The 71,833-nt window shown below is 39.8% G+C and overlaps 3 protein-coding genes across 7 annotated transcripts; all 3 read right to left on the bottom strand.

Moving 5' to 3' along the window:
* Positions 1-36,785: 36,785 nt before the first annotated feature.
* LOC119826185 (antigen-presenting glycoprotein CD1d-like) lies at positions 36,786-40,291 on the bottom strand. Of its 2 annotated transcripts, none has more exons than XR_005287362.1 (6): positions 40,131-40,291; positions 39,601-39,870; positions 39,029-39,307; positions 38,317-38,595; positions 37,553-37,663; positions 36,786-37,463 (listed from the first exon to the last, which is right to left on the bottom strand). XR_005287362.1 is itself a non-coding variant. In XM_038347277.1 (6 exons), exons 1-6 carry the CDS (start codon positions 40,183-40,185, stop codon positions 37,442-37,444), a joined length of 1,011 nt encoding a protein of 336 aa, XP_038203205.1. In that variant the 5' UTR covers positions 40,186-40,291; the 3' UTR covers positions 36,786-37,441. The 2 variants fall into 2 exon arrangements, 1 of the variants encoding a protein (XP_038203205.1); XM_038347277.1 differs by having other exon boundaries at positions 37,553-37,658.
* A 12,835-nt stretch (positions 40,292-53,126) lies between these two features.
* On the bottom strand, positions 53,127-56,400 carry LOC119826183 (antigen-presenting glycoprotein CD1d-like). Of its 3 annotated transcripts, none has more exons than XR_005287361.2 (6): positions 56,252-56,400; positions 55,691-55,999; positions 55,157-55,435; positions 54,445-54,723; positions 53,680-53,790; positions 53,127-53,590 (listed from the first exon to the last, which is right to left on the bottom strand). XR_005287361.2 is itself a non-coding variant. In XM_038347275.2 (6 exons), the coding sequence occupies exons 1-6, from the start codon at positions 56,304-56,306 to the stop codon at positions 53,569-53,571; spliced, it is 1,050 nt and encodes a 349-aa protein (XP_038203203.1). In that variant the 5' UTR covers positions 56,307-56,400; the 3' UTR covers positions 53,127-53,568. The 3 variants fall into 3 exon arrangements, 2 of the variants coding, with proteins under 2 accessions (XP_038203203.1, XP_038203204.1); XM_038347275.2 differs by having other exon boundaries at positions 53,680-53,785; XM_038347276.2 differs by having other exon boundaries at positions 53,680-53,785; positions 55,730-55,999.
* Positions 56,401-60,539: 4,139 nt separating this feature from the next.
* LOC119826186 (antigen-presenting glycoprotein CD1d-like) lies at positions 60,540-63,599 on the bottom strand. Of its 2 annotated transcripts, none has more exons than XR_005287363.1 (6): positions 63,462-63,599; positions 62,957-63,226; positions 62,450-62,728; positions 61,738-62,016; positions 60,975-61,085; positions 60,540-60,885 (listed from the first exon to the last, which is right to left on the bottom strand). XR_005287363.1 is itself a non-coding variant. In XM_038347278.1 (6 exons), the coding sequence occupies exons 1-6, from the start codon at positions 63,514-63,516 to the stop codon at positions 60,864-60,866; spliced, it is 1,011 nt and encodes a 336-aa protein (XP_038203206.1). In that variant the 5' UTR covers positions 63,517-63,599; the 3' UTR covers positions 60,540-60,863. The 2 variants fall into 2 exon arrangements, 1 of the variants encoding a protein (XP_038203206.1); XM_038347278.1 differs by having other exon boundaries at positions 60,975-61,080.
* Between the last annotated feature and the right edge of the window lie 8,234 nt (positions 63,600-71,833).

The raw sequence follows: 71,833 nt of genomic DNA, 5'->3' as shown, positions 1-71,833 counted from the left end.
GAACATGAGAAAGAAAGTCAGGACCGTGAGGGAACCTCCACCTGGCGATAGATGAAGAAAATGACTGAGCCCCACATTGGAGCACTGGACTGAGCTCCCAAGGTCCTGATGAGGAGCAGAAGGAGAGAGAACATGAGAAAGAAAGTCAGGAACGTGAGGGGTGCGTTCACTCATGGAGACAGTGAGACAGAACTAATGGGAGATCACCAACTCCAGTTGGAATGGGACTGATGGATCATGCGACTAAACCCGTCTCTCTGAATGTGGCCAACAGTGGGGGCTGACTGAGAAGCAAAGGACAATGGCGCCGGGCTCTGATTCTTCTGCATGGACGGGCTCTGTGGGAGCCTTCTCAGCTTGGTCGATCACCTTCCTGGACCTGGGGGGAGTTGGGAGGACCTTGGTCTCAACATAGAGTAGGGAACCCTGATGGCTCCTTGGCCTGGAGAGGGAGGGAGGGGAGGTATGGGTGGAGGGGAGGGGAGGGAAGAGGATGGAGGAGGGAGGGAAGGGGGAGGAGGAGGGGAGGAAGGGGGAGGAGGAGGGGAGGAGATGGAAATTTTTAAATATAAAAAAAAATAAAGACACTAAACGTTTTTTTTTTAAAAAAGAAGTTCCCTTTGATAGTCTTGGTTTTTAGAGCTTTCTCTACAGCCTTTAGTTTCTAAAACCAGACAAAATAGAAAAACTTTTCCTATTTGGCAAACAAAAACCACAATTTGAAAGGGAAATTTCTTGTCATATAAAGGACTGAAAAAAAAGAGCTTCCTTCTGTTGTTTATTTATGTTGTTGTTTTATTTGTTTGGTTTGATTTTTCAAGACAGGGTTTTACTCTGTAACAGCTCTGGCTTTCCTGGAACTCTCTATGTAGACTAGGCTGGCCTCAGTCTCAGAGATCTATCTACCTCTACCTCCTGAGTTCTGGGATTAAAGGTGTGTGCCACCACCACCTGGCATTTTTTAAATGTATTTTACATGTCGAGTTTTCTGAGCATTTCTTAGAATCAAAAAGGAGTTAGGAGAGTTGAGAACAGAGAAGATTGATCCCCTGGGAATTAAATGTTCCTGCTGGCCAGGGAAGAAGATTGACTGCAGATTTTCACCTCTCCCTTTTCCCCTCCAAACCTATCCCCAGTACTATAGCAGATCCCCTGCTATAACCTCCCCTTCCTCCTGCCCCCATCTCCAGTTGCTCAGGCAGATATTCTCCTCCAACCTTTCTACCTAACCCTCATGATGCTAGGTACTTTCCCCTTGGATGGTCTGTTGCTGGGTGGTACCCAAGTAGTCTCAGTCCATGGTTTTCCCTGTAACCAGGTAGGGGAATCTGAAACTCAGGCTTCCACTAATCCTGCCATGGCTAGGCCCACAGCAGAAACCTCCAGAAAATTTGGGACACTTTTAAAAAATCCAAATATAAGAATAATAGGAATAGAAGAAGGAGAAGCTACCCAGGTCAAAGATATAGAAAATATTTAAACAAAATCAAAGAAGAAGATTTTCCTAACCTGAAGCCTATCAAAAGTATGAAAAAAATTGGAACATCAAATAGACTGAACCAGAAAATAAATTCCCCTCAGCACATAATAATCAAAACACTATATGTACAGAACAAAGAATGTTAAAACTGGAAGAAAAAGACTACGTAACATATAATAGTTGGCCTGTTATAATAACAATCTGCTTCTCAATGGGGACTCTAAAATCCAGAAGGGCATAGACAGATGTTCTACAGACTCTTAGAGACCAAATATACCAGCCCAGACTACTATATCTAGAAAAACTTTAAATCATAATAGATGGAAAAAACAAGACATTACATAACAAAACCAAACTTGGTGTGGGATTCCCCCTCTGTATGCTGTGAATATGTTTTTATTATCATTGGTTAATATAGAAGCCACTTTGACCTATGGTAGGGCAGAATAGAGCCAGGTGGGAAAACTAAACTGAATGCAGGGAGAAAGGAGGCAGAGTCAGGCAGATGCTATAGCTGCTGAAGGAGAAAGATGCTGGAACCTTACCAGTAGGTCACAGCCTCATGGTGATACATAGATTAATTGAAATGGGTTAATTTAAGATATGAGTTACTTAATAAGAAGCCTGAGATAGTAGGCCAAACACTGTTGTAATTAATATAGTTTCTGTGTGATTATTTGGGTCTAGGCTGCCAGGAAATGAAGAACAGTCTCAGTTTACATAATTGCACCCACCATCAGGGGCATGGTTCCCCATGAGACCTAAGAAAGTTTAAAAAAAGGACTTCTAGGACACACAATACAGGAGTCAATTAGAGCTTATTGGTAGCTGCATTTTTTTCAGATAGACTCTGTTCTTTTGGCAGCAAGCAGAGACACAGCTTCTTTAAGAGCTAGCTTCCTAGTTTGTACTTATGGCATGGATGGCTCTGGTTCTTTCAGGAGGTCATGTTACAGAGAAATTAAGTGGGGTTTGTGAGCAGAGCACTACAAGTTGCTTAATGGCGACATAGACCCACTACATCCCTAGACCTGGGGTGGTGAGCATTGCACACAGAGGCCATGATGTACATCCACCATCTTGGACTGAGCAGAGCTAAAAAGCAAAGCCATACCCTTAGTAATAGTCATGCCTCTTAGAATTTTGAGAAGTGGTCCTGGTCAGAAAAGAATTACAGATATATAATAAAGATGGATTCAGACAAAATAATGGTCACAGTCAATTTCTAAAAACAGAGAGGAAAGGATATGATATAAAGATGAATACATTGCATTGGTATGAATCTTGGTCTTTTGATACAAATTTAAGGTTGATTCATTATACTGTATATATGTATTTCTACTCTTTTTAAAGGTATCATGTTTATGTAGCTCATTTTAAAATGTAATGTATAATTAAGAAATACAGATTAATAGATAGTCATTTATAATAGTCAAACTTATAATAATGTTAGGTTTTCTAGATGTGCAGAGATATATTTCAGATGGATAGGTATTCTTCAAACCTTTCAAAGACCTACAGAATATAGAGTTAAAATGTTTTAAGAACTTAGACATTGAAACATGTCTGTTTCTGGCAGCACCAATTACTTCAGAGAGGTTGATGGGAATTGAAGAAATTTGTTATAAGAAGCTGCTCTTGCCTGGACTGCTTTATGGTATGCTATATGAACTGGACATGCAGGACCCATAGAAAGATGGCTGCTAAGCTTGCCTAGAGAAGGTGAGACAGTCCTTCAGGGTTTCTGATTCATGAAACAGTCTGGCAGACATTCTGCAGGACACAAAAGAAAGTGACCGACAAATTGTCATTATAGTCAAAACAATCTGTCAAATTTCCTGATTCATGGAAAAGTCTGTAAGATACTATGGGCCTGTAGCCTGAAGATGGATAGTCCAATGTTACAGAAGAACTTTGGGCAGCAAGATGTCTCTATCAACTCTAGAGTCTGGAAGTTGTTAACAATGTACTTCCTGTTTACTTAGATAATAATATATATTTCTGAGGTCTTTGATGGAGTTGAAGACAGACAGTTATAGTTTTCCTTAGTTATAATAAAAGATAAATTAGATATAAAATTTTAGACTCAAAAATATTGTAACTGCAATTCTTGCTTGATACTTGTTTAGTTATATATAATTTTATTATGTTAAATTTGAAACATTTCTTTTTATTTTGACAGAAAAGGGAAGATGATGTGGGATTCCCCTCTGCATGTTGTGAATATGTTTTATTATCATTGGTTAATAAAGAAGCTGCTTTGACCTATAACAAGGCAGAATAGATCTAGGTGGGAAAACTAAACTGCAGAGAAAAAGAAGGCAGATGTCATATAGCTGCTGAAGGAGAAAGAGGCTGAAACCTTACCAGTAGGCCACAGCCTTGTGGTTATACACAGATTAATAAAAATTGGTTAATTTAAGATGTAAGAGTTATGCCAGGCAGAGGGTGCGCATGCCTTTAATCCCCACTCAGGAGGCAGAGGCAGGCATTTCTCAGTGAGTTCGATGCCAGCCAGGTCTACAAGAGCTAATTCCAGGACAGGCTCCAAAGCTACAGAGAAACCCTGTCTTGAAAAACAAAACAAACAACAAAAAAGTAAGAGTTACTTAATGAGAAGCCTGAGATAATAGCTCAATCAGTGTTGTAATTAACATAGTTTTGTGTGATTGTTTGTGTTTGGGCTTCTGACAAATGAAGCACAGTCTCAGTTTACACAAACTTAAACAATATCTATCTATAAATCCAGTCCAACAGAACAGGCCAGAAAGAAAGTTTTAACCTAAAGAGGTTAATCATACAAAAAAAAAAAACCCACAATGAATAAATAATCCCACACCAGTAACTCACAGGAAGGGAAACATACACAAGACTTGCAAAGAAGAATTAATGCCAATACTCTTCAAATTTTATTCCACAAAATAGAAACAGAAGGGACATTGCATAATTTATTTTATGAGGTCAAAGTTACCCTGATACTCAAGCCACATGAAGACCCAACAAAGAAAGAGAATAAGAGAATTGTAGATCAATTTCCGTTATGAACATATATGCAAAAATTCCAATAAAATGAACAAAGTGAATGAACCCAAGAACACATCAAAAAGATCATCCACCATGGCCAAGCAGACTTCATTCCAGAGATGTAGGAATGGTTCAACAAATGTAAATTGATAAATGTAATCCACCATATAAACAAATAATAAAGCAAAATCCACATGACTATCTTATTAGTTGCAAAAAAGCCATTTGACAAGTTCCAACAACCACTTATGATAAAAGTCATGGGGAGACTAGGGATGCAAGGGACATGCCTCAGCATAAAAAGACCATTTACAACAACCCCATAGCCAACACCATCTTAAACAACAAAGAACTCAAAACAACTCCACTAAAATCAGAAACAAGACAAGGTTGTTCACTCCTTTCATACCTCTACAATATGTAGTTGAAGTTTTATCTAAAACAGTAAGACAGCTGAAGGAGATCAAAGGGATATAAATTGGGAAGGAAGAAGTCAAATTATATTTGTAGATAATATACATTGCTGTGGAATAATCCTTCTGTATACTATGAACACGTATTACTCTCATTGATTAATAAAATGCTGCCAGACCAGTAGCCAGGCAGGAAGTATAGGCCAGACATCTAGACACAGAGGACTCTGGGAAGAAGAAGGGCAGAGTCAAGGAAGACATGAGCCAGCTGCCATGACAAAGCATAGATGAGAAATATGGGTTAATATAAAGTGTAAGAGTTAGCTAGTCTGATGTGGTTTTGGTGAAAATCTCTTCCCATTCTGTAGGCTGCCATTTTGTCTTATTGACCATATCCTTTGCTTTACAGAAGCTCCTCGGTTTCAGGAGTTCCCATTTATTAATTGTTTCTCTCATTGTGCTACTAGGATAATATTTAGGAAGTGGTCTCCTCTGCCAATGTATTCAAGTGTACTTCCCACTTTCTCTTCCATTAGGTTCAGTGTGGTTAGCTTTATGTTGAGGTCTTTGATCCATTTGAAGTTGAGTTTTGTGCATGGTGATAGATATGGGTCTATTTTCATTCTACTACATATTGATATCCAGTTATGCAAGCACCATTTGTTGACTATGCTTTCTTTTTCCATTTTATATTTTTACCTTTTTTCAAAAATCAGGTGTTTGTAGGTGTATGAATTGATATCTGGGTCTTCAATTCAGTTCTGTTGGTCCTCTGTTTTTATTCCAATACCAGGCTGTTTTCAGTTCTGTAGCTCTGTAGTAGAGTTTGAAATCAGGGATTGTGATGCCTTCAGAAGTTCCTTTACTGTACAGGAGTGTTTTAATTATCCTGGAGTTTTTGCCCTTCTATATAAAGTTGAGTATTGTTCTTTCAAGGTCTGTGAAGAATTTTTCTGTAATTTTGATGGGCATTGCATTGAACCCGGAGTGGACGGCTCAGGCCATGGAGGCTCAGATGGCCCAGTGAGGCCTTGCGGAGCTCTGTGCACGCCGCCTCCCTGCCACTGTGCGGGTGACTCCCCTGCCCCTCCACAGCATTCGCACCATGACCTTCACATTTCAGTCTTTTATGCTGGGTCCCTTTACAGAAGATGCTCGAGCAGGGAGGTCAGCACTTAGACATAGTAGTTCCCATACGCTCTGGTCTGTGCATTAGACATAGTAGTTCCCATACACTCTGGTCTGTGCATTAGACATAGTAGTTCCCATACGCTCTGGTCTGTGCATTAGACATAGTAGTTCCCATACGCTCTGGTCTGTGCATTAAACCAACTCAGATATTTTGAAAACTTGTTCTCTAAACAGAAGTGGAAGCGCTGTGATGAAAAAGTTTGGAATTTGTGATCTTTGTAGTCATGTAAAACTTAAGTGCTTTGTGCCTCTCCAAATGTGGCTATTCTAATAAACAGAGCAATGAACCAAAAAAAAAAAAAAAAAAAAAAAAAAAAAAAAAAAAAAGAATCTGTAGATTGTGATGTGAGATCCCCCTCTGTATGCTGTGAAAATCATTAGTTAATAAAGGAACTGCTAGCTGGGTGGTGGTGGTGCATGCCTTTAATTCCAGCACTCGGGAGGCAGAGGCAGGCAGATCTCTGTGAGTTCAAGGCCAGCCTGGTCTATAAGAACTAGCTCCAGGACAGGCCCTAAACCTACAGAGAAACCCTGTCTTGAAAAAAGAAAAAAACAAAGAAAAGAACTGCTTTGGGCCTATAGCAGAGCTATAGGGAAACAGAATTAGGAGGGGAAAATTAAACAGAATGCTGGGAGGAAGAAGGCAGAGTCAGAAAGACACCATGGAGCTGCTGCTGGAGATTGACATGCTGAAACATTGCTGGTCAGCCACGACCACATCGTGATGGATAGATTAATAGAAATTGGTTAAATTAAGATGTAAGAGTTAGCCAATAAGAAGTTAGAGCTAATGGGCCAAACAGTGTTTTAAATAATACTGTTTCTGTATGGTTATTTTGGTTCTGGGCTACCAGGATGAACAAGCGGCCTCCTCCAACAAGACTGCTTTTGGTAAGATTGCCATTTTTACTATGTTAATTCTACCTACCCAAGAGCATGGGAGATCTTCCCATTTTCTCCAAAATATACAAAGAACTCAAAAAATTGGTCATCAAAAGAACAAATAATCCAGTAAAAAATGGGGTACAGATCTAAACAGAGAACCCTCAACAGAGGAATCTAAAATGGCTGAAAGACACTTAAGGAAATGCTCAACATTCTTAGCCATCAGAGAAATGTAAATCAAAACAACTCTGAGATTCCATCTTACACCTGAAAGAATGTCCAAGATCAAAAACACTGATGACAACTTATGCTGGAGAGGATGTAGGCTAAAGGGAACACTCCGGAATTGCTGGTGGGAGTGCAAGCTGGTACAGCCCCTTTGGGTATCAGTACGCAATTTCTCAGAAAATTAGAGAACAACCTTCCTCAAGACCCAGCAATACCACTTTTGGGTATACACCCAAAGGATGCTCAAATGTACCACAAGGACATGTGCTCAACTATGTTCATAGCAGCATTGTTTGTCATAGCCAGAACCTGGAAACAACTTAAATGCCCCTTGACTGAATAATAGATAAGGAAAATGTGGACATTTACACAATGGAGTACTACACAGCAGAAAAAAATAACATCTTGAAATTTGCGGACAAATAGATGGATCTAGAAAACATCATATTGAGTGAGGTAACCCTGACCCAGAAAGACAATTATCATATGTACTCACTCATAAGTGGTTTTTAAACATAAAGAAAAGAAATCCCAAATCACAATCCCAGAGAACCTAGACAACAATGAGGACCCTAAGGGATACATATATGGATCTAATATACATGGGAAGTAGAAAAAAAAAGATCTCTTGAGTAAATTGGGAGCATGGAGACCATGGTAAAGAGTTGAAGGGGAGGGGAGAGGAAGAGAGGGAAGCAAAGAAATATGTAGAGCTCAATAAAATTAATCAATAAAAAATAAAGCACAAAAAAAGAAAAGAAATAAACCCAATAGTGTCATTGCAGGTCCTTTGTCTCATGTCATGTTAGTGCTTTTTTCTAAAACCTTATTTTTTATTATATTTTATAAAAACATTCTCAGGAAAGATATGGAAGATGAAGTAACTCATGGTGAGAATTGGGAACAGAAAAAGACAGAAAATAAATATGTCGGAAATTAGAAAAAAAAAACAAAAAGATTATAGAAGTTTGTATTTGAAATGATTGTACAGAGAGAGGTGAATCATTGATGAGGTGTTCTTAATCCTGCTCTTCCTGAGGACCTGAGTTCAGTTTCTTCCTATATCTATATGGGCAGCTTACCCTGTAATTCCAGGTACAGGATATTGATGCCCTCTTCTGACTCCAGATGGCGTGCACACACACACACACACACACACACACACACACACACACACACACGCACACGCACCCACACACACACAAAATGAATTTTCAAAAAATAAAAGGATAGGTTTTAAAAATAAATTTAAAAAGGAAAAATCAAAACTTTAAATATTTGAGATGATGGGAAGAAGGAAAAACTATGAAAGTTCATTCTTGTGAACAATGTAAATTTATTTGCTGATTTGTTCTTTTATCTTTTAAATTGTTTTGCTTTGTTTAACATTGCTATGGATCGAACCCAAGGTCTTGCACAGGCTGGATAAGCATTTGGCTACTTGTCTCCACCCCTTGACCTCTAAACATTTTTTGAGCATCATCTAATATGATTCAGATGTTGTTCAGGTACCAAGCTGGAGGTATGGCTTGAGCTATAGTTCCTATAGCCATTAGCCAACATGGAAGCCTCCTTTCCATTTCTGTAGCAGACAGTCTTCACTAGCTGGTTTTATTCTTATTTTACTATTTATCTAGAATATTTTTCTCTTCTATAGAATTTGTAAAACTGAAATTTTCATTTGCTAAAATAAATTTTTAGACTTTGCTCAACATGTATGAAATTTGGGAGGCAAAAGTGGAGCCTATTCTATTTACTACTGCCTTATTCCACTGCAAAGTCCTCAAATGTGAAGCTTCTTCATTTTTTTATAAGTTTTTTGCCCAGATGTATTCCTGTGCAGTGCTGGAAGAGGCCAGAAGAGGGCCTGAGATTCCCCTCGACTGGAGTCTCAGATAGCTGTGAGAGGTCATGTGACTGGAAGATAGCATGCTTGGGTCCTCTAGAAGAGCAGCCACTGTGCTCTTAATCATTTTGGGCACATTCCAGCCCCCAATGGGAAGCTTTGTGTAGTGGCATAGCAGTGACCATCCCCAGCTTTCTCCATGGTGAGGTGGGGAGCAAGATGAATTCTATCGTCAGTTCTCTCAGTCCCACTTCCTAATTTCTCCACTCTAGTTATGGTCATGCATTCTTGAATCCAGTTGTTTAAGTCATGGCTTTTAGGAAACAGCTTCCCAGTGACTTGGTTCAAAGGAGGATTTATTTCTAGTGATCAAGATCTGTCAATGACTTCAGTAACCACTATTTCAATGTGCTAAACTCATTTCTGTTTAAAACACAGAAAGTTGTTTCTATCTCCTGTCCTGAATCATTCCAAATAACCCTGAATAATACGTAATTTATGGGAGACAGCTTTTGGGGATGTTTTTGTTGTAACTGGTCACTGTATGTTCATTTGATCTCTGCCTCTCTCCTCTTGTGAAGAGGAAGCTGGAAAAGTCAACTCTAAGGTGCATGAACTCTGTCCTGTTTCTATTCACATGCATGGCATAAAGAGTTAGTGGTTCTTCTGCCCTCCTGGCCTAGGAACACAGGGACCATTCCCATTGAGTGGAGTGTTTGTTCATCTACTAGTGACCATCTGTTTCTGGCCAAACACAAATATTACTCTAGAGAGATTAAGTAATTTTCATCATCTAAAAGCTTTCCAGTGGGGTCCAGAGATATGACTCAGTGGTTAAAAGCACTTGCTGTTCATGCAGAGGACCTGAGTTCAGTTCTGAAACCCACATCAGGTAGCCCATAACTCCTATAACTCTACTTCCAGGAGACCCAATACCCTCTTCTGGATCCCACATGCTGAATAATTAACTTCAACCAGGCAAAAATAGAGGCCTATGATGCCCATACTCTTGTGTGTATCTGTAATTACTGCATACATTCTAATTACAATGCTTCTTCCCAAGGTATTCTTGCTCAAAGAAGTACAATATAACATTGCTTTTATGTTCATTATACTTATGCTTTTAGGGTTATATTATCTGCGGCTGTCCAGCTATAACCCAAGCTCCGCACCTTGAAGCAGTGACACAGAGGTGAGTGGGGTGACTAATTGACAATACGTTGCAATTGCAACTTTAAATTGTTGAATAATTTTAATGCCAGCTGAACTGTATGGAGGGTGGAGAAGAAACTTGCAGGCATCAAAATCACCTCACATAATCTGTTTCCTGGGTCAGAACAAACCACTGATCTGATCTCATTGGCTAGTTTTTCTAAAACAATGCAGTATAGTCATATGCTATTTTTAAAGCATCTTCCATACTTCACTGCCTGCTTCTGGTTTATGAAAAGTGTTGTCAACGTAAAAATCACAGCTTGTCTTCTAAAGGGAGGAAGAAAGAATTTATTCTGGAGCCATTTTGAGTGACCATGACCTAGGAACACAGACTTAGGTTTCTCTAAATTTTGTGTTGCAGTGTGGAAATGGTTTCATTAAAGTTTATAGTTTTAGAGAACAAAGAAAATCATAAATCAAGGCATGTTTAAAATATACTCGTGTGTACACTAGAGAGGAGGGTGCAATGAGATTAGGGGAAGGTGCATTTTATAGGCCCAAGATGCTAGCTCAAGACATTCTTAGCCCTTGAATTGGTGGAAGTTAGTGTTCTACTAAGTTAATACCTTCTAAGAGGTTTCTATTTATCATGAGGTGTTAGTTCAGATACAGAGTGGGTCAAGGCATGGCTGTTCCAGAAGCTAAACCTAGCCAACATAAAGTAATTAACCTCTGAGCTTACACAACCTTTCCATAGTACTGAAGTTCTAATTGGTCTGTCAGTCTCAGAAGACACAGACTCCTTCCAGAAGTTTTTCATTCACAGCCAGATATGACTTCTTTACATGAATTTTCATTTACAATATATAACTGTCCTACCAAAGTCCAAATTTTTTGTTTTGTTTCTCAAAACTGGCACTATCCATTCTCCCTATTATTTTGGACACTTTGAATTCTGTTCCACAGTATGGGACTGGTTAATTATAGGGAGTGGTAAAAATGCTTAGTGATTGTTTTGTTTTATTGTCTTAAGAAAACACAAATAGTAGGAGGATCCAAAGGCAGATTTCAGAGAGTAGGCCTGTGACGTCCGACCTATTGTTTACTTAACCTCATGTTGCACGCAATTTCTTCATTTCCACTATACAGATAATGGCTTAGTTCTATGGTGTTGCAGTAACAAAAGCTGTCATTACTAGTACATAGGCAAATGCTTTAAGGATAAACAGATTTGCTGTAAGAAAAAGGATTTGTAAATAAGGGAAAGGAGAAACAAGAATAGACTTTATGGGATGGAGAGATGGCTCAGAGGTTAAGAGCACTGGCTGCTCTTCCAGAGGTTCTGAATTCAATTCCCAGAAAGCACATAGTGACTCATAACCATCTATAGTGGGATCTGATGCCCTTCTCTATCAGGCAGACATGTATGCAATAAGGGACTCACATACATAAATAAATAGATCTTAAAAAAAGAATATCTTGGACTTAACATAGTGAAGGGAACCCTGATGGCTCTTTGACCTGGAGAAGAAGGGAGTGGGGGTATGGGTGAAAGGGAGGGGAGGGGAGGGAGAGGAGGAAGGGAGGGAGAGGAGGAGGGGAGGAGATGGAAATTTTTAATAAAAAAATGAGGAAAAAAAGAATAGATTTTGTAAAGTTGGATTGGAACAGAGTATCAAAATATAGTCAGGGATTTTAGGAGAAGAGGAAGGAAGAGGATGAAGATAAGAAAGGGAGGGAGGGAGAGAGAGAGAGAGGAAGGAAGGAAAGAAAAGCTGATTCCAGGGTTGATATAGGAAAAATGCAAAATGTATTTGGAACAACTTCATGTTCCAGAATGACCAAGCAAACTGAAGTCCCTGGGAATTGCAAAAATCTTAGGAGGAGATGTGATCCTGTATGATAGAAGCTTTGAGTCAACTGTATCTGAACCTCAGAGAATCTGAGGTAAGTGCAGGGAGGCTAAGCCAAACCATTCCCAGGACAGAACTTCTTTATCTAGATTTGATATAGGACTGATTCCTTTTTATCATTGATGCTCAGTACCCTTAGGCACCAGACATGTTCCCACTCATACCCTGCACCCCACACTGACCTCTCTTTAGGTCCCTCACACCAATCTAACATTTTTTAAAATCATAAATGATTCTGCTTTTTCTTGCCTTGGCTAACCCCCACTTGTCACCTCCCATTTTTGCTCCTACTCCACAATCTTACTTCTAATACTAGCTTGAAAGTCAGTTTTGAAAAGACATTTCCTGCACTCGGGTTTATTTCCTGTTCTCTTCTATTGTAGAAAACAAAATTTACATTTAAATATTGTTTGCATTATTGCTTATGTGTTACTCCATACCAGCTTTATAAGGTCAAGGACAGGAGAGCAGTATCTGCCTTGCGACAGGACCAGCTCGGTGCATGTATGTGGAGAGAAGGCTAGACACAAAGGAAAGAGGTAAAGGATTCTTATGGTTGTTTTAGAAAATTGTAATACACCAGATCTAAAACAAGAAAACTTTACAGTTGGGTGGTGGTGGCACACATCTTTAATCCCAGCACTTGGGAGGCAGAGGCAGGTGGATCTGTGAGTTCAAGGACAGCCTGGTCTACAAGAGCTAGTTCCAGGACAGGCTTCCAAGCTACAGAGAATCCCTGTCTCAAAAAAAAAAAAAAAAAAAAAAAAAAAAAAAAAAAGAAAAGAAAAGAAGAGAAAAGAAGAAAAAAGAAAGAAAAGAAAATTGTAATAGCTCTCTGGATTATATGTTATTTTTTCTTTAAAATTATTATTTTAAGTCATTGCAAACAGAAATACTTAAAAATTAATATTTCATCTCTCTAATTTTAGTTTATTAGTTGTTTTCTTGCAATCATGGTGTTTTGGGTCTTTTGATTGTTTCTTTCTTGTTCTTGTTTTTTGGGTTTTTTTTTTTGTTTTCTGAGACAGGGCTTCTCTGTGTAACCCTAGCTGTCCTGGAATACACCCTGTAGACCAGGCTGGCCTTGAATTCAGAGAGCGACCTGCATCCCAAATGTTGGGATTAAAGATGTGAACCACTGCTAACCGAGTACAATTTATAGTTTAACATGAACACAAAATGCTGTTAATAGCTCCAACTTGTGATCCTAACATGAGCCTTGCTGGAGGTTATTTATATTAATGCTTAAAATGGAGGTGAAAAAAGAAAACATGAGAAGAATTCACTCATTTGTCAATAAGAGGAGCAATTTTTTAACAGAAAAAAAAGAAGACTTTCCTTCATCACCTATTCTTTTTTTTTTTTTTAAGATTTATTTATTTATTATGTATACAACATTCTGCCTCCATGTATGCCCACACTCCAGAAGAGGGCGCCAGATCTCATTACAGATGGTTGTGAGCCACCATGTGGTTGCTGGGAATTGAACTCAGGACCTCTGGAAGAGCAGTCAGTGCTCTTAACCTCTGAGTCATCTCTCCAGCCCCTTCACCACCTATTCTTTCGTTAAGATTCTGGGGAGGTGATCTGGAGAACATGAATGCCCTCACTCACACATACGTGTATACGCTAATATGTACACAGACACACACGTATGGTAGTCTGCTGTGCACTCACTCACACATACGTGTATACGCTAATATGTACACAGACACACACGTATGGTAGTCTGCTATTGCTGAATAACTGGTAGTAGTTTCATTTTACAGAGAAGCAAATAAAATACAGGAGTAACAAAAGCAGCCAATAACTTGTGGATAACTAAGAGAGTGGGAAGGATATCACCCCTGAACAACTGGACCAGGGGTAGAACGTGACTCTAGCTGGGTCTGTCATAAATCTTTCCAGGAGAATCAAAAGTGTAACGAAAGATCATCATGTGCTCCAGAAGGCTTTGTATGTAGACTTCCTCTCATAGCTGGCAAGAGAGAGGTGAACGGGGAAGGAGGGGGAGGGAGAGAAGTTCTGAGGAGGAGTCCTGCCATGGCACCTGTACCTATGATGGGGATGGAGCAGATGTCGATAGGACTTGGAAATGAAGTATAAAAACTTTCCCGGCAGAACTCTGCTAGATTGGGGCTCTTGGGTGACCTAGTATTGAAATGAATTCCCATCTTATCCTGGGTCATTGAGAACATTTTTGAAAACCTTTTTCCATTTGAGTTCTACTTCCTTATCCCCATTTTGGAATGCTGAGAGCCAGCCCCACACTCTAGCCTGCAGATTGCCTTGATATTCACACTAACTCTTCCCTGTCCCCACTTTCTTCAGTTCTCTCTTCACTCCTTACCACAGACATCGGGAAACTGGTAATGGGTGTGGAGAAAGAACAGATAATTTTAGAGGAAATGGGAAAACTTGACATTTTAAAAACTGTCGCATCTACCACAGACTTCAATCAGTTTTCCTATTTATTCATCTGTTGCCTTAACCAATAGGAACTGGTTCCCAGTTGAGACAGTGATGGGACTGGGGCAAGAACTGGCTTGGGAATCATTATTATGTGTATATGCCCTGACTGTGTCTGCACAGCCTTCTGACAGAAAGTGGGGGCCAATGATGAGACTTTTTAAAATTTATTTGGATTTCCTTGTAGCCTCTGAGTTTTGTGGGGCAAGTGTTGGGGTGCTGTTTTATGCTTCCATTTGTTCTTGTGCCTTGTGATATTTTGAATTTGTGAAAAATTATTGATGCCAATCATTTTTATTAATCGCTGAAAGAATATACAAGTCTTCATCCATAGTCATTTACAATTATGTATTAAAAGGGTTTGGGGTATCACAGGAGAGTGCTTACTGAACCTGGACGTCAAACCTTATGACCTTTCTTGTAAGCTCACAGCAAAGAAGTTTAAAGCAAAACCAAGTACTTACCCTTCTAAATTCTGCCCCATAGTTAACAGTATTGCAAACCAGACTTTGGGGACATGTATCAGTTTAATTCTACCACAGTCCCAAACCATATTTATAGGCGGAGGCTGCTTGTTTGTTTCCTGGCTGCCCTGACCCAAAATAATCACACAGAATCTGTACTATTGCAATACTGTTTGGCCAATTGCTTAAGCATATTTCTAGTTAGCTCTTAAATTAACCCATTTTTATTATTCTGTGTATTACAACAAGGTCATGGCCTACCAGCAAGGTTCCAGTGGGCTCCAGAAGACATCTTTCTCCTGTGGCAGCTACATGGTGTCTCCCTGACTCTGCCTTCTCTCTCTCTCTACATCCCTGTTCAGATTTCCTGCCTGGATTTACTCTGTTAAGCCATTAGCCGAAAGCAGCTTCTTTATTAACCAAAGGCAATAAAACATATTCATAGCATCTATCACCTCCCACATTACATACCTCTCTATATTGACTACCTTTGAATTGATCTGGGTATGTTTAGAAGGAAAACCAAACTCCTGACACTTGTGGGTACAATTTAACAATATTTGGGGCAATCAGCCTGCTGGAGACTGATTGCATATGCAGAAAACCCCAACTCTAAAATCATGAAATATAGATGAGCTATATCTGAGGTAAGTGCATCCCCTAGTGGCATGGGATGGTACTACAATGCTATGAGCAAATTGGCTCAACTAACCTGCCAAAGGATAAAATATGACAATAATCAAGATATTATCATAAACATCTAGTGTGATGGATCAGGTATGAAAATATACAGCGATTAATGATTATCAACAATCTGGAACTCAAAGAATAGGATTCCATTTATACAACCCAATTGTCTTGAGAAACACTTGATACATTCAGACTTAGGATACATTCTGGGTAGCTACAATCACAAGAATGTACCAATCAGAATGGGGTTATATACCTATTATAAATACCCCCAAAGTACCCTATTGTAGGACTGCATATTGAATAGACTTGTGATGGCTCTCCTATCATGCAAATTAAAAGACTGAATACCCCTGATAGAACTGGAGAGCCTGGGCCACACTAGGCATGTGGTTCTGTGGAATTCACCATCTAAACCTGGGATTCTCAGATTCAGTACCTTCAGGCACTGAACAATGTGGTCAAACTCAACAAACTAACATCAAATATCTTTGACTATACTGTTATAGGGTGACATCCTGGTAGCTACTCCAAGTCACCACACAGGACTAGATTTGTCTTACTGCATTCTACAGATGAGCCTATAATAACTTATAATCAAAGACCTAGTGTGCCTGATAAAAGAAAATGTCTTGGTGAAAATCTTTTGGGGAGGAATTTAACAATAATAATTTAATTACTAAAATGATAACTGCATTTTGCAGGATGGCAGATTGAATTTCAGGAGATAAATTATGTTTTATATATATATAAAGTATATTAACTTATGATATAATTCAAATATTTTTGTTAAAAATTACTATATATAAAAATCTGTTATAGATATTGGTAACCAGTTTACTGTCATTAAAACATCATAAAGGGTAACAAAGCAAACTTCCACAGTTACAAAAAATATTAGTAACCACCTGTGTCCTGTCAGATCACCATGGATTAAAATTAGAATTTAACAACAATGCTACCCCCAGAAAGCCTACAAACTCATGGAGATGGAACAGTCAACTACTGAAGCACACCTGGGTCAAGGAAGAAATAAAGAAAGAAATTAAAGTCTTTCTTGAATTTAATGAAAACAAAGACACAACATACTCAAACCTATGGGACACAATGAAGGCAGTGCTAAGAGGAAAGTTCATAGCACTAAGTGCCCACTTAAAGAAAACAGAGAAAGCACTCATTGGAGACTTAACAGCACACCTGAAAGCTCTAGAAAAAAAGAAGCAGATTCACCTAGGAGGAGTAGAAGACTAGAAATAATCAAACTGAGGGCAGAAATCAACAAAATGGAAACATAGAAAACAATCCAAAGAATCACTGAAACAAAAAGCTGGTTCTTGAAGAAAATCAACAAGATTGACAAACCCCTAGCCAAACTAATCAAACGGCAGAGAGAGAACATGCAAATTAATAAGATCAGAAATGATAAAGGGGAAATAACCACAGACACAGAGGAAATTCAAAGAATCATTAGATCTTACTACAAAAGCCTGTATACCACAAAATTGGAAAATGTAAAAGAAATGGACATTTTTAAAGATAAGTACCATATACCAATGTTAAACCAGGACCAGGTGAACATTCTAAATAGTCCCTTTAGTCGCGAAGAATTAGAAACTGTTATCAAAAACCTCCCTACCAAAAAGAGCCCATGGCCAGATGGTTTCAATGCAGAATTCTACCAGAACTTCCAAGAAGACCTAATACCTATACTCCTTAAGGTATTTCATAATATAGAAACAGAACAGTCATTGCCAAATTCCTTTTATGAAGCTACAGTTACCCTGATACCTAAACCACACAAAGTCCCAACCAAGAAAGAGAATTACAGGCCAATCTCACTCATGAACATCGATGCAAAAATTCTCAATAAAATACTGGCAAACCGAATCCAAAAACACATTAGAAAAATTATCCACTATGATCAAGTAGGCTTCATCCCAGAGATGCAGGGCTGGTTCAACATACGAAAATCTATCAATGTAATCCATCATATAAATAAACTGAAGGAAAACAACCATATGATCATCTCATTAGATGCTGAAAAAGCATTTGACAAAATTCAACACCCCTTTATGATAAAGGTCTTGGAGAGAATAGGGATACAAGGGTCATTCCTAAATATAATAAAGGCTATTTACAGCAAGCCAACAGATAACATCAAACTAAACGGAGAGAAACTCAAGGCCATCCCACTAAATTCAGGAACTCGACAAGGCTGTCCACTCTCTCCTTATCTCTTCAATATAGTGCTTGAAGTCCTAGCAATAGCAATAAGACAACATAAGGGGATCGAGGGGATTCAAATTGGAAAGGAAGAAGTTAAACTTTTGTTATTTGCAGATGATATGATAGTGTACATAAGCGACCCCAAAAACTCCACCAAAGAACTCTTACAGCTGATAAACGCCTTCAGTAACGTGGCAGGATACAAGATCAACTCCAAAAAATCAGTTGCCCTCCTATACACAAAGGATAAGGAAGCAGAGAGGGAAATCAGAGAAGTATCACCTTTCACAATAGCCACAAATAGCATAAAATATCTTGGGGTAACTCTAACCAAGGAAGTGAAGGATTTATTTGACAAGAATTTTAAGTCTTTGAAGAAAGAAATTGAAGAAGATACCAGAAAATGTAAGGATCTCCCTTGCTCTTGGATTGGGAGGATCAACATTGTAAAAATGGCAAGTCTACCAAAAGCAATCTATAGATTTAATGCAATCCCCATCAAGGTCCCAACAAAATTCTTCACTGATCTTGAGAGGACAATAATCAACTTATATGGAAAAACAAGAAACCCAGGATAGCCAAAACAATCTTATACAATAAAGGAACTTCTGGAGGCATTACCATCCCTGACTTCAAACTCTATTACAGAGCTACAGTATTGAAAACAGCTTGGTATTGGCATAAAAACAGAGAAGTTGACCAATGGAATCGAATAGAAGACCCGGATCTTAACCCACAAATCTATGAACACCTGATTTTTGATAAAGGAGCCAAAAGTGCACAATGGAAGAAAGAGGGCATCTTCAACAAATGGTGCTGGCATAACTGGATGTCAACCTGTAGAAGAATGAAAGTAGATCCATATCTATCACCATGCACAAAACTCAAGTCCAAATGGATTAAAGACCTCAATATTAATCGGAACACACTGAGCCTGATAGCGGAGAAAGTGGGAAGTACTCTACAACATATGGGTACAGGAGACTGTTTCCTACGTATAACCCCAGCAGCACAGACCTTAAGGGCAACATTGAATAAATGGGACCTCCTGAAGCTGAGCAGCTTCTGTAAAGCAAAGGACACTGTCACTAAGACAAAAAGACAGGCTACTGACTGGGAAAAGATCTTCACCAACCCTGCAACTGACAAAGGTCTGATCTCTAAAATATATAAGGAACTCAAGAGACTAGACTTTAAAATGCTAATTAACCCATTTAAAAAAATGGGGCTCTGAACTGAACAGAGAATTCTCAACAGAAGAAGTTCAAATGGCCAAAAGACACTAAAGGTCATGCTCAACCTCCTTAGCTATCAGGGAAATGCAAATCAAAACAACTTTGAGATACCATCTTACACCTGTCAGATTGGCTAAAATCAAAAACACCAATGATAGCCTTTGCTGGAGAGGTTGTGGGGTAAGGGGTACACTCATCCATTGTTGGTGGGAATGCACACTTGTGCAACCACTTTGGAAAACAGTGTGGTGGTTTCTCAGGAAATGCGGGATCAACCTACCCCAGGATCCAGCAATTCCACTCTTGGGAATTTACCCAAGAGATGCCCAATCATACTACAAAAGCATTTGTTCAACTATGTTCATAGCAGCAATATTTGTAATAGCCAGATCCTGGAAACAACCTAGATGCCCTTCAGTGGAATAATGGATGAAGAAACTGTGGAATATATACATATTAGAATACTACTCAGCGATAAAAATCAATGACATCTTGAATTTTGCAGGCAAATGGATGGAAATAGAAAACACTATTCTAAGTGAGGTAACCCAGACCCAAAAAGATGAACATGGGATGTACTCACTCATAATCGGTTTCTAGCCATAATTAAAGGACATTGAGCCTATAATTCATGATCCTTGAGAAGACAATAAGAAGATGAACCCAAATAAAAACATACAGTTATCCTCCTGGATGTTGGAAGTAGATAAGATTGCCGAGCATAAATTGGGAACTTGGGGGTGGGGTGGGATGGGGCAAGGGGAGATGGGGAGAGAAAAGCATGAAGGGGAGGATGGAGAGAGCTTGGGGGAATGGGATGCTTGGGATATAGGAAGTGTGGACATGGGAGCAGAGAAACATATATCTTAATTAAGGGAACCATCTGAGCGTTGTCAAGAGACTTGACTCTAGAGGGGTTCCCAGGTGTCCAGGGAGATGCCCCCAGCTAGTTCCTTGGGCAGCTGAGGAGAGGGAGCCAGAAATGTCCAGATCCTGTAACCATACTCATGAATATCTTGCAGATCACCATAGAACCTTCACCTGGCGATGGATGGAGATAGAGACAGAGCCCCACATTGGTGCACCAGACTGAGCTCCCAAGGTCGTGATGAGGAGCAGAAGGAGAGAGAACATGAGAAAGAAAGTCAGAACCATGAGGGATGAATTCACCCACTGAGACAGCGGGACAGAACTAACGGTAGATCACCAAGTCCAGTTGGAATGGGACTGATGGAACATCCGACCAAACCGGACTCTCTGAAAGTGGCTGATGGTGGAGGCTGACCGAAAAACCAAGGACAATGGCGATGGGCTTGGTCTCTACGACAAGGACGGGCTCTGTGTGAGCCTTGTCAGTTTGGTTGCTCACCTTCCTGGACCTGGAGGGAGTTGGGAGGACCTTGGACTCAACATAGTGTAGGGAGCCCTGATGGCTCTTTGGCCTGGAGAGGGAGGGAGGGGGGTATGGGTGGAGGGGAGGAGAGGGAATGGGGGGAGGAGGGGAGGAGATGGAAATTTTTAATAAAAAAATTGCTAAAAAATCATAAAGATAATAAGAAAATAACAAGAATAGAAGGAATAAGTCAGGATTGACAATGCATACAAGCAGTCTGCATACATATCAAATTGTGGGATTAGAGACCCCAGTGCCACTGAGGATTACTCTCACATGATATCCCATAATGAATACTACTAATTTAGGACACATAACTCCCAATCAAAAAGATAAAAAAAGATAATGTTTTACAAGGCACTCTCATGACAGCTTTAAAAACAGGAAGCTGTGGGATCCCATGGTGCTCCTCCTAGCTTTGCCAAGCAATATCCTGTAAAAGGAGCACATGAAGACATATCTGAAGAGATGAATGAATTACTAAGGGAAAGCATGAGACTGTCCATCTCAGATAATTATAACTCACCAATATGGCCAATCATGAAACCATGAGGTGACTACAAGTTTACAGTAGACTTTACAAAATTAACAAAATTTCTTCCACCATACTTGGAGCATAACCTAACTCTGAGAAATGTGTAAATAAAATATCAGCTGTAAATGCCTAATAATTTCAAACTATAGATGTGGATAATGTGTTCCCATTAAGATGACCTGTAAACTCTAAGATGTCTGTGTAAGTCTCAAAGTAGGTTTTCAAAATGAAAATTTAAAAATACTTAAGGTTTTCTTGCTGGGCATGGTGGTGCATGCCTTTAATTCCAGCACTCAGGAAGCAGAGGCAGGTACAGCTGCCTGGAACGAGCAAGTTCCAGGACAGCCAGAGCTGTTACACAGAGAAACCCTGTTTCACAAAACCAAAGGAAAAAATAAAACAAAACAAAACCAAAAAAGTTTGTATTCATATATACAAACATTATACATATAAACAAATACTTATTACAAACTACATATACATATATGTGACATATATAAGGCACAGGCATAAATTATTCTTAATCTTTGGAATAAAGAGTTTAATATCTTGAGGAAGGGCAATCACCAATAGGAAAAAAAACATATCTTGTAGTGTAGTAATCATCTCTTAAGGTTACTCTATTCCTTTAAGCAATAGGAACCATACTGTGGAACCACAATTGGGATCAGGATGAAGAAGATATCATGACCAAGACTGTAGGAATCTGCCTAGTTTCATGTGGTGCTGGGTATCAAACTTGTGTTTTCCTGTTACTGTTCAGTGACCTCTAGCTCCTGGTCCACTTCCAAAAGCTGTGTTTTATGTATGATCCAGAATATCAGGGCTACAAAACAAGTTAGGAAGCAATGCAAATTTCTTAAGGGTCTCATAATAAGAAATCGAAAGTCCAAGCTTGTTTGTGGTACTACCTTCTACTCCAAATATCACTGAGGATAAAATTGTTTGTGTGCATGTGTAAATGCCTTTAAAGGTCTGTGTGTGTGTGTGGAGGCCAGGGGACAACCTAGTGTGCTGTCTCTTAGGTACTCTGCTTATTTTGTTTTAGAGACAGACTGTCTTACTGGCCTTGCTTATCAAGTAGGTTAGGCTAGCTGGCTGAATAATGAATCCTGGGACTTACCTCTTTCTACCTATCCAGATTACAAGTGCCAACAATAAGACTGGGTCTCTCTGTCTCTCTGCTCTCTCTCTTGTCTTCCCTCCCTCCCTCCTTCCCTCCCTCCCTCCTTCAGTTCCTCTGGATTGTGTGTTTAATTGAAATAGATTTTTTCATACAAAATATTCTGATTACAGTTTCCCTCCCCTACTCCTCCCAAATACTCCCCACTTCCCAATTCACCCGAATCTACACCCTTTCTCTCGTTTTAATAAAGACATTCATTTGAAAAAAACTTAGTAAGATGAAATAAAATAAACAAGATATAACAAGCCAAACAAACAAACAGAAGAAAAAGAGCCAAAGAAAACACACATATAGACACAGAGATATACATGTTTGTACAAACAGGAATCCCATAAAAACACAAATCTGGAAGCCATGATACACACACAAGGAACCTCTAATATATATTAAAAAGTCCTGATAAAACATAATGAGATAAACAATCTCCAAAAACATCATTGAATTCTTTTGTGTTGGTCATCTACTGCTGGGCATAGGGCCTACACCTAAAAGTGGTTTGTACACCCAGGGAGACTCTGCTGGGGAGAACTAATTTTTCATTCGAGTGGCTATCCATTGGAGAGAGTTATTGTATTAATGAGACATGGTGACTCACAGTATTTTTTGGAAGAAATGACCAATTATAGACACTTCCCCCTTAATTATATTGAAAACACAGACAGTAGTTCTATTGCTCAGAGTAAAATTCTACTGAAGTTGGGTGATTGTGGCACATACCTTTAATCCAAGTACTTGGGAGGCAGAGACATGCAGATCTCTGTAAGTTTGAGACCAGCCTGGTCTACAGAGTAAGTTCCAGGACAGGCTCCAAAGCTACAGAGAAACCCTATCTCGAAAAAGCAAAACAGAAAAAAAGCTAAAAAAAATTCACTTCTGTGACTGTGATAACAAATCCCAATGAAAGCGAAAGCACTACTCTCTGCGCTCAGCTACGGATGCAGTGTGACCAGCGCCAAGTGGCTGCTGCTGTGGCTTCTCTGATGTCATGAGCTAACTCTAGAACTTCAAGCCAAGGAAACCCTACTGAGAATAAGTACAATGTTACTACTGAAGAGTCCAGAAATAGATTATAGAAATAAAGGGTCTGGTCCAGGAATATAGAATTATAAAGTTGTATGCCCAAACACATTTTGGGAGGAAAAAAAATAAAGCTGGCAGGCATTGTTAACCTTTAACAAGCATTTTCTGCCTTAGCAGCAGACATCCTGGCAGTCACTGTGTGCAGAGGTAAGCTTTTAACAATTGTCTCCTGCCTCCCAGCTTCCCAACTAGGCAGACATTACAAAGGTTATCTTCTAACTATTGCCTCTATGGGGCCCTCTGCTTATATTTCATTAATTTTTAACTGTCCACCTATGTGACTCTACTCTCTACCTTGCATTTTTTCAGGGACAATAAAAAGTGGCTGTGCCAGCCACAGACTTTCACAAACATCTTAAGATAACATCCTATAACCAAAAGATGTAAAACTTAAAATGTAATGTAACTTTAAGCCTGACCTCGAGGTTGTAAAAGCTCTTTGACCCACACCTGGTGCTTGATTTTACTATAAGAGGAGGTTCAAAACCAGTCCCCATGGACACAGCTAAGAAGCCTGATCTCTGGCTGTGGTCACAGCTATAGCTGATAAGCTTTGTGTGCCCCATGGTGATTTTTTTTCTTTCTGGAATAAAGCTTGATTCTGCTTTAATAGACTTTGGCCGTCTGTCATTCCATCATTGCACAATCCCTGGACCCAACAAGGGGTGAGTACTACACAAACACTTCAACAAGACATTGAGCCTGTTTACTTTCAGTTCTGGTTCTTGAGTGGAATTTTCCAAATGGACATGGCAGAACTTCAACACATACTTTATAAACCATAAAATATGCAGGCAAGCTAAGGGGAACTCTAAGCATGCCATCATGTAGTCTCTTGAAGCTCTTTTGTTGTTGTTCTGGAGCTTAAAGGCCAAAAAGGAGTAAATACGGGAGATGATGTTTATATTTATCCTTTATATAACTTTATATAAATTGCACTAATAAAATAGCATTTTGTCCATACATGCTACATCATGAACACACATTGATAAGAGTTTCCAGTATTACTTTAGCAATAAAATTCTAGTATTGTATTGAAAGACCTGAGAAAAGAGAATAGCATTTTAGCTCATATGTTTACCTAATAAGGCTTCTTACACTACGTTTTAAGTATTTTCGAGATCATACCACATTTTACCATAGCAGATTCAGTTTAAAATGAAATTAATATCACACAACAACAAAAGGTATTATCTTTCTGTGAGCAATCAGCTCAGTCTGCAGTTATAAAAACCCTTTTAGGTATTTGTCAAGATAACAAATGTCTACATATTTTGGTAAGCTCTGCTGAGAATTCGTTAAACTTATTAAATGAGTTCACTTTGTAAAGTGCTTAAAATAGTGTTTAATAATAATTAGCTGTTTATAAGCTTTTTAATGTAAATTTTACATTGTTCGTGAATTGGGGACACAACTTGCTTCATCTGTTTCTTTTTAATAAAGTGTTGATTATGTTCAGTTTTAGAATTTAGCTTTTTGTTCCCCAGTAGAGTCTTGCTATGTTCCCCAATAGACTGCCCAAGCAATCCTCCTGCCTCATCTCCCCTCTCCCACCGTGTCCTAGAATTTAACACAGATGTCTCTGAAGAACTGAACAAGGTGGCCAAGCTCACGGCGAGCTCCCTGACAACGCAAAATTCCCAGTCAAGCCGAATCAAAACAAGCTGAATTAAGAAACATCCAGGTTTAATGGGAGTTCTGCGCTCTCGGGTGGCCCCGAGGGGAAACCGGGAAGCCGCAGGAATGTGACCCCACCGGAGGAAGGAAAAGGGACCACGTGTTCCTCTTTTGGGGGGGATAACTTAAATACCCTGGGGAAGTGGTCCTGATCCCTGGCCTGCTGGGATTTGGAGTCCAGACCAGGCCTAGGAGCTGGGATAGGTGTGAGGGGCAAGGGCCTATGCTCCCAACTTGGCATTCCAGACTCTTTGGATATAGGGGTGACAGAAAACTGGAATGGTAATTATGACAAACACTTAGGCTCTCTTTGGAAACAAAGGGTGTAGACTCAAATCTGGCTATTTCCTGCGGGCACAGGGCAGTGTGGGGAAGGGGAGGGCTAGGTGTCCACATTTAGCGAGAGGTGTGGCTGGAAAGGCATCCCATGAACTGTCATCCCAGAGAAGGCAGGCATCTGTTCCTTGGGGGAGATGAGAAGGCAGGTGTCTAGGAAAGAAATTGTTATCGCCAAAGATGAGTGTGCCAGAATGAGGAGCAGGTAGGCCCTTCATTGTGGCATCCTGGAAAACCGGAGGGTGGAAGGTCCTGTCTGTTGGACAGACCAAGTGTCTTGAGTAGGCACCCGCTCGAGCCTGGAGAGATGGTACCAGCATGTGTGTCCCAAGAGCTTGGCAGCCGAGGGGGTGGTGAGGATTACCGTGTGAGGTCCTTTCCATCGAGGTTCGAGAGACCTAGGAATTAACTGTTTGAGGAGTACTCAGTCAACTGGGGAGAGTGGGACAGGTTTAGGGGCATTAGGGTCCACTGGTGTGGTGGCAGGAAGACAACTGTCTTAAAAAAACAACCTCACAAAACAAATTTCAGATCAAATTTCCCTCTCATAATGCTTTTCATAATCTTTTTTTTTTTTTTTGGCTTTTTTTTTTTTTTTTTTTTTTTTTTTTTTTTTTTTCGAGACAGGGTTTCTCTGTGGCTTTGGAGCCTGTCCTGGAACTAGCTCTTGTAGACCAGGCTTGTCTCGAACTCACAGAGATCCGCCTGCCTCTGCCTCCCGAGTGCTGGGATTAAAGGCGTGCTCCACCATCGCCCGGCTGCTTTTCATAATCTTAAAAATACTTTTCATTGTACAAAAAATATGTCACAGTCATTATACAATGGATGTGTCTAAAATTTCTGTTTTTACAAACCCAAAGAAGTCTTGTGAGCCGAATGAAAGGATCCACCTTAAACAGGTCAGATACAACCCCCTCAATTCCCGGGTCCTAAAATTTTTTTTCCTTAATTTAACTTTGTCCTTGGGTGGCCAAGGGCATGGCGGGGAGACAAGGCAGCAGGGAGCCCATGCAGACCCCAAAACCACATATTTGTCCTATGGTAGCCTACTTAAATGCCCTGTGGGAGTGGTCCTGAACACACCCCCTCCCCTTCAGGACTTGGCATGCTGGAATTTGGAGTCCAGACCAAATCAACTCCCATGTCAGGGAGGCTGAAATAGATGCCAGGGGCTGGGGATTCGCTCCCAACTTAACAGTACCATCATTTAAAGACAACAAAATATATACTTCCTCCAATGAGGTGCAAAGATAATCACTAAATATACAAGAGTTGTAAAAATTTAGAAACATTAACTCTTAATTAAATTAAGATTTATTTTATTTCAAATTATGCGCACACGTGGAGTTGGGCAGTGGTGGTCTCTGTGCACTTGCATACTAACATCTTGAAGCAGGAGGGCTGTGATCCCCTGGAGCCGGAGTTCCACTGCGAGCAGTCTGATATGGGAGCTAGGAACTGAGCTCCGTTTCTCCGCGCACCAGTGTGCGCTTTAAACCACTTCTCCAGAACCTCCCTAGATCTACCTTCAGTGTCTTTGGAAGAAAAGTATGTACTGCAGTAAGAAAAACAAAAGCTATAAAGTATGAGTTTTAATTGTTTATTAAATCTATGATTCTGAGACTGTAAAGTAACTATTTTGTACAAATTTTCTAAAACAGTAACTATGCTACTTTCTAGTCACTTGTCTGTAAGAATAAAATCATGTGAACTTGTTTCCTGGGAACAGTATTATTTTTTTAATCTTATTACTGATTTTGTTTTTTTTTTTTTTTCAAGATAAGGTTTCTCTGTGTCACTCTGACTGTCCTGGAACTCATTCTGCATATCAGGCTTTTCTTGAACTCAGAGATCCACCTGTTTCTGCCTCCTAAGCGCTGGGATTAAAGGTGTGTGTCACCAACACCCTGGTAAAGCAAGCACTATTTTATTTCTTTATTTAAAATTTTTTTCTGGTAACATTAAAAATAAAAAAATTAACACAATAAAATGATGTCACATGAAGGGATTCGACGAAATTACAAATAACCACATTGCCTCCCTATTATAATCTTTCAAATGGGCAGTAAAATATCCCATGAGGTTCTCTATTCAGTTTTCATAAATGAAAAGAGCAGAACACTATATTCCACATGGCACTACAATAATATTTTTAAAGAAGATGGTTTTTTCACAAATGAAGATTGATGTTAATTAACATATCTATTTATAGCTACAGCTGCAAAAAATTTATATAGTTTTAAGATAATTTTTAAAAATATCAATAGGTATCTAACTGAGGATGTAATTTGTTTGTTGTTTTTGTTTTATGAGAGAGGGTTTCTCTGTTTAACAGTTCTGGCTGTTCCAGAACTCATTCTGTAGACTAGGCTGCCTCTTCCTCATGAGTGCTGGTATTACAGGTATTTGCCACTATGCCCAGATTTAACATGGAACTTTTGTAATTTTTGTAATATTCACCTGAGCTAAACAAGTTAGAAAAGTGTGTTCCAAAAACTTAATTGCTAAATCTAATGAACTATCCATTTTCAAAGTATTTTAAAATAAAATGTATATTGCCTATTACATTATTATCATATAATTTCTTTTTTATCACAAATAACTGCTAATCCCACTGAATGAGAGTAAAGACCATTACCCAAATTCTTTGGTAAAATTATGCAAATTTTATTTTCTGTCAGACAGGGCTATCTCTCTAAAGACTTTGGAATTTTCAAGGGTTGTGAAATTTCCAGAGGAATTTTAGTTGTGAGGGAACTTGACTGAACATCTTAAAATTACTTGGCAGAATATCCTATAAGGGTGGAGGTCAGAGTGTAGGGTATGGAACATATCAAATTCCTGAATATGGGTCAAGACTTGACCAAACCCAAGTTTTACCCAAGAAAACAGGAATGAACTTATTTTGATCTTGTAATAAGACGGCTTCTAATCTTAGGATGGAGTCAATAACTTGTAATTCTATTTTAGAAATCCAGAGCCTTTGCTATACTATAATATCAAAAGATCTTTCAATTAAAAAGGTATTAGCTCTGGGTCTTAATATTCCCAATATTTCAGTAAATTTTAGTCTACAAGAGCAATGACATTTCCTCTTTGTTTTTTTTTTTTAAAATGTCATATAGCATATGATAGCATATGGGTGTTTCTTTCCCATGTTCCTTACCCTCTCTTCTTTGTGGGACTTTTGTTTCTTTGTTTTTCATATGAGGAAAATCTTAAGATCTCCAGAGAGGGTTTCATTTTGAAGATTTAATATCACAGAAATTATTTTTTCACAAGCTTTTAGAAAATCACCACTAGTGGAAATTCCTAACATATTATGTTTTTATAAAACTAATATATGCATGGTTTTAAATGTAATGAGAGAGTATTTAAATAGCATTTTCAGTCACTCTTGAACATTATTCTAATTTTTTTCTGTTGCTATAAGAAAACACCCTGACAAAAAGCAATTTGGGAAAAGGAGTTTATTTCGTCATAAATGTTACAGCTCCTCATCGAGTTAGGCCAGGACCTCAAGCAGCATCTTGAAGCAGAAACCATGGAGGAGTGTGTCTCACTGGCTTGCTCGGTTTTATATTTAGGTAGCTCCCTTACACAGCCCAGGATAACTTACTCAGAGGATGCTGGCTGACCCTGCTATATCAACAATCAAGACAAAGTCCAATAGATATTCCCACAGGCTGTTCTAATTTGGGTAACCCCTGAATTGAGAACCCCCTTCTGAGATGATGTGATGGCTAATCTTGGTTGTCAACTTGACTACATTGAGCAGCTGATCATACCTGTGAGATATTTGATTGGATCATTTATGGTGGAAGAGCCACTTTAAACATGGGCCATATCTGCTTGCCCTCACTCTCATGGCAAATTCACCCATCCTGTTTCTGAGACATTATTTTGCTTATATTAGAACCTACTTTTGGGGGGATTCCCTCAAAGATTAAAGGCCAGCAGCTCTCTAGGAAACCTCCAGGACTCCAGCACCAGATTAGAGCGACTGAGATACCCACTCTCATGGACAAACAACTACCAGACTCTTGGGCTTTCCACCAGGTGACAGCCGTTGTTGGCCTACCCAGACCACAGCCTGTAAACTACTGTAACAAATCCCTCTTTAATATTTATTCTATCAGTTCTTTTCCTTTAGAGAACCCTGACTAATAAAGTGACTCTGGGCTATGTCAAATTGACTATTAAAGCTAACCAGGACAGCCACTGGGAACATACATTTATAACCCAACAGAAAAGAAGCTTGAATAGCTTTTCCCTGCATGGGTAGGTAATGTGGCTTCCAGAACTCATATGTTATTAATCTAAAGTCGTAGTACCAGTTGTAGAATATCTCCCAATGAGTTGTTAGCTACGGAGTCCTTGCACTAAAACAATACAGAGCATTGTTACTTCTCTTTGCTTCCTACCGGAAGTAGGCAGTAAGACCCTATTACTGAAGACAACAAGCATATTGAATACAGAATATATAAAGCAAGGCGGAACTGAGCTGGGGTATTCTGCCCTGAGCATGCATAGTAGTCCTGGGGAGTGAGTGTCTAATCCAGTGCTCCCCCCACTCCCCTGGGAACCTAGCAACTACACATGCACGTACTGGAATGTTGGGGACTTTCCATCTCCCTGTGTCCTTGTGGATGTTCTCCAAATAGAGCTTTGTTCCTGGAATTGGGACAAGATAACCCACAGATGTCCACAGATGTTTTGACTCAGTCCCTGGAAAAGGGGTCAAAGTAACCCTCAGATGTTTCCTCTTACCTCGCCTGATCTGGCAACCGCTCTCCAGCCCTGGCTCAGACCAGTTATTGTTAGTAGCCCTTTGAATAAGCCAATCCTAATAGTTGAAAAACAACCCCCAAGTTTCCTTGCCTTGTTTCCATGGCTTTTTGCTTTAAAAGTAGCTTGTGACAGTCATTTGGGGTCTTTTGGCTTCTCGAATGCTGAAGGACCCTGTCGCGACAGAATTAAATACTCATACTTTTACATCATCTCTTGGGGCAACTCCTCTTTGGTAATTTAGGGTTCGACAAAGGCAGTGAGTGATGGTCAAAGCAGAGAAGCACAACTTGACCAAGTGCTGATAATAATGGACTGCATAGGGCTCGGTCCTAAGTAAGGCATCTATACCATCCACTCTGAGGTTCAGAGGACATGGCAATAGAAGAAAAGACCGAGAGACTGGAGAAGAACACCATATAGTGCTGTCATTTGAGGATCCCATGGCTGCTGCAGTTAAAAATACACAGCTGCTGTGACCACCTACACAAGACAGGAGGCAGGAGTTGAGCTACCAGGGAGAAGGAGGTCGGCAGGAACCTTCAGTACTTAAGCCAGGACAACAGATGAGAAATGAAATGGATCAGACTCACTTTCTGCTAATTTACTTTTTCCTACTTTTCTCAACAGCTGTTCAGCATCGACTTTTAAACCTTTCTGTGGCCTAAACCTTTTATGCAGTCCACATGTCTTACTAAGGGAGAATAGAAAGAAAATTTAGGGAAGATGGAAAGAGAAAGAAGTCCTTTACCCTAGGAGCTAGTTTGCATTTCTTGACAGTCAAGAAGCAGAGCAGCTGATAAACAAGTAGGCACTATCTCTGTAGGTGACTCTGGCTTTATCAGTTACCCTGTTTCTTGACTGTCAACTAGCAAGAAGTACAAACTAGATCTCAAAGTAAAGGACTGGTGTGCAACCTCCATCAGAGCAGCCCTGAGTCAGCAACCATTGTGGGACCAGTCCCAAGCCAACAACCTCCGTGGGACCAAGCCAGGCCAGTGACCTCTGTGGGAGCAGGTCTGAACCAGTGCCCTCTGCCAGAGCATGCCCAAGCCAGCACCTCTGCTGGAGCAGGCCCAAGCCAAGGACCTCTTCTGGAGCAGGCCAAAGCCAGCTGCCTCCATGTGAGCAGGCCTGAGCCAGACACCTCTCTGGGACCAGGCCTGAGCAAGCTACCTCTGCTGCAGTAGGCCTGAGGCAGCGACCTCTGCTGGAGCAGGCCCAAATGACCTCCAGGAACTCCGAGTGACCTCTGGCTTGGGAACCATGGCCTCCACTCAACCACAAGGAGCAACCATCTGAGCCTTGGATCCACCTGGAAGTGTGATTACCAGAGACACGACCCCAACTACACCAATCAGAGAAAATGATAGGCAGACAAGGTAAGAACACACTCAACACCACAAAGCACAACATGACACCAAGAAACACTAGCGGCTCTAAAACAGCAAGACTTGAACACTCCAATACAGATGAATCAGAAGAAAATGACCTAAAAATACTTTAGGAGAATGTTTGAGGTCCTTAAATAGGGAATGAAAAACTCTCTCAAAGAAATAGAGGAGGATACAAACAAAAAATTTAATACATCAACAAATCCCTTAAGAAAACCAAGAAAAAGCAATCAAACAGGTGAAAGAAATGATTCAAGACTTAAAAACTGAAAGAGTGACAATAATGAAAACATAAACCAAAAGAATTCTGAAAATGGAAAATATGGGGAAACAATAAGGAACCACAAGTACAAGCATAAACAGCAGAATACAAAAGATGGACGAGAGCATTGAAGATACAATAGAGGAATTAGACTCATCAAAGAAAACATTAAAACTAACAAAAGCTTAATACAAAAAATCCAGGAAATATTGGACACCATGAAAAGGTCAAACCTAAGAATAATAGGGATAGAAGAAGGAGAAGTCCAACTCAGAAGCACAGAATATATATTCAACAAAATCATCGAAGAAAACTTGCCCAACCTAAAGAAAGATATAAATGAAGATATAAGAAGCTTACAGAAGACCAAATAGACTGGACCAAAAAGAAGTCCCTCACCACATAATAATGAAAACACTAAACATACAGAATAAAGAAAGAATATTAAGAGCTGTAATGGTAAAAATCCAAGTAGCATACAAAGGCAGACATATCAGAATTACACCTGAGTTACCAATGGAAGCAATGAAAACCAGAAGGTCCTGGTCAAGCAATATGCAGACATTAAGAGATCATGGATGCCATCCCAGACTACCATACCCAACAAAACTTTTAATCGCCATAGATGGACAAAACAAGATATTATAAGACAAACCAGATTTAACCAATATCTAGCCACAAACTCAGTACTAGAAGAAAAACTCCAACCTAAGGATGTTGGCAGCACCAACAAAAACACAGACAATTGATAGTCTCATAGCAACAAATCCCAAAGAAGGAAAAATGCAAACAATAACCTCTCCAACAATGAAAACTAAATTAACAGGAGCTAGCAATCACTGGTCATTAATATCCCTTAATATAAATGAACTCAATTCATCTATAAAAATATGCAGGCTAACAGATAAGATACAAAAACAGAATCCATCTTTTTTTCTGCATACAAGAAACACATCTCAACCTCAAAGACAGACATTGTCTCAGAATAAAGAGTTGGGAAAAAAATATACCAATCAAGTGGACCTAAGAAACAAGCAGGTGTAGCTATCCTAATATCTAACAAAATAGACTTCAAGCTAAAATCAGTCAAAAGAGACAAAGAAGGTTGTTTCATAGTAGTCACAGGAAAAGTCCATCAAGAGGAAATCTCAATACTGAACATCTATGCCCCAAATGCAAGGGCACCCTCATATGTAAAAGAAACACTTCTAAAGCTTAAATCATACATTAAACCCCGCATACTAATAGTGGGAGACTTCAACATTCCTCTCTCACCACTGGACAGGTTAGTCAGACAAAAAATAAACAGAGAAATAAAAGAACTAAAAGATGCATAAGTCCACTCAAATGGTCTTAACAGATATCTATAGAAGATTCCATCCAAACAGAAAAGAATATACTTTCTTCTCAGCACCTCATGGAACCTCCTCAAAAATTGACCATATATTCAGTAACAAAACTAACCTCAACAAATACAAAAACTTGGAATAGCCTAATATACCTTATCAGATCATTATGGTTTAAAACTAGATGTCAACAGCAATACTAATTCCAGAAAACCCATAAACATATGGAAATTAAACAATGCTCACATGAATCATCAATGGGTCAAGGAAGAAATAAAGACTTCCTAAAATTCAATGAAAATTACCACACAGCAAATTTATGGGATACAATGATAGCAGTGTTAAGAGGAAAGTTCATAGCACTAAATGCCTACATAAAGAAGCTGGAAAAATCCCACACTAGTGAATTAACAAAACATTTGAAAACTTTAGAACAAAAGGAAGCAAACTCACTTAAGAGAACTAGATGGCAGGAAATAATCAAATTGAGAGCTGAAATCAACAAAATAGAAACAAAGAAAACAATACAAAGAATCAATGAGATCAAAAATTGGTTCTTCAAGAAAAATCAACAAAATAGACAAATCTTTATCCAAACTAACCAAAAGGCAGAGAGAGTATATCCAAATTAACAAAATCAGAAATGAAAAGGGGACATACAACAGACACAGAGGAAATACAGAGAATCATCAGATAATATTTTGAAAACCTGTACTCCATAAAATTGGAAAACTTAAAGGAAATGGACAATTTTCTGTATTATATCACTTACCAAAATTAAATCAAGACCAGATAAGCAAATTAAACAGACCTATAACTGCTGAAGAAATAGAAACAGTCGTCAAAAGTCTCCCAACCAAAAAAAGGCCCAGGTCCAGATGGTTTCAGCTCAGAATTCTACAAGACTTTCAAAGAACTAATACCAATACTCCTCAAATTATTCCACACAATAGAAACAGAAGGAACAATGCCAAATGCTTTTTATAGGCTACAACTACCCTGATACCCAAACTACAGAAAGACATTTATAAGAAGGAGAATTACAGACCAATCTCACTCATGAACACTGATGCAAAAATACTAAATAAAATACTGGCAAATTGAATCCAAGAACACAACAAAACCATCACCCACCATGATCAAGTCGGCTTTATCCCAGAGATGCAGGGATGGTTCACCATATGAAAATCTGTCAATGTAATCCACCACATAAACAAACTGAAAAATAAAAACCACATGATCATCTCATTAGATGCCCCAAAAGCTTTCGACAAAATACAACATCCCTTCATGATAAAGGTCTTGGAGAGAGCAAGGATACAAGAAACATACCTAAACATAATAAGGCAATAAACAGCAAGCCAACAGTCAACATAAAACTAAATGGAAAGAAACTCCCAGCAATTCCACTGAAATCGGGACCAAGACAAGGTTGTTCACTCTCTTCATATCTATTCAATATAGTTCTTGAGGTCCTATTAGAGCAATAAAACACCAAAAGGAGATCAAGGGGATATAAATTAGAAAAGAAGAAGTCAAACTCTCACTGTTTGCTGATGATATGATAGTTTACATAAGCAATCCCAAAAACTCTACCATGGAACTTCTACAACTCATAAACACTTTCAGTAATGTAGCAGGATAAAAGATTAACTAAAAAAAAATCAGTAGCCCTCCTGTACACAGATGATAAAAGGGCTGGGGAAGAAATCAGAATCAACACCATTCACAATAGTCACAAAAGCATAAAATATCTCAAAGTAACTCTAACCAAATAAGTGGAAGACTTGTATGACAAGAACTTTAAATCTCTGAAGAAAGAAATTGAAGAAGACACCAGAAAGTGTAAAGATCTCCCATGCTCTTGGGTAGGCAGAATTAACACAGTAAAAAATGGCCAAAAGCAATCTACAGATTCAACACAATGCCCAGAAAAATTCTTCACAGACCTTGAAGAACAGTATTCAACTTCATATGGAAAAGCAAAAAACCCAGGATAGCCAAAACAATCCTGTACAAAAAGAACTTCTGGAGGCATCACAATCCCTGACTTCAAACTCTATTACAGAGTTACAGTATTGAAAACAGTCTGGTATTGGCATAAGAACAGACAGGAGGACAAATGGAACTGAATAGAAGACCCAGATATTAATCCACACACCTTTGAACACCTGATGTTTGACAAAGAAGCAAAAAATATGATATGCAAAAAAGAAAGCATAGTTAACAAATGGTGCTGTCATAACTGGATATTAACATGTAGAAAAATTACAGTGGACCCATATCTATCACCATGCACAAAATTCAAGTCCAAATGGATCAGAGATATTAACATAAAGCCCGTCACAGCCTTATAGACGAGAAAGTGGGAAGTACACTTGAATGCATTGGCACAGGAGACCACTTCCTAAATATAGCCCCAGTAGAACAGACACTGAGAGAAACAATTAATAAATGGGACCTCCTGAAACTGAAAAGCTTCTGTAAAGCAAAGGATATTGTCAACAAGACAAAATGACGGTCTACAGAATGGGAAAAGGTCTTCACTAACCCCACATCAGAGGTCTGATCTCCAAAATATACAAAGAACTCAAGAAATTGGGCATCAAAAGAACAAATAATCCAATAAAAAAATTGAGTAGAGAGCTTAACAGAGAACTCTCAACAGAGGAATCTAAATGGCTGAAAGACACTTAAGGAAACATTCAACATCCTTAGCCATAACAGAAATGCAAATCAAAACAAATCTGAGATTCCATTTTATACTTGTAAGAATGTCCAAGATCAAAAACTCTGATGACAGCTTATACTGGAGACGATGTGGAATAAAGGAAACACTCCTCCATTGCTGGTGGGAGTGCAAACTTGTACAGCTGCTTTGGAAATCAGTATGACAATTTCTCAGAAAACTAGAAAACAACCTACCTCAAGATCAACAATACCACTTTTGGGTATATACCCAAAGGATGTTTTATCATACCACAAGGACATGTACTAAACTATGTTCATAGCAGCATTATTTGTCATAGCTAGAAACTGGAAACAACCTAAATGTCCCACAACCAAAGAATGAATAAAGAAGATGTGGTATTTTTACCTAATGGAATACCACATTGGAAAAAATAATGACATCTTGAAAGTTGCGGACAAATGGATGAATCAAGCAAACACATTGAGTGTGGTAACACAGACCAAGAAAAACAAAGATAACATTTACTCACAAGTGGCTTTTAGACATAAAGCAAAGACTGCCCTACTGTTTTTTTCTCAGACTGGAAAAAAAGAAAAAGAAAAAAGGCCTTGAGTTGCCTTCTAAATCTATGAATTACATTACTGCAAAAGAGAATTTGTGTCCCACTATGACTGTATGAACTCATTATGTCAATTCCTTTCTACTGGGCCTCACCTACTAATGAAAGTACTACTTCCTGATAGTGCCATGGGCTGGTAACTTGACCTTCAAAAGTGGGTTGTTGGGGTAAATTTCAAATGCAAATTATAGCCGTGTTTGAGTGAAATATCTCAAGGTAAGTAGGTATAGACTATGACTTTACTTTAAGATACAGTGATTCCAAGTAAAACTCCAGGAGACCTCCTCAATTTTATTTTAAAGAGAATACACCCATCAGTCATAAATGCATGTTCACAATAGAGACTCTGTCCTAAGGTTGTCATTATGGAATGTAGGACTAATATTTTCTTTTAAAGAGTCACAAACTGGAAGCCCTTGGGTGGTCATTAGATGGACATCTATCAGGTGTGGATCTAAGATGAAAGAACAGTGCTGATATTTGCAAATATTTGAGTTTACTTTAAAATCTGTATGTCACCTCTCCTCTCAAATAAGTACTTCTAGGTTTCTTGAAACCTGCAGAGATCAGCCATGTTGGCATTGGACTTTACACTTTTCAACAAACTTGGAAGCATCGGTTCGGGCAGGATCTGTGCTTTCCAGTTCAGTGCAAATCCCATAAAATACTGCCCACAGCTCGTTCTTGACAGGTATGAATATTTGCAATTGTGTTTGTTCCAAACCACCTGGTCTTTATAAATTTGTAATACAATGAAAAAGAAATTAACTTTTAAAATAAATGTTGAAAGGGTGTGCTGGTTGCTCCTCACTTTCTTCAAGGCTCTTTTATTCTCCTCAGTTCCTCAGCAACAAGGAATGAAGTCCTAGAAGCCGGAAGGTCTGAGTCTCAGGAAAGGCAGGTGTAAGGAAGACCTACAGGATGTCTTGATAGGAGCTGAGAGAAAAGAGAGAGGCCATTAGGAAAGAAAAGGAGGTAACAAAGCAGGGAAGTTGGGAAAGGAACACATGAAAGGCGAGACTTACCAGCGCTTCTTGGTGTAGATTACAAAACCGATTACAGCACATATTAATAATAGTACTACTACTAGTACTAGAACGATGATAATACCCATGGATAAATGTCGGCCATCTGCTCTGGAAGAATACAAGGTATCACTAAACAAAGAGCCCAGACCTATTTCAAGTTCCCTATTCTAAGCACATGTGAGGAAGCCATGCCATTCTTTTTTCTTTCTTTAAACTCTATCTCTTTAGTCTTCGTGAGTTTAGACTGACCATCTATCGTCAGGATCTGACTGTATGCTATCCAGACAGATATGAATCTGCCTACCCCAAAATCTTGAATTTTCTGAATGACGTCAGGTGCTTACCTTATCTTAGCACTGACCTCTTTATCTATAAAGTCAGAATAGCAGTATTTGCTGCACAGCTAAGGGATGAACTGATATGTTGGTAACACAGTGGTCAGTGCTCACACAGGAGGCATCAATAACCTACAGCTATACCTCGGGACCTGGGTCCTCTATCCTGGGGAATGTATCTTGCTGAACTTCTTTATTTGCCCTTTGCCTCTGGGTCTTCTGAGTTTCTGGGTCTACTTTCCTCTTATATATAGAACATCTTACCTCAAATTTACTGGGATTGATTTCTGTATCTAGAATTCCCCGTTCTCTCTCTCCTATAAGAGTTAGGGGTTTCATATCTGAAACTCAGTTTGTTCAGTTCTTACTCCATGCTTGAATGGTACTCTACTTGCTCTCAACCCAGGCTACAGTTGTTTTTCTTACCCCAATAGAGGATGATATCCTGTCCTCCTAGACTGCTATGTTTCACGCAGCAGGCCAGGCCAGCCTCCTTTCCAGCCTCCACATCCAGGGTTGCTCGGAGATACCATGTCTCATCAGCATTGGGCAGGTAGTCACTCCTCTGAGTACTATTTTGCTCCTGCTCACCCTGCATCCACATCACCCACACAGGCTTTGGGTAGAAGCCAGAGACATGACACACCAACTGTAGATGACCATGTTTAGGACTGAGGCCACTGGACAACCAGGCCACGGGCTTCTCTGTACCCAGAGAGAGAATAAAAATATCTTAAAGCAAGAACATTTATAGTAGAGGCTCCAGAATTCCTATCAAGTTCATGCTTTCCACAGGTCCACTTCTGGAGATGATGTTGCCTATTAGTCTAAATCCATTTGTATCACTGTGACTAGGGAAACCATCCCTGACATCTCTACCCCTTCCCTGATGCAAATGTTTTATGAATGTACTCTAGAACACCCTGAGTTCAGCTGATATAGCATGTCTCAAATATCACCTGGATCAGTTCTGATGCCCAGTGTTTATTTAATTCAATTTGTAGATTCCAGAGTGATTGTCAGTGACAAGAGTAAACCCCACATGCCTTATTCACCCCCTCCTAGGCATTGCCCTTTCTCTAAAGCTTGCAGTGATGGGAAAACTTAGGGAGAGCCCGGGTGAGGCTAGCAGGCTGACCTTGTTTCTCCAGCTCTGCCTTCCCTGTCTCCAGGAGACCATGGACAAACTTGGGGCAGATGTCATACAGAAGCCATTGTAACGTTTCCGTTGTCCCTTGATCACCGTTGAGCACTTTAATGACCAACTCTGTCCAAGGTGGGGCATCTGGGGCCTTCTGAAAGGAAGTTCCCTGAAAACTCAGGATATATTCTCCTTGAAATGCTACATAGAAAAAGCTTTCTGAAGCGTTCTCAGAGTACAGGTCACACCCAGTAGACAACTGCATCTCAATGGGATCTGTAAGGCGAGTGTGTAGAGATTCAAGAACGGTTAAGAAGTTTGGAAGAAAGGAGAAGAAATTGGCATGGAGATAACAGTTAGGTCCCAGTTGAGGGAAATGATTGCGGGGTCCTGGAACAGAGACAGGGATTATTTTCAGAAGAGACAAGGATCTCTCCAGACAGAAGTGAAAATCTTAAAGGTGGAGAAAAAAGAGAATCTCATCAAGTAGGCCCACAGTTATCCAGTTGGGGTCTGTGGTTCTCTCTCACCCAGTAGGTACCTTTCCAGGGCTTCATCCCTCCACTCACAGTGTATATTAGGCATCATTTTGACGAATTCCTGTACATCCCTGGTAAAGCTGAATCGATAAACTTGAAATATGCGCTGCAATTGCTCCCACTGTTGGTCACTGAATCTGCCCTGGGACCAAGACTTCACCAAGTCAATGGTGTCTGAGGCATTGCTCCACCGGTGTGTTTGCAGATCCCCCAGCCAGGCCAAGCCATCTGTGCTTGAGCAACTACTGTTTGGGAAGGAAGAGATCTGCAGGCAGCGGAAGGGGAAATTCTTTTGCTGGGCTGAAAACGATGAAAACCAAATAAGCACATTAAGCAAAAAAGTCAGTGGGGAGGTTATTAGAAAAGAGCCTTAGGTGGGCTTGCAAAAGGACAGTAGGGTTCAGACCTGCATTTTTCTCTGAGAGGGATCAGCATCTGTTCCGCCCACCATAGTGCTTCAAGCCCACCGAGGTCGACCTCCACCCACCCGGACCACAGTGCTGCTAGTCCCGCACTCTCTTCTTCCTTCTCCAGGCCCTTCCGTGCGCACTTCTACTCACCTTCTGATTGTACCCAGACCCACGGGAACACCCAAAACAACAGTAGGTACCACATGGCGCGAGAGGTTTACACAGCCCTAGGCTCCGACTTCTGCTATTTAATGTTAGCACTGCTTGAGGACAAAGGTTCTGCGCTTTGTGCAAACAGCCTGTCAAATCCGGAAGAGCAGGCTCTGGTAAAGGAATTACTCTTTTACACAGTCGCCCCCTCGTGGTTCAGTGTTAGAATGCAGCTTTAATCAGCACTTCTGAGCAATCTACTTTTCTCACCCTTTCCCTTACACTAAAGAAAGAGGTTGAGACCGGTTTGCCATCTCAATGTTAAAAGTGAGACATAACGTCGTATTTGTGTTACAACTCCGATGACATTAAAAATGCAAGGGAAGAAAAGGAGAAAAGTTTCGACCTGGCTGGCAGTGGTTATCTGCAGGCGTTACTCTGTTTTACACTTCTGACTCCTTCCAGATCTCTCCACGTTTAGAATAAATAAGGAGAGACATGATTCTCACAGCGGTACACTGAGAGGATAAGACCGGGTGGGCTAAGTTCCTTCACAGCATTCGTATCCCCAAAGTCTCCTGTATCAGGGGTCCCCAGACTCTTTCACCTTAACCTGGTCTGTTCTCTGCTTGCCTTGTTTCTCTGTCTTCCCTGGCTCCCTTTCAGGAGAGTACAGGTGTATTTTATTTTATTGCACTATATCATGATTTGTGCAAATTGAAGGCTTGCAGCAATCTGATGTGAAGAAAAGCTGAGAGTGACAAGATGTGCACACTCTTTGGGCCATAGCACAAGGGAAACGAGCTGCGTATCTGCATACAAGAATCTTTCCTTCAGGCTCCCTGCCCTCTGGCCAACCTTGCCTACTGGCTTCTTCCTCTGCCTTCCCACCGACTCTCAACCATCTCAAGTTTGTGAGAATAGAGACAGCCCGTGGTTTGGTCATTCCCTGTTTCTCACGCTGGGAAGAAGCAATGACAAAACGTTTACTCAGAACTGAGTGACCCCAAGAAGAAGTCATCACTGGTAACCACAGCCACTGGATACCACCTTCCTCGTTCCTTTTTATTCTCTCCTTCGCCAGCTTGCTCTATCTTTTTGTCCTGTCTCTTAAGTGGGTCCTCTTCTGTACATCCCCACCTTCATCGTCACCCTAATGTTGTGTTTGGTCTGTATGGAAACAGCCTTGCTGGGAAGAAGTCATCATCAGGATGGCCTAGAGGAGCATCCTGGCCCTGTTCTGGTCTGCCTTGAGTGTCAACTGGGACCCTACTCAGCCTCACATGCTCCAGTGCCTTAGATGCAGCTTCTTCCTGACCCAGGTCGCTGCACAAATAGGTACCTTAGGGAACTCATTCTTCCAAGCCTATGCCTAGCTGTTGCCACTCAATCCAAACCCCAGTGCTGTTTTCTCAGGAAGAGCCTTCTCAAGCTTCCCAGGTGGTATGAGCAAAGGCAGGAGAGCTAGACAGCCCCATCTCCACACCCTGCACAGAGGCTAGCTTTAGGGGCCTTTCTTCCTAACACATGGGCCTTGTAATTACGGAAGTGTTCATTCATCTGCTTCTTTGTTCTTTCTATAATCACCTGTAGGGATATCAGATCAGAAGGGTCACATCTCCTGACCACGAGTCCTTCCATTCTGTCTTCATTAATTTTACTCCTGCTTTGTCCCATTGTTGTAGAGCCCTGAAGGATAGGTTTTCCCTCTAGGCTGGGGTCTCAGGGGTGGCTCTCATCAACTAGACCTTATTTTACTGGATATTGCTTCCAAAACAGTCTGAAATGACACTGAAAAGGTTTTTTTTTTTTTTTTTTTTTTTTTTTTTTTAACAAGAAAAGGTTAGTTGTGTGTGGTGGTGCATGCTTTAGTCCCAGCTCTTGGTAGGTGGAAACAGGCAACTCTCTGCTGCAGTTCCTGCTCCCTCAGTGATGTAAATTTAAACAAACCCTTTCCTCTCTAAACTGCTTTTGGCCATGGGCTTTAATCTCAGTAGTGGAAACTTTAAGACAGCCTGTTACAGTCCCTTTTCACCTTCCTAGTTTCTGTGGTTACTCTGGGTTATATGCTCACATCTGGAGTTTGGGAGCTTTGAAATAGAGGAGCCAGAACATGCAGTCTTTTGGAATCTGGTTTACCTCACTGAATACAATGCTTTCTGTGTCCATCCATTTACCTGCAAATGTCACAATTTCGTTTATTTATAGTTGAATAGCATTGTATAGTGTTTACGTCCCACATCTCCATTATCCCTGTCAAAAGAGATCATTTAGGTTGTTTCTATTTCCTAGTTATTATGAAGAGCAACAAACATGGCTGAGAAAATATCAGTGGGGTAGGATGTCATGTCCTCTGAGCATATGCCAAGCAGTGGCATAGCTGGGCCATGTGCTGCATTTATTTTTAGCCTTTTGAGAATTCTCCAAACTGTGTTCTAGACTGAATGCACCTGTTTGCAAACTCACCAGGAGTGAGTGAGGGTTCCCATTCTCATTTTCTCCAGGTGTGTGTGTGTGTGTGTGTGTGTGTGTGTGTGTGTGTGTGTGTGATCTTTGCCTTTAGACTGGGGTGAGATGAACTCTCAACGTTGTTTCTATTTGCATTTCCCTAATTGCTAAGGCTGATAAACAACATTAGCCATTTTTATTTGTCTGAGAATTCTTCTTCTGTGTCTTTATCGTTTTGAGTTGGTTTTTTTTTCCTCTTTTTTTTTGCTGTTAATCCACTATCAAATGTATAGCTGGAAAGATTCTCCCCCACTCTAGTGGCCTCCTCTTTACTCAATTGTTTTTTTTGATTGGGCAGAAGCGTTTTAGTTTTATGAGGATCTCACTGGTCACTGTTGGTTAATTCCTGGGCATTGGAGCTCTATGTAGAAGGCCCTTTCCCACACCTCTATCCTGTAGTCTTGCTTTGCAGTCTCCCAGCATTTTCATTGTTTCAGGTTTCACACTGAGGTCTTGAGTGCATTTGGAGTTAGCTTTTGTGCCAGATGGTATATGTGGGTCTTATTTCATTCTTCTACATGTAGACATTCAGTTTTTCCAGAATCATTTGTTGAGGGTGCTATCCTTTCTCCAGTGTGTGTTTCTGGCATCTTTGTTAATTATCAGATGACTGTAGTTTGTGTACACTCTTGTTTGGGTCTTCTATTTTGTTTAATTGATCTATATGCCTATTTCTGTGCCAGTTCCATACTGTTTTATTACTTTGGCTTTGTAATATGTTTTGAGCTCTGGAATGGTAATTGCTCAGCATTTTTGTTTTTGTTGTTTTGTTGTTTTGTTTTTGTCAATGATTACTTTGGTTATCAGAGGGTTTTTTTGTGGTTCCATATACATTTCAGTTTCTTTGGGGAAATGGGATGGGAATTTTTATGCAGATGGCAATGGACCTTTAATAGGTTTGTGTAGGGTGATCATTTTTACAGCATTAGACCGATTGATCCTTGAGCATGAGATACGATGCTCCAGTGTCTCGGCCAATGTCTTTCTCAATCTCTTTCTCCAGAGTTTTTATTACAGACACCTTTTATCTCCTTACTTAGGTTTATTCCTAGATATTTCATTGTTGTAAGTATAGTGAATGGGAGTATGTCTGCGATATCTTTCTCAGCAAGTTAATTGTTGTTAGCATATAGAAAAGCTATTTATTTTTATAAGTTTGTTTTGTATTTTGCCACCTTGCTGAAATTGTTGATCCTTTCTAGAAGTTTTTTTTTTTTTTTGGTGGAATTTTTAGAATATCATATCATCTGCAACAGGGATAGATTTACTTCTTTTCCTATTTCTATCCCTTTACTTTCATTCTCTTGCCTCATTGCTCCAGCTTTGTGCTTCAGATATTATACTGAAGCGGAATGGGGATAGTGGGCAGCCTTGTCTCATTCCTGGTCTTAATGGTATTGCTTGGAATTTTCCCCCATTTAGGATGTTGAGTGTGGGTTTGTCATATATCTCTTTATGATATTGAGGTACATTCCCTCCTGCCGTCTCTAGCACTTCATCATGAAGGCATGTTTCATTTTGTCGAAAACATTTTCTTCATCTATTGAAATGACCATGTGGGTTTTGTCATTAATTCCATTTGTGTGACTTATTACACTGATAGTGATTTTCATGTGTTGAACCGTTGCTGATAAATTTTGTGATAAATTCAACTTGGTCTTGGTAGATAATATATCTTTTATTTGCCTGTGTTCAGTTTCCAATGATTTCATTAAGGATATTTGATTTTATGTTCATTGTCTTGGCTTGTAATTTTTGCTTTTTGATATTTTCTTTACCTAATTTGGGTATTGGGGCAATACTGTTTTCATAGAAAGTGTTTGGAAGTGTTTCTACTGCTTCTTTAAAAATAATTTGTAACTGAGTGATGGTAATGGTGCAGACATTTATCCCAGCACTAAGGATGCAGAATCAGGAAGATCTCTGTGAGTTCAAGGCCAGCCTGGTCTACAAACCAAGTTCCAGAAGAGCTAGGGCTATTACACAGAGAAGTCCTGTCTTGACAAATTAAAATAATATAATAATAATTTAAGAAGAATTGGATATAGATCTCCTATGTAAATCTGTCAAAATTATGCTATGAATCTACCTCGACATGGGATTTTCTTTTTTAGTTGGCAGGCTTTTTATTACTGTTTAAATCTCCTGATTTATTATGGGTCTCTTTAGGTTATAAACCTTTTCTTGTTATTAACTTTGCTGGTTTGGATGAATGTAGAAATACATCCATTTATTTAAATTTTCCAAATTAATGGAGTGGATGGTATTAAAGTAATCCCATGTATATTCTGAATTTCTTTCATGTCCATTGTTTTCAGTTTATTTCTGATTCTGCTAATTTGGGTTGTCTTTTTCTTTGGACTAGCTGGGCCAATGTTGTTTTGATTTTCTTGTTTATCATCTCGAGAATCTGCTCTTAGATCCACTGATTTTTTTATTGTTCTTTTTGCTATTTCTGCTTTAATATTTATTTCTTGCTATCTAATGAACTTCGGATTGGTTAATTCTTGTTTTTCCAGTTTCAAAGAATAGTATTAAAAACAAAATAGCGTATGACATCCATCAGAGGAGGCCTGAGACAGCACCTACGTGGAACCAGGTTCAAGCCAAAAACTTTTGTGTGACCAGGTCCCAGCCAACAACCTCTGTGGGACCACGACCCAGCCAACAACCTCTGTGGGACCACGACCCAGCCAACAACCTCTGTGGGACCAGGCCTGAGCAAGCAGCTTCTGCTGCAGCAGGACTGAGGCAGCGACCTCTGTGGGAGCAGGCCCAAATGACCTCCAGGATTTCAGAGCAACCTCCAGGAACTCCAAGTGACCTCTGGCTTGGAAACCATGGCCTCCACTCCACCACAAGAAACAACCATCTGAGCCTTGGATCCACCTGGAAGTGTGATTACCAGAGACACGACCCCAAATATACCAATCAGAGGAAAGACAAGGTAAGAACAAAGCACAACATGACACCAAGAAACACTAGTTTCTCTAAAACAGCAAGACTTGAACACTCCAATACAGATGAATCAGAAGAAAATGACATAAAAGAATAACTTCAGGAGAATGTTTGATCTCTTTAAAGAGGAAATAAAAAGTTCTCTCAAAGGAATGTAGGAAGAGACAAACAAAAAATTTCAGAAATCAACAAATCTCTCTAAGAAAACCAAGAAAAAGCAATCAAACAGGTGAAAGAAATGATTCAAGACTTAAAAACTGAAAGAGTGACAATAATGAAAACATAAACCAAAAGAATTCTAGAAATAGAAATTACGGGAAAACAATCAGGAACCTAAGTACAAGCATAAACAGCAGAATACAAAAGATGGACGAGAGCATTGAAGATACAATAGAGGAATTAGACTCATCAAAGAAAACATTAAATCTAACAAAAATCCTGGAATTGTGGGGAACCATAAAAAGATCAAATCTAAGAAAAATTGGTAGAGAAGTAGGAGAAGAAGTCCAAGTTAAAAGCACCAAAAATATATTCAACCGAATCATAGAAGAAAACTTGCCTAACCTAAAGGAAGATATGGATATGAAGATACAAGAAGCTAACAGAAGACCAAATAGACTGGATTAAAAATAAGTCCCCAAAACACTAAACATACAGAATATAGAAAGAATATTAAGAGCTGCAATGGTAAAAATCCAAGTAGCATATGAAGGCAGACATATCAGAATTACACCTGAGTTACCAATGGAAGCAATGAAAACCAAAAGGTCCTGGCCAAGCAATATGCAGACATTAAGAGATCACGGATGCCATCCCAGACTACTATACCCAACAAAACCTTCAATCACCATAGATGGATAAAACAAGATATTCTAAGACAAACCAGATTTAACCAATACCTAGCCACAAATCCAGCCCTACACAAAGTACTAGAATAAACTCCAACACAAGTAAGTTAGCTACATACACAAAAACACAGACAACAGATGATCTCAGAGCAACAAATCCCCAAAAAGGAAAAACACACATGATAACATCTCTAACAATGAAAACTAAAATAACAGGAACTAGTAATCACTGCTCATTAATATCCCTTAATATAAATGAACTCAATTTTACCTGTAAAAATATGCAGGTTAACAGATTAGATACAAAAACATAGTCCATGCTTCTGCTGCATACAAGAAACACACCTCAGTTATTAAAGACAGACATCACCTCAGAGTAAAGGGTTAGGAAAACAAATTCCAATCAAATGGACCTAAGAAACAAGATGGCTTAGCTATCCTAATATCTAACAAAATCGACTTCAAATTAAACTCAATCAAAAGAGAAAGACACTTCATATTAGTCAAAGGAAAAATCCTTTAAGAGGAAACCTCAATACTGAACATCTATGCCCCAAATGCAAGGACACCCTCATATGTAAAAGACACACTACTAAAGCTTAAATCACACATTAAACTACATACTCTAATAGTTGGAGACTTCAATACCCCACTCTCAGGACTGGACAGATCTGCCAGGCAGAAACTTAACAGAGAAATAAGGAATTAAAAGATGCCATGACTCAAATAGACTTAACAGATATCGATAGACCATTCCATCCAAACATAAAAGAATATAGCTTCTTCTCAGCACCTCATGGAACCTTCTCAAAAATTACCACATACTCGGTAATAAAACATACCTTCAACAGATACAAATATTTGGAATAACCCTATGTATCTTATCAGATCACTATGGCTTAAAATTAGAATTCAACAGCAAAACTAATTTCAGAAAGCCTACAAACACATGGAAATTAAACAATGCTCACCTGAGTCATCAATGGGTCAAGGAAGATATTAAAGACTTCCTTAAAAGCAACAAAATAGAAACAAAGAAAACAATACAAAAAATCAATGAGACCAAGAGTTGGTTCTTTGAGAAAATCAACAAAGTAGACAAACCTTTATCCAATAAACCAAAAGGCAGAGAGAGACTATCCAAATTAACAAAATCAGAAATGAAAAAGGGGAAATAACAACAGACATGGAGGAAATACAGAGAATCATCAGGTCATATTTCAAAAACCTGTACTTCAGAAAATTGGAAAAAGTAAAGGAAATGGACAACTTTGTGGATAAATATCATTTACCAAAATTAAATCAAGACCAGATAAGCAAATTAAATAGACCTATAACTGCTGAAAAAACAGTCATCAAATGTCTCCCAACCAAAAATAGCCTAGGACTAGATGGTATAGGCTCAGAATTCTTCAAGATTTTCAAAGAAGAACTAATACCAATACTCTACAAATTGTGCCACAAAATTGAAACAGAGGGAACATTGCCAAACTCTTTTCATGAGGCTGCAATTACCTTAATACACAAAACACACAAAGACATTATTAAGAAAGAAAGTTACAGACCAATTTCATTCATGAACATTGATGCAAAAATACTCAATAGAATGCTGGCAAACCAAATCCAAGAACACATCAGAAAAATCATCCACCATGACAAAGTAGGCCTCACCACAGAGATGCAGGGATGGTTCAGTATATGAAAATAGGTCAATGTCATCGAGTATATAAACAAACTGAAAAAAAAAAACCCACATGATTGTTGTTAGGGTTTCTGTCCTGCCTGGTCCTCCAGCTGTTTAGTCACAAGTAATCACACAGAGGTCTACATTAACTATATAAACTTATTGGCTTATTAGCTCAGGCTTCTTATTAACTCTTATAACTTATATTAGCCCATTATTCTTGTCTATGTTAGCCACATGGCTTGGTACCTTTCTCAGTGAAGCAGTCACATCTTGCTTGCTCTGTGTCTGGATCTGGACTGTAGAAAGAGATTCCCTCTTCCCAGAATTCTCATTTCTTGCCGCTACTCATGCCTTGTCACTGCACCTATTCTTCCTGCTTGGCTACTGGCCAATCAGCATTTATTTAAAATGTAATTGACAGGGTACAGACCATTGTCCCACAGCACTTCCCCTCCTTTTTGAAAAAAAAAAACACAAATACTCTGAATCTAATATCTTTTGTTAGCTTTTCTCCTGACCATTATTCATAATAAATTGTTACCAACATTCTAAACAAAGGAAAATAACCATAGTCCATTTTGGGGGGGGGGAATGTGAGCATAGTTTTCTAGGCTACTCCTTCTGGGTAGGGGGCACTGATAATCTTATGGGGACCTAAAGAAAATTTAAAATTATGATCAAGTCCTGTGGGTCTTGATCATCTCAGGCGGCAGTCTTGAATCTGTTCTGGATGTAGAATTCAGACATCTGGGCCCTTTGTTCCTACCAGAGATTTCTCAGGTAGTCTTCCTTGATCAAACCTGATTTTCCTTAACCCAGAATGCATCCACAGCTTCTCCTTTCCTGTGGAAACAAAAGCAAATCCTCTTCTCCAAAGTAACATAACTTTTGACTTCAATTTTGAAGTCAAGGTATTTTCAAAATACCTATCTTGAATTAATTCAGCAGCATTTATAAACAAATATCTTTTAGCAGCTGTTGCTCCTTCCTCCCCATTCAAACAATTGAAAGAGAACATAATAACAGACAGTATCCAGATTCTCTGTGTATTTTCATCTTTATATGGCTTTATTTTAACCTCTGTTTCTTTTATTTTTAATTTTTGGCTTCTTGGTACAGGTTTTCACTGTGTATGTTTGGCTATCCTGAAATTCACTCTGTAGACCAGGTTGTCCTTGAACCCACAGAGATCAGTCTGCCTCTGCCTTGCAGGTGTTGAGATTAAAGTTGTGTGCCTTGCACCTTCAACTCACAGAGGCCAGCCCATTTCTGTCTCTCAAGTGTTGGGATTAAAGGTGTGTGCCACCACACTCAACTACTCTCTTTTTTATTATAAGGACTTTAACCTTTAGCCTGCGTATATTTTGAACACACTATAAAACATTTAAAGGTTTTCTTCATCTTTGATTCTCTCTTTACTGTATATCTCTCTTTTCCTGACCACATGAGTTTAATTTGATAAGTGATATGGCTAAGGTTAAAGCCATGACTTTTGCAACTGGATCCAGCTCATTTCTTAGCTTTCTGAGATTTCAGCCTCATGGATTACTGTCACAACTGAATGGCGTTTCAAGGTCCCTGCCAGCAACAAGCTGCAGCTGTCTGCTCACAAACCACACTTAAAGGCTCATTGGCCACATCCTGCCTGAGAGAGTCAGAGTTTGCGCAGGCACAACAGCCCAGAAAGCCAGCATTTTAAAATGGTGTGGCTTTTTTCCTGCTGCAGCTGAAAACCAAAAGGCATGCAGTCAGCTTTTCATCAACATCATTTAAGTGTTTCGTGGCAGGTCCTCTTAAAAGAGCTGCAAGATTTTATAGCTAAAGGTGAGTCAGGAAGCCTCCCTTAAATGAGACGCATTTGCCTCTAGCAAAAAGAGCCCACCTGAGAAAATGCTGCTATCAATAAGCTGTGCTTAACTCTATTCTTTTTTATGTAGAATTACTTCCCAAGCTCTCTCAAGCTTTATGTGGATGTAGTTCTCCACGTGGGTGCCAAATGAAGAAGGATGCTCAGAGAAACCCCACACTAGCTCAGAATTGAGAAATAGATGTTTATTTATTTGGGGGTAGACTCACAATCAGAATCCTCTGCTGAAATGAAGATCAGAAAATGAAATCCACAACTGGGACAGAGAGGCTGGGAAAAAGGCAGGATGCAGGGTCTGCATCAGCATAGATAGTATAAGAGGCTACAGCACAGTAGGCGAGTAACCACTAGCTTTAAGACTTCCTACAGCACCTGACCATCTCATTAGATGTTGAAAAAGCCTTTGACTAAATACAACTTCCCTCATGATAAAGATCTTGGAGGGATTAGAGATACAAGGAGCATACCTAATATAACAAAGGCAAAATACATCAAGTCAAAAGCCAACATAAAACTAAAAGGAGAAAAACTCAGAGCAATCCCACTTATTTCAGGAACAAGAAAAGGTTGTCCACTCTCTCTATATCTATTCAAGTGAGGTTCTAGCCAGAACAATAAGGCAAAAAAAGGAGATCAAGGGAATAGGAAAAGAAAAATTCAAGCACTCACTATTTGCTGATGATATGATAGTTTACATACGAGACTCCAAAAATTCTACCAAGAAACTTTTACAATTCATAAACACCTTCAGTGGTGTAACAGGATACAAGATTAACTCAAAAAGAACAGTAGCCCTTCTTTATACAGATGATTAAATGAACTGAAAAGGAAACCAGAAAAACATCACCCTTCACAATAGCCACCAATAACATAAAATATCTAGGTGTAACTCTAACCAAACTAGTGAAAAACCTGTATGACAAGAACGTTAAGCCTTTGAAGAAAGAAACTGAAGAAGACACCAGAAAGTGGAAAGAACCCTTGGGTAGGTAGAATTAACACAGTAAAAATGCAATCTTACCAAAAGCAATCGACAAATTTAACACAAAGCCCATCAAAATCCCAGCAAAATCTTTACAGACCTTGAAAGAACAGTACTCAACTTCTTATGTAAATAAAAAAAATCCAGGATACCCCAAACAATCCTATACAATAAAGCGACTTCTGGAGGCATCACAATCCCTGACTTCAAACTCTACTACAGAGCTACAGTACTGAAAACAGCCTGGTATTGACATAAAAACTGGCAGGAGGACCAATGGAACTGAATCGAAGACCGGATATCAATACACACGCCTTTGAACATCTGATTTTTGACAGAGAATCAATCAGTCAATAAATAAAATAATAAAAGAAAGCATATCCAAAAAATGGTGCTGATATAACTATATACAACAAGTAGAAGAATGAAAGTATATCAGTATCTATTGCCATGTACAAAACTTAAGTGCAAATGATCAAAGACCTCAACATAAAAACAATCACACTGAAACTCACAGAAGAGAAAGTGGGAAGTACACTTAAATGCAATGACACAGGAGACCACTTCCTAAATATAACTGCAGAAGTACTGACCCTGAGAGCAACAATTAATAAATGGGACCTCCTGAAATTGAGAAACGTTTGTAAAGCAAAGGACACAGTCAACAAGACAAAACAGCAGCCTATAGCGTGGAAAAAGATCTTCACCAACACCTCATGGGACAGAGGACTGATCACCAAAATATAACAGACTCAAGAAAACTGACTTCAAAAGAACAAACAACCTAATAAAAATGGGGTACAAAAACTGGGGTACAGATCTAAACAGAGAACTCTCAACAGAGGAATCTAAAATGGTTAAAAGACACTTATGGGAATGCTCAACATCCTTAGCCATAAGAGAAATTCAAATCAAAACAACTCTGAGATTCCATTTTACACCCGTAAGAATGGCAAAGGTAAAAAAATAATGACAGCTTATGCTGGAGACGATGTGGGCTAAAGGGAACACTCCTGCATTGCTGGTGGGAGTGCAAACTCGTACAGCTGCTTGGGAAATCAGTATGATGATTTCTCAGGAAATTAGAAAACAAACTACCTCAAGATCAACAATACCACTTTTGGATATATACCGAAAGGATGTTTTATCATACCACAAAGACGTGCTAAACTATGTTCATAGCAGCATTATTTGTCATAGATAGAACCTGGAAACAAACTAGATGCCCATAACTCAAGAATGAATAAAGAAGATGTGGTATTTTTACACAACAGAATACTACACATTGGAAAAAAATAATGACACCTTGAAAAGTGCGGGCAAATGGATGAATCAAGCAAACATATTGAGTGTGGTAACACAGACCAAGAAAAACAAAGATAACATGTACTTACAAGTGGCTTTTAGACATAAAGCGAAGACTGCCCTACTGTTTTTTTTCTCAGACTAGAAAAAAAGAAAAAGAAAAAAGGCCTTGAGTTGCCTTCTAAATCTATGAATTACATTACTGCAAAAGAGAATTTGTGTCCCACTATGACTGTATGAACTCATTATGTCAATTCCTTTCTACTGGGCCTCACCTACTAATGAAAGTACTACTTCCTGATAGTGCCATGGGCTGGTAACTTGACGTTCAATAAATGGGGTGTTGGAATACATTTCAAATGCAAATTATAGCCGTGTTTGAGGGAAATATCTCAAGGTAAGTAGGTATAGACTATGACTTCACTTTAAGATACAGTGATTCCAAGTAAAACCCCAGGAGAACTCCTCAATTTTATTTTAAAGAGAATACACCCATCAGTCATAAATGCATGTTTACAATAGAGACTCTGTCCTAAGGTTGTCATTATGGTATTTAGGACTAATATTTTCTCTTTTTTTCTTTTTTTTTGGGGGGGGGGTTTCGAGACAGGGTTTCTCTGTGGCTTTGGAGCCTGTCCTGGAACTAGCTCTTGTAGACCAGGCTGGTCTCGAACTCACAGAGATCCGCCTGCCTCTGCCTCCCGAGTGCTGGGATTAAAGGCGTGCGCCACCACCGCCCGGCCGCCTAATATTTTCTTTTAAAGAGCCACAAACTGGAAGCCCTTGGGTGGTCATTAGATGGACATCTATCAGGTGTGGATCTAAGATGAAAGAACAGTGCTGATATTTGCAAATATTTGAGTTTACTTTAAAATCTGTATGTCACCTCTCCTCTCAAATAAGTACTTCTAGGTTTCTTGAAACCTGCAGAGATCAGCCATGTTGGCATTGGACTTTACACTTTTCAACAAACTTGGAAGCATCGGTTCGGGCAGGATCTGTGCTTTCCAGTTCAGTGCATCCCATAAAATACTGCCCAGAGCTCGTTTTGCCAGGTATGTGTATTTGCAATTGTGTTTGTTCCAACCCCCCCCCCCGGGCTTTGATAACTTTGTAATACAATAAAAAAGAAATTAATTTTTAAAATAAATGTTGAAAGGGTGTGCTGGTTGCTCCTCACTTTCTTCAAGGCTCTTTTATTCTCCTCAGTTCCTCAGCAACAAGGAATGAAGTCCTAGAAGCTGGAAGGTCTGAGTCTCAGGAAAGGCAGGTGTAAGGAAGACCTACAGGATGTCTTGATAGGAGCTGAGAGAAAAGAGAGAGGCCATTAGGAAAGAAAAGGAGGTAACAAAGCAGGGAAGTTGGGAAAGGAACACATGAAAGGGGAGACTTACCAGCGCTTCTTGGTGAAGATGACATAACCAATTACAGCACATATTAATAATAGTACTACTACTAGTACTAGAACGATGATAATACCCATGGATAAATGTCGGCCATCTGCTCTGGAAGAATACAAGGTATCACTAAACAAAGAACCCAGACCTATTTCAAGTTCCCTATTCTAAGTACATGTGAGGAAGCCATGCCATTCTTTTTTCTTTATTTAAACTCTATCGTTTTAGTCTTCGTGAGTTTAGACTGACCATCTATCGTCAGGATCTGACTGTATGCTATCCAGACAGATGTGAATCTGTCTACCCCCAAATCTTGAATTTTCTGAATGACTTCGGATGCTTACCTTATCTTAGCACTGACCTCTTTATCTATAAAGTCAGAATAGCAGTATTTGCTGCACAGCTAAGGGATGAACTGATATGTTGGTAACACAGCAGTCAGTGCTCACACAGGAGGCATCAATAACTACAGCTATGCCTCGGGCCCTGGGTCCTCTATCCTGGGGAATGTATCTTGCTGAACTTCTTTATTTGCCCTTTGCCTCTGGGTCTTCTGAGTTTCTGGGTCTACTTTCCTCTTATATATAGAACATCTTACCTCAAATTTACTGGGCTTGATTTCTGTATCTAGAATTCCCCGTTCTCTCTCTCTCCTATAAGAGTTAGGGGTTTCATATCTGAAACTCAGTTTGTTCAGTTCTTACTCCATGCTTGAATGGTACTCTACTTGCTCTCAACCCAGGCTACAGTTGTTTTTCTTACCCCAATAGAGGATGATATCCTGTCCTCCTAGACTGCTATGTTTCACGCAGCAGGCCAGGCCAGCCTCCTTTCCAGCCTCCACATCCAGGGTTGCTCGGAGATACCATGTCTCATCAGCATTGGGCAGGTAGTCACTCCTCTGAGTACTATTTTGCTCCTGCTCACCCTGCATCCACATCACCCACACAGGCTTTGGGTAGAAGCCAGAGACATGACACACCAACTGTAGATGACCATGTTTAGGACTGAGGCCACTGGACAACCAGGCCACAGGCTTCTCTGTACCCAGGAAGAGAATAAAAATATCTTAAAGCAAGAACATTTATAGTAGAGGCTCCAGAATTCCTATCAAGTTCATGCTTTCCACAGGTCCACTTCTGGAGATGATGTTGCCTATTAGTCTAAATCCATTTGTATCACTGTGACTAGGGAAACCATACCTGACATCTCTACCCCTTCCCTGATGCAAGTGTTTTATGAAAGTACTCTAGAACACCCTGAGTTCAGCTGATATAGCATGTCTCAAATATCACCTGGATCAGTTCTGATGCCCAGTGTTTATTTAACTCAATTTGTAGATTCCAGAGTGATTGGCAGTGAAAAGAATAACCCCCACATGCCTTATTCACCCCCTCCTAGGCATTGCCCTTTCTCTAAAGCTTGCAGTGATGGGAAAACTTAGGGAGAGCCCGGGTGAGGCTAGCAGGCTGACCTTGTTTCTCCAGCTCTGCCTTCCCTGTCTCCAGGAGACCACGGGCAAACTGGGGCCAGGTATCATTCAGAAGTTGTTGCACCGTTTCCATTGTCCCTTGATCACCATGGAGCACTTTAATGACCAAATCTGTCCAAGGTGGGGCATCTGGGGCCTTCTGAAAGGAAGTTCCCTGAAAACTCAGGATATATTCTCCTTGATATGCTGCATATAAAAAGCTTTCTGAAACGTTCTCAGAGTACAGGTCACACCCAGTAGACAACTGCATCTCAATGGGATCTGTAAGGCGAGTGTGTAGAGATTCAATAACGGTTAAGAAGTTTGGAAGAAAGGAGAAGAAATTGGCATGGAGATAACAGTTAGGTCCTAATTGATGGAAATGATTGCGGGGTCCTGGAGCAGAGACAGGGATTATTTTTAGAAGAGACAAGGATCTCTCCAGACAGAAGTGAAACTCTTAAGGGTGGAGAAGAAAAGAGAATCTCATCAAGTAGGCCCACAGTTATCCAGTTGGGGTCTGGGGTTCTCTCTCACCCAGTAGGTACCTTTCCAGGGCTCCATCCCTCCACTCACAGTGTATATTAGGCACCATTTTGACAAATTCATGTACGTCCCTGGTAAAGCTGAATCGATAAACTTGAAATATGCGCTGCAAGTGCTCCCACTGTTGGTCACTGAATTTGCCCTGGGACCAAGGCTTCACGAAGTCAATGGTGTCTGAGGCATTGCTCCACCGGTGTGTTTGCAGATCCCCCAGCCAGGCCAAGCCATCTGTGCTTGAGCAACTACTGTTTGGGAAGGAAGAGATCTGCTGAATGCTGAAGCGGAAATTCTTTTGCTGGGCTGAAAACGATGAAAACCAAATAAGCAACTAAGTGTCCAAGTCAGCGGGAAGGTTGTTAGAAAAGACCTTAGCTGGGTTGCAAAGGGAAGGTAGGGTTAAGAACTGCATTTAGCTCTGAGCCAGATCAGCATTTATTCTGCCCACCTAGTGCTTCAAGCCGGCCAAGTCCGCCTCCACCCACCCCGACCACAGTGCTGCTAGCCCAGCCCTGTCTCCCTTCTCCAGATCATTCTGTGCCCACTTCTACTCACCTTCGGATTGTACCCAGACCCACGGGAACACCCAAAACAACAGTAGGTACCACATGGCGCGAGAGGTTTGCACAGCTCTAGGCTCGGACTGCACTTTTCTCTTCGCAATGCCCGAGGACAGCAGCTCTTGGTTTTTGGCAAAGCGCAAGCCAAATCCGGAAGAGCAGGCTCTGGCAAAGGAATTACTCTTTTACACAGTCGCCCCCTCGTGGTTCAGTGTTAGAATGCAGCTTTAATCAGCACTTCTGACCAATCTACTTTTCTCACCCTTCTTTCCCTTACACTAAAGAAAGAGGTTGAGACCGGTTTGCCATCTCAATGTTAAAAGTGAGACATAACGTCGTATTTGTGCTACACTCCGATGATATTAAAAATGCAAGGGAAGAAAAGGAGAAAAGTTTCGACCTGGCTGGCAGTGGTTATCTGCAGGCGTTACTCTGTTTTACACTTCTGACTCCTTCCAGATCTCCCCACGTTTAGAATAAATAAGGAGAGACATGATTCTCACAGCGGTACACTGAGAGGATAAGACCGGGTGGGCTAAGTTCCTTCACAGCATTCGTATCCCCAAAGTCTCCTGTATCAGGGGTCCCCAGACTCTTTCACCTTAACCTGGTCTGTTCTCTGCTTGCCTTGTTTCTCTGTCTTCCCTGGCTCCCTTTCAGGAGAGTACAGGTGTATTTTATTTTATTGCACTATATCATGATTTGTGCAAATTGAAGGCTTGCAGCAATCTGATGTGAAGAAAAGCTGAGAGTGACAAGATGTGCACACTCTTTGGGCCATAGCACAAGGGAAACGAGCTGCGTATCTGCATACAAGAATCTTTCCTTCAGGCTCCCTGCCCTCTGGCCAACCTTGCCTACTGGCTTCTTCCTCTGCCTTCCCACCGACTCTCAACCATCTCAAGTTTGTGAGAATAGAGACAGCCTGTGGTTTGGTCATTCCCTGTTTCTCACGCTGGGAAGAAGCAATGACAAAACGTTTACTCAGAACTGAGTGACCCCAAGAAGAAGTCATCACTGGTAACCACAGCCACTGGATACCACCTTCCTCGTTCCTTTTTATTCTCTCCTTCGCCAGCTTGCTCTATCTTTTTGTCCTGTCTCTTAAGTGGGTCCTCTTCTGTACATCCCCACCTTCATCGTCACCCTAATGTTGTGTTTGGTCTGTATGGAAACAGCCTTGCTGGGAAGAAGTCATCATCAGGATGGCCTAGAGGAGCATCCTGGCCCTGCTCTGGTCTGCCTTGAGTGTCAACTGGGACCCTACTCAGCCTCACATGCTCCAGTGCCTTAGATGCAGCTTCTTCCTGACCCAGGTCGCTGCACAAATAGGTACCTTAGGGAACTCATTCTTCCAAGCCTATGCCTAGCTGTTGCCACTCAATCCAAACCCCAGTGCTGTTTTCTCAGGAAGAGCCTTCTCAAGCTTCCCAGGTGGTATGAGCAAAGGCAGGAGAGCTAGACAGCCCCATCTCCACACCCTGCACAGAGGCTAGCTTTAGGGGCCTTTCTTCCTAACACATAGGCCTTGTAATTATGGAAGTGTTCGTTCATCTGCTTCTTTGTTCTTTCTATAATCACCTGTAGGGATATCAGATCAGAAGGGTCACATCTCCTGACCACGAGTCCTTCCATTCTGTCTTCATTAATTTTACTCCTGCTTTGTCCCATTGTTGTAGAGCCCTGAAGGATAGGTTTTCCCTCTAGGCTGGGGTCTCAGGGGTGGCTCTCATCAACTAGACCTTATTTTACTGGATATTGCTCCCAAAACAGTCTGAAATGACACTGAAAAGGTTTTTTTTTAACAAGAAAAGGTTAGTTGTGTGTGGTGGTGCATGCTTTAGTCCCAGCTCTTGGTAGGTGGAAACAGGCAACTCTCTGCTGCAGTTCCTGCTCCCTCAGTGATGTAAATTTAAACAAACCCTTTCCTCTCTAAACTGCTTTTGGCCATGGGCTTTAATCTCAGTAGTGGAAACTTTAAGACAGCCTATTACAGTCCCTTTTCACCTTCCTAGTTTCTGTGGTTACTCTGGGTTATATCCTCACATCTGGAGTTTGGGAGCTTTGAAATAGAGGAGCCAGAACATGCAGTCTTTTGGGACATGGTTTACCTCACTGAATACAATGCTTTCTGTGTCCATCCATTTACCTGCAAATGTCACAATTTCGTTTATTTATAGTTGAATAGCATTGTATAGTGTTTACGTCCCACATCTCCATTATCCCTTGTCAGTTGAAAAACATTTAGTTTGTTTCCATTTCCTAGTTATTATGAAGAGCAACAAACATGGCTGAGGAAATATCAGTGGGGTAGGATGTCATGTCCTCTGAGCATATGCCAAGCAGTGGCATAGCTGGGCCATGTGCTGCATTTATTTTTAGCCTTTTGAGAATTCTCCAAACTGTGTTCTAGAGTGAATGCACCTGTTTGCAAACCCACCAGGAGTGAGTGAGGGTTCCCATTCTCATTTTCTCCAGGTGTGTGTGTGTGTGTGTGTGTGTGTGTGTGTGTGTGTGTGTGATCTTTGCCTTTAGAGTGGGGTGAGATGAACTCTCAAAGTTGTTCCTATTTGCATTTCCCTAATTGCTAAGGCTGATAAACAACATTAGCCATTTTTATTTATTTGTCTGAGAATTCTTCTTCTGTGTCTTTATCGTTTTGAGTTGGTTTTTTTTTCGTCTTTTTTTTTTTTTTTTGCTGTTAATCCACTATCAAATGTATAGCTGGAAAGATTCTCCCCCACTCTAGTGGCCTCCTCTTTACTCAATTGTTTTTTTGATTGGGCAGAAGCGTTTTAGTTTTATGAGGATCTCACTGGTCACTGTTGGTTAATTCCTGGGCATTGGAGCTCTATGTAGAAGGCCCTTTCCCACACCTCTATCCTGTAGTCTTGCTTTACAGTCTCCCAGCATTTTCAGTGTTTTAGGTTTCACTCTGAGGTCTTGAGTGCATTTGGAGTTAGCTTTTGTGCCAGATGGTAGATGTGGGTCTTATTTCATTCTTCTACATGTAGACATTCAGTTTTTCCAGAATCATTTGTTGAGGGTGCTATCCTTTCTCCAGTGTGTGTTTCTGGCATCTTTGTTAATTATCAGATGACTGTAGTTTGTGTACACTCTTGTTTGGGTCTTCTATTTTGTTTAATTGATCTATATGCCTATTTCTGTGCCAGTTCCATACTGTTTTATTACTTTGGCTTTGTAATATGTTTTGAGCTCTGGAATGGTAATTGCTCAGCATTTTTGTTTTTGTTGTTGTGTTGTTTTGTTTTTGTCAATGATTACTTTGGTTATCAGGGGTTTTTTTTGTGGTTCCATATGCATTTCAGTTTCTTTGGGGAAATGGGATGAGAATTTTTATGCAGATGGCAATGGACCTTTAATAGGTTTGTGTAGGGTGATCATCTTTACAGCATTAGACTGATTGATCCTTGAGCATGAGATACGATGCTCCAGTGTCTCGGCCAATGTCTTTCTCAATCTCTTTCTCCAGAGTTTTTAATTACAGACACCTTTTATCTATCTCCTTACTTGGGTTTATTCCTGGATATTTCATTGTCTTTGAGAGTATTGTGAATGGGAGTATGTCTGCGATATCTTTCTCAGCAAGTTAATTGGTGTTGGCAAATACAAAGGTTATTGACTTTTATGAGTTTATTTTGTATTTTGCCATTTTGCTGAAATTTTTATCATTTCTAGAAGGTTTTTATTGGTAGAATTTTTGGAATATCATTTTATCTGCAAACAGGGATAGTTTTACTTTTTTCCTATTACTATCCCTTTACTTTTATTTGTGGGTAACTCACAAATCAGAATCCTCTGCAGAATTGAAGATCAGAAAATGAAATCCACAACTGGGACAGATATGCTGGGAAAAAGGCAGGATGCAGGGTCTGCATCAGCATATATAGTATAGATAGTATAAGAGGCCACAGCACAGTGGGCGGGTAACCACTAGCTGTAAGACTTCCTACAGCACCTGATCATCTCATTAGATGTTGAAAAAGCCTTCGGCTAAATACAACTTTTCTCATGATAAAGATCTTGGAGGGAGTAGAGATACAAGGAGCATACCTAATAAAACAAAGGCAAAATACATCAAGTCAAAAACCAACATCAAACTAAAAGGAGAAAAACTCAAAGCAATACCACTGAAATCAGGAACAAGAAATGGTTGTCCATTCTCTCTATATCTATTCAAGTGAAGTTCTAGCCAGAACAATAAAGCAAAAAAGGAGATCAAGTGGATACAAATTGGAAAAGAAAAATTCAAACTCTCACTATTTGCTGATGATATGATAGTTTACATACGAGACTCCAAAAATTCTACCAACTTTTACAACTCGTAAACACCTTCATTAGTGTAACAGCTTGTTCTTGGCAGGTATGTGTATTTGCAATTGTGTTTGTTCCAAACCACCTGGGCTTTGATAAATTTGTAATACAATGAAAAAAAATTAATTTTTAAAATAAATGTTGAAAGAGTGTGCTGGTTGCTCTTCACTTTCTTCAAGGTACTTTTCTTCTCCTCAGTTACTCAGCAACAAGGAATGAAGTCCTAAAAGCCAGAAGGTCTGAGTCTCAGGAAAGGCAGGTGTAAGGAAGACCTACAGGATGTCTTGATAGGAGCTGAGAGAAAAGAGAGAGGCCATTAGGAAAGAAAAGGAGGTAACAAAGCAGGGATGTTGAGGAAAGGACACATGAAAGGGGAGACTTACCAGCGCTTTTTGGTGTAGATCACAAAACCAATTACAGCACATATTAATAATAGTACTACTAGTAGTACTAGAACGATGATAATACCCAAGGATAAATGTCGGCCATCTGCTCTGGAAGAATACAAGGTATCACTAAACAAAGAACCCAGACCTATTTCAAGTTCCCTATTTTAAGCACATGTGAGGAAGCCATGCCATTCTTTTTTCTTTCTTTAAACTCTATCTCTTTAGTCTTCGTGAGTTTAGACTGACCATCTATCGTCAGGATCTGACTGTATGCTATCCAGACAGATATGAATCTGTCTACCCCCAAATCTTGAATTTTCTGAATGACTTCGGGTGCTTACCTTATCTTAGCACTGACCTCTTTATCTATAAAGTCAGAATAGCAGTATTTGCTGCACAGCTAAGGGATGAACTGATATGTTGGTAACACAGCGGTCAGTGCTCACACAGGAGGCATCAATAACTACAGCTATGCCTCAGGCCCTGGGTCCTCTATCCTGGGGAATGTATCTTGCTGAACTTCTTTATTTGCCCTTTGCCTCTGGGTCTTCTGAGTTTCTGGGTCTACTTTCCTCTTATATATAGAACATCTTACCTCAAATTTACTGGGCTTGATTTCTGTATCTAGAATTCCCCGTTCTCTCTCTCCTATAAGAGTTAGGGGTTTCATATCTGAAACTCAGTTTGTTCAGTTCTTACTCCATGCTTGAATGGTACTCTACTTGCTCTCAACCCAGGCTACAGTTGTTTTTCTTACCCCAATAGAGGGTGATATCCTGTCCTCCTAGACTGCTATGTTTCACGCAGCAGGCCAGGCCAGCCTCCTTTCCAGCCTCCACATCCAGGGTTGCTCGGAGATACCATGTTTCATCAGCATTGGGCAGGTAGTCACTCCTCTGAGTACTATTTTGCTCCTGCTCACCCTGCATCCACATCACCCACACAGGCTTTGGGTAGAAGCCAGAGACATGACACACCAACTGTAGATGACCATGTTTAGGACTGAGGCCACTGGACAACCAGGCCACAGGCTTCTCTGTACCCAGAGAGAGAATAAAAATATCTTAAAGCAAGAACATTTATAGTAGAGGCTCCAGAATTCCTATCAAGTTCATGCTTTCCACAGGTCCACTTCTGGAGATGATGTTGCCTATTAGTCTAAATCCATTTGTATCACTGTGACTAGGGAAACCATCCCTGACATCTCTACCCCTTCCCTGATGCAAGTGTTTTATGAATGTACTCTAGAACACCCTGAGTTCAGCTGATATAGCATGTCTCAAATATCACCTGGATCAGTTCTGATGCCCAGTGTTTATTTAATTCAATTTGTAGATTCCAGAGTGATTGTCAGTGACAAGAGTAAACCCCACATGCCTTATTCACCCCCTCCTAGGCATTGCCCTTTCTCTAAAGCTTACAGTGATGGGAAAACTTAGGGGGAGCCCGGGTGAGGCTAGCAGGCTGACCTTGTTTCTCTAGCTCTGGCGTCCCTGCCTCCAGTAGACCATGGACAAACTTGGGGCAGATGTCATACAGAAGCCATTGTGCTGTTTCCGTTGTCCCAGGATCACCATTGAGCACTTTAATGACCAACTCTGTCCAAGGTGGGGCATCTGGGGCCTTCTGAAAGGAAGTTCCCTGAAAACTCAGGATATATTCTCCTTGATATGCTGCATATAAAAAGTTTTCTGAAGCGTTTTCAGAGTATGCGTCACACCCAGCAGACAACTGGATCTCAATGGGATCTGTAAAGGGGAATGTGTAGAGATTCAAGATTAGTTAGGAAGATTGGACGAAAGAAGAAATTGGCATGGAGATAACAGTTAGGTCCCAGTTGAAGAAAATGATTGCAGTGTCCTGGAACAGAGACAGGGATTATTTTCAGAAGAGACAAGGATCTCTCTAGACAGTTGGAGTCTGTGGTTCTCTCTCACCCAGTAGGTACCTTCCCAGGGCTCCATCCCTCCACTCACAGTGTATATTAGGCACCATTTTGACAAATTCCTGTACGTCCCTGGTAAAGCTGAATCGATAAACTTGAAATATGCGCTGCAAGTGCTCCCACTGTTGGTCACTGAATTTGCCCCGGGACCAAGGCTTCACGAAGTCAATGGTGTCTGAAGCATTGCTCCACCGGTGTGTTTGCAGATCCCCCAGCCAGGCCAAGCCATTCGTGCTTGAGCAACTACTGTTTGGGAAGGAAGAGGTCTGCAAGCAGCAGAAGGGGAAATTCTTTTGCTGGGCTGAAAACGATGAAAACCAAATAAACACAGTAAGCAACCAAGTCAGAGGGCTGGGTTGCAAAAGGAAGGTAGGGTTCAGAACTGCATTTTTCTCTGAGATGGATCAGCATATGTTCTGCCCACTATAGTTCTTCAAGCCCACCAAGGTCGACCTCCACCCACCCCGACCACAGTGCTGCTAGTCCCGCACTCTCTTCTTCCTTCTCCAGGCCCTTTCCTGCGCACTTCTACTCACCTTCTGATTGTAGCCAGACCCACGGGAACACCCAAAACAACAGTAGGTACCACATGGCGCGAGAGGTTTACACAGCCCTAGGCTCCGACTTCTCCACTTTTCTCTTCGACTGCCTGAGGACAACAGCTCTTGGTTTTTGGCAAAGCGAAGTCAAATCCGGAAGAGCAGGCTCTGGTAAAGGAATTACTCTTTTACAAAGCCGCCCCCTCGTGGTTGAGTGTTAGAATGCAGCTTTAATCAGCACCTCTGAGCAATCAATCTACTTTTCTCACCCTTCTTTCCCTTACACTAAAGAAAGAGGTTGAGAACGGTTTGCCATCTCAGTGTTAAAAGTGAGACATAACGTCGTATTTGTGTTACCATGTGATTTTTTTGTCATTAATTCCGTTTGTGTGACTTATTACACTGATAGTGATTTTCACGTGCTGAACTGTCGCTGAATGTCTATGATAAATTCAACTTGGTCTTGGTAGATAATATTTCTTTTATTTGCCTGCATTCATTTTGCAATGATTTTATTAAGGATACCTAGGGCTATTACACAGAGAAACCTTGTATGAAAAATCAAAATAAAATAATTATAATTTAATTAGAATTGGATAGAGATCTTCTATATAAGTCCGTTAGAATTATGCTATGAATCTATTTTGACATGGAATTTTCTCTTTTAGTTGGAAGGCTTTTTATTACTGTTTGAATCTCCTCATTTCTTATGGGTCTGTTTAGGTTATTAACCTTTTCGTGGTTTAACTTTGCTGGTTTGGATGAATGTAGGAATATATCCATTTATTTTAGTTTTTCCAAATTAATGAAGTGCATGGTGTTAAATTATTTGTGTGTATATTTTGAATTTTTTCATGTCCATGTTTCTCGGTTTATTTCTGATTCTGATAATTTGGGTTGTCTCTTTCTTTGGACTAGTTGGGCCAAGGTTCTGTTGATTTTGTTGCTTATCATCTTGAGAATCTGTTCTTAGATCCACTGATTCTTTTTTTGTTCTCTTTGCTTCTGTCTCTGCTTTGATATTTATTTCTTGCTATCTAACTTTGGATTCGTTTATTCTTATTTTTCCAGGTTTTGGGGTTGTGTCAGTAAGTCTTTTCTTTGCTCTTTCTGATATTTTTAAAAATAGTACAGAGGGTTCATTTTGCTGTATTTTCATTTTTGTTTAGTTCCAGGATGTTTTTCTTTTCTTATTTCTTCTATTTTCTATTCATCATTCATTGATGCATTGTTTAATCTCCATTAATTTGTGTACTTATTAGAGACTTGTTTGCTGTCCATTTTAACTTTTATTGCATATGATACCATTTATTTGTTATTTTTTATTCAGATGCATTAGAGAAAGTGTGGGTATTACAATCAATTATTGTTAATGGGTTGACATTAAGCTATGTCTTTAATCCAGTAGAAGGACCTTTATGAAACTGGGTTCTCCAAATGTTTGGTGTATATGTTCTTAGGGCTATACATCATGCCTTCTTTGTTAATTGTTCCCTTAATTTGAATGAAATAGCCTTCTTTGTCTCCTCTGATTAGTTTTAGTTTGAAGTCTATTTTGCTCTGTATTAGGAAAGAGACCCCTGCTTGCTTCCTGATCCCATTGAATTGATTGGAATGATTTTTCCAAGCTTTCAAGTGGCATCTCTTTTTCATTCTAAGATGAGTTTCTGGTAATCAGCAGAAAATGGATCTTTTACATTCTGTTTTATGTGCATCCTGTGAAGGTGTCAAATCCCCTGGGACTGGAGTTACAGACGGTTGTGAGCTGCCATATGGGTGATGAGAATTGAACTTACTCCTCTTAAAGAGCAGTCAGTGCTCTCAACCACTGTGCCATCCCTTCAGCCCCACAAAATGAATTTCTTAATCTATGCAGACAGCCAGTGGCTTTTTTTATTTAAAAACTAAGGCCATTAGCATTTAAAGCTATTATTGAAAGGTGTGTATTGGTTACAATCATTTTGATGTTTGTTTTTGTCTTTGGAGGGTTTTTTTGCAATTTCTGTTCTTAATTGTAATTTGTATTTCAATAATCAGAGCGCTTTTTGTTTCATTCTTTATGGAGCCCCTTCACTGAACTTATTCTCTCTAGTCCAAAGTATTGTCTCTTGAGTTCTGCTTAGAAATGGTCAGCTGGGTATAACTGCTTTAGCATGTTTAGGTCATGGAAAGATTTTCTTTCTTCTTCCATTATGGCAGATAGTTTTCTTGAGAATAGTATTCTAGGCTGGCAGTCATGGGCCTTTAGAACTTGGAATTCATTGCTCCAGGTTCTTCCGGCTTTTAAGTTCCCATTGAGAAAATGTGAGTTTTCTTTTTTATGTGACTTGTATTTTTCTCACGGCTTTTAATACTTTTTCTTTGTTCTGTATTGTTAGTGCTTTTACTATGATATACCGTAAGGGACTTCTATTCTGGTCTTGTCTAGTTGGGGTTCTGTGTGCTTCTTGAATCTGTATGGATATGTCTTTCTTATTTTGGAAATGTTTTCTTTAGTGATCCTGTTAAAGATATGGACTACGCATTGTAATTATGCAATATTATTATGATTATAATTTAAAGAGTTTGTCTTTTTCTAGTGACCCCATTTTCTGCTTATTCCTTTCTTGTGTCTTTTAAATTTTTTCAAACTCTTTCTTTGTGTGGCCTAACTCCTCTACTTTATCTTCACATCCTGATATTCTGCCCTCTGTTTGATCCATTGTACTTGCAAGGCTTTCCCATGAGTTTTCTAGTTGGGTTATTGGGTTCTTCAATTTCCCCTTCATTTTAGCTTCAGTTCTGTTCACTATTTTTATCTTTTATTGAGCTTGATTCTCAATCTTAGATTATTTTTGTTGTTACACTTAGTCTTGTTGTTTGTGTTTTGTTGAACATATCACTTAGTTATTTTTTCTCTTTGAGTTTATTCTCATTATATTCATTGATCTGTTTGCATCTCCTTTATCCTCTTGAAGCCTTTGATGATATTTATGTTTTTTTTTTTAAATTCTGTGTACTGGAGTTCATCTGGGCAATTCTCAATGGAGAACACTTCTATAGGACTGGTGGATTTTTAGGGGAATGTACTGTCTTGACTTTCATATTGTTTTAATGCTGAGACTTAGGCATATATGCTTCTTGAGTTGGTTGTGTGTCAGCAGACTGGACTGGTACATAGGTTGTGCAATCTGGCCTGAACCTGGAGGTTAGGAAATACACAGACAGGACTTAATCAGGCTGGGTCAGGCACTGTTTGTTGACCCTGGTGTAGGTCTGGAAGTTAGATCCAGTAGTATCTTCCCCCAGAATCATAAGGCTGGGCCAGAGCACAGAAATGTGGACATGGCTGAGCCTGGTGGGCCTGGCACAGCAGCAGGAGGTGCCTGGAGTTTGGTGGAGCTCTGCCTGATGTGCAGGTAGGTTATTTGCATCTCTGCACCACATAAGCTGGCTAGAGGATTGCTGGTAGAATGGAGTACAGGGTCTGGTGAATTCCAAAGAGGAGAAAGGGTCTAAAAGAAGGTAATGAACCCTGGAAAGCAACCAAGGGCAGACTGGAGTTGGGTCACCTTTAATTCTTGGAATGTGAATTTTCATAGCTTATATTCTAACTTTTTCTAATGTAACTTGTCCATTCCATCATGGCTTAATCTTCACAGAAAGCTTGTTAAAGTCTCCTAATGTTTCCTCATATAAATGCCCTACCTGACCTAAGTTGCAAACAATAATCTGTATTAGAACCTGAGACTACGTAGACTTGGGACCTAAGGGAAAACAAGATTCTACTGTTATGATTAAGTCACACAGCAATAAAGTGACTCCTAATGATATTCTTCTTTACTCATAGGTCAGTGTCTTGCACAGTCATCATCAGAGAAACTTTGGTCTGCAGTAGATGGGAACAGAGACCCACAAATGGATAATGTACAGAGGGTGACAGACATTGGAAAACTCAGTCCTACATGGAATGAATGTTCCCTCGGGGCTTAGGGAACTCTGTGCAAGTGAAGGCAGAAAGATTATGAAAGTTAGAGGAGCTGGAGAACAACACGGCTTAAATACAGTAGGACTGATGCACATATAAACTCACAGAAACTGAGACACAGTAGATTTTCACTATATTTTTTGCCCTCCACTCTGGTCTCTGCAGACTTACTCTTAGTCCTGTAGCACTCTGCAGAAACCCTGCATTTAGCTCCCATTCCCTGGAGACTCCACTTCTCGGTGGAGACCCAGGATCCACATAGCTCATTACTGTGGACTTCTCAGCCTTCTGTTCTAGCCTACCTCCATTCTTTATGTCACTGGCTGACAGGAAGAAACATTCTCTACTAAGAAGTCCACTTGCCTAGGATATAGAGTAGGCAACAGGAACCAGAGAAGAGAATGCACACCAAATAGAGACAAGACCAAATACACACACACACACTCACACACACACACACACACACACACAAAACTTCAAAGGCTGGAGAGATGGCTCAGAGGTTAAGAGCACTGGTTGCTCTTCCAGAGGTCCTGAGTTCAATTTCCACAACCACATAGTGGCTCACAACCACCTATGATGAGATCTGGTGCCCTCTTCTGGTGCACAGGCAGACACAGAGGCAGATGACTGTATACATAATAAATAAAATCTTTAAAAATTAAATAAATAAAAAGAAAAACTTTAAATATCATTACTTTAGATGTCTAGATGCCAGGACAAATACCATAAACAGGAACAATATGCCTCTTCCAGACACCATCAGCCACATGCTTGCAGGTGCCCCTCTCCCACCTCAACTCAGTTCACTGGAGACTCCAGTTCTTGTTACAGACTCAGAGTCCCCATAGGCCTTTTATCCCGTCTCTCTAGATTATTCTTTGTCTTACTACAACCAACTTGCAGGAACTCCTCTTTGATATAGATGGGTCTTCTATCTATCTGTTGCTTTCATTGGTTAATTAATAAAGACAACTGCTTGGCCTGATAGGTCAGAACATAGGTAGGCGGGGAAGACAGAACAGAATGCTGGGAGGAAGAAGGCAGTGAAACAGTCTCCATGAAGCCAGCCACCAGGTCAGACATGCTGAATCTTTCCCGGTAAGCCACCAACTTGTGGTGCTACACAGATTATTAGAAATAGGTTAAGCAAGATGTGAGAGTTAGCCAGTGAGAGGCTAGAGCTAATGGGCCAAGCAGTGTTTAAATGAATACAGTTTCCATGTGATTATTCTGGGGCTAAGCTAGCCATGCGGGACCTGGGCGGGAAGAAAAGCAGGCCTGCCTGCAGCTCATCACTACACCTCTTTCCCTCAATACTTCCAAATCTCTGAGGACCACACTCTTGGGGTAGAAAAGATATAAACATTCATGTACCAAACACAAGATAGATACCCAGGATTTATAAAACAAAACAAACAAATAAAACCAAAACCATAACCACTTGTTGACCTTCAACCAGTAACAGTAGGTGACTTTACCTTCATCATATTTTAAAAAATAATTTATTTTTACTTTTGTGTGCATTGGTGTTTTGCCTGCATGTATATCTGTATGAATATGTTGGATACTGGAGTAATAAACAATTGTGGGGTGCCATGTGGATGCCGGGAATTGAACCTGGGTCCTCTGAAAGAGCAGTCAGTGTTCTTAACCACTGAGAAATCTCTCCAGCCCCCAATAGTGGGTGACTTTAATACCACACTTTGCCAAATAGACAGGTCATCTGGACAAAAACCAAAACCAAACAGAGAAATGCTGGAGTTGAATGATGTCATAAATCAAGTGCATCTAGAAGATATATACAGAGTGTTTCATCCAAACACAAAAGAATATACTGTATTCTCAGTAGCTCATAGAACTTTCTCTAAAATTAACAGCATACTTGGACACAAATCAAGTCTCAACAGATATAAGAAAATTGAAATAATACCCTACATTCTGACCACCGTGGATGAAAGCTGAAGAACAGGAAGTATACAAATTCATGGATTTATATAACTCACTACTGAAGGAAAAGTGGAGGCAGAAATTAAAAAGGAAACTAAAAGCCTTTTTATAATTGAATTAAAATAAAAACACAACACACCCAAACCTATGGGACAAAATGAAGGCAGTTCTAAGAGGCAATTCCATAGCATATAAGCAATTTAAACAGCCCCAGAACCCCTACTGAAGTAGAAGTAGTAATTAAAAGTTTCCAAAACAAAGGCAGCTCAGGGTCAGATAGATTTTGCCAAGAATTCTACCATATATTCAAAGAAAAATTAATGCCAATACTCCTCAAATTATTATACAAAATAGAAACTGAAGGAACATTGCCTAATTCTTTTTACAAAGCCAAAAATGCCCTGATTCCTAAACCACACAAAAATCCAACAAAGAGAAAAAAATTACAGACCTATGACTCTAAATTCAAAAGTTCACAATAAAATACTTGGAAACCAAATCAAAGGACCCATCAGAAAGATTATTTACCATGATCAAGTAAGCTTCAGGCAAGAGATGGGGGGATGGCTTAGCATACATAAATCGATAAACATAATCTGTGGAGACACAGAACGGGCTTAGAGTGCAGGCTCCTCCTGGGACAGATGAGACAAAGTTGGGAAACGGTTGCTTGGCAAACCAAGCATAGATGAAAGCAAACTTTCTCTGCCCATTTCTCAAACGTTCTGTCAGAATCTGTACCCTGGATAGGGAAGTGGCCTTTGAGCGCAGTCCTTCACTCTCTACCAGTTACAAAGGAGTGCTTTGCTTCTGTATACATTTTGCCTTGTTTCTATGTACTTCTTTTCATTTTTATCACTGTTATTAATTGAGGTATTGTTTCTTGCAAGGTGAGGCAAGAGTTTCTTATGATCATGTACGTGAGTAAAGGGGGTTTCAGAGATGAGGTAATGCTTTTTAGTCTGTATTAAAAAGCCATACAAAATAAAGCTTGTTATGCAGTTGTTCACACTCTGCACCCCCTGTGTCCTGATTTGCATGAGACCCTTACCCAGGGACCCCAACACACTAGACGTTGACAATAATCTGCCATAAAACTAACTAAAAGATAAAAATTACATGATCATCTCATTAGAGGCAGTAAAAGCCTTTGACAAAATCAACATCCCTTTGTGATAAAAGTTCTGGAGAAACTGGAGATACAAAGGACATACCTCAACATAATAAAGGAAGTTTACAGCAAGTCCACAGCCAACATCAACCTAAACAGAAACTCAAAGCATTTCCACTAAAACCAGGAAAATCTACTTTCTTCAGACCTGTTGAATATAGGGAATATAGACAGGGAAGGAAGAAGTCATAATATCTTTATCTGCAGTTATGAATTTATATATAAGACCTCCTACAGGAAACTTCTACAGCTGATAAACACTTTCAGTGAAGTAGCACAATAAAAAATTGTATTAAAAAAAGCAGTAACCTTCCCATATATTAATGACAGATGGAGAAAGAAATCAGGAAAACAACATCTTTCACAACAGCCTCAGTAAAAATAAAGTATCTTGTGATAACTCTAACTTATGATGCAAAAGACTTACATAGTAAAAATTTTAAGACAGTAAATAAAGAAACTGAAGACACAAGATGAAAGATTTCTGATTCTCATGGATCAGAGGGATTGATATAGTGAAAATGGACATCCTATCTAAAGCAATCTATAGATTCAACACAATCACCATCACAATTCCAAACAATTCTTCACAGAAATTAAAAAGACAATTTTCAGCTTCATATGCAAACACACACACACACACACACACACACACACACACACACACACACTTACCAGGATAGCTAAAACAATTCTGAATTATAAGAGAAATCTGGGGATATCACATTCCTGATTTCAAGTTGGACCACAAAGCTAAAGTAATAATAAAAAGGCATAGTATTTATTGGTATAAAAACAGACATGTTGATGGAATGGGATCTAAGACACAGACATAAGTCTACATACCTATGAATACCTGAATTTTGAAAAAAAGGCTGAAAATAAACACTGAAAAAAGACAGCATCCTCAACAAATGGTGCTGGTCAGACTGGATAGCTATATGTAGAAGGAGGTAAAAAGATCCATATTTATTACCTGGCCCCAAACTCAACTTTATATGCATCAGGGACCTCAATATAAGGACAGATATTCTAAATCTCCTCGAAGAGAAAGTGGGGAATAGTCTTGAACTCATGGCACAAAAATAGTCTTTATGAACAGCATACTAATAGCACAGTAACTAAAAACAGAAATTAATAAATGGAACCTCATGAAGCTGAAAATTTTCTGTATGGTAAGGGACACCTTTAAGCAAAGTGGGATCCTGAAAAAAGGTGAAAGATCTTTAACAGGTACACATGTGATAGAATGTTAATATCAAGAATATATAAAGAACTTTT

Source organism: Arvicola amphibius, chromosome 11 (assembly GCF_903992535.2).
Source record: "Arvicola amphibius chromosome 11, mArvAmp1.2, whole genome shotgun sequence".
In the NCBI taxonomy this organism is placed as follows: domain Eukaryota; kingdom Metazoa; phylum Chordata; class Mammalia; order Rodentia; family Cricetidae; genus Arvicola; species Arvicola amphibius.
Note: the sequence above shows the minus strand (reverse complement) of the source record. Positions and strands in the feature narration are given on the sequence as shown.

Coding starts and splice junctions, on each gene's coding strand:
- LOC119826185 (XM_038347277.1), bottom strand. CDS start 40,185: ATGTGGTACCTACTGTTGTTTTGGGTGTTCCCGTGGGTCTGGGTACAA. Junction 39,308..39,600: donor AATGATGCCTAATATACACT/GTGAGTGGAGGG, acceptor CTCGCCTTACAG/ATCCCATTGAGATGCAGTTG. Junction 37,659..38,316: donor GGATATCATCCTCTATTGGG/GTAAGAAAAACA, acceptor CTTCCAGAGCAG/ATGGCCGACATTTATCCATG.
- LOC119826183 (XM_038347275.2), bottom strand. CDS start 56,306: ATGTGGTACCTACTGTTGTTTTGGGTGTTCCCGTGGGTCTGGGTACAA. Junction 55,436..55,690: donor CCTGGAAAGGTACCTACTGG/GTGAGAGAGAAC, acceptor CTCGCCTTACAG/ATCCCATTGAGATGCAGTTG. Junction 53,591..53,679: donor ATCTTCACCAAGAAGCGCTG/GTAAGTCTCCCC, acceptor CTTTTCTCTCAG/CTCCTATCAAGACATCCTGT.
- LOC119826186 (XM_038347278.1), bottom strand. CDS start 63,516: ATGTGGTACCTACTGTTGTTTTGGGTGTTCCCGTGGGTCTGGCTACAA. Junction 63,227..63,461: donor GGTCTGGCTACAATCAGAAG/GTGAGTAGAAGT, acceptor CATCGTTTTCAG/CCCAGCAAAAGAATTTCCCC. Junction 60,886..60,974: donor ATCTACACCAAAAAGCGCTG/GTAAGTCTCCCC, acceptor CTTTTCTCTCAG/CTCCTATCAAGACATCCTGT.